The 72,089-nt window shown below is 36.4% G+C and overlaps 3 protein-coding genes across 13 annotated transcripts; 2 read left to right on the forward strand and 1 right to left on the reverse strand.

Annotated features, from left to right (window-relative positions):
• Nucleotides 1-17,505: 17,505 nt before the first annotated feature.
• Nucleotides 17,506-18,231, reverse strand: LOC149250266 (uncharacterized). Its single transcript, XM_089453592.1, has 2 exons — nt 18,124-18,231; nt 17,506-17,976 (listed from the first exon to the last, which is right to left on the reverse strand). The coding sequence occupies exons 1-2, from the start codon at nt 18,229-18,231 to the stop codon at nt 17,506-17,508; spliced, it is 579 nt and encodes a 192-aa protein (XP_089309718.1).
• Nucleotides 18,232-19,916: 1,685 nt separating this feature from the next.
• LOC149250267 (histone H3.3-like) lies at nt 19,917-21,734 on the forward strand. Of its 11 annotated transcripts, none has more exons than XM_089456416.1 (5): nt 19,917-20,047; nt 20,734-20,844; nt 20,944-21,004; nt 21,131-21,221; nt 21,437-21,732. In XM_089456416.1, exons 2-5 carry the CDS (start codon nt 20,773-20,775, stop codon nt 21,585-21,587), a joined length of 375 nt encoding a protein of 124 aa, XP_089312542.1. In that variant the 5' UTR covers nt 19,917-20,047; nt 20,734-20,772; the 3' UTR covers nt 21,588-21,732. The 11 variants fall into 11 exon arrangements, with proteins under 11 accessions (XP_089312542.1, XP_089312540.1, XP_089312544.1 ...); XM_089456414.1 differs by having other exon boundaries at nt 19,918-19,991; nt 21,437-21,730; XM_089456418.1 differs by having other exon boundaries at nt 19,953-20,000; nt 21,437-21,733.
• An 842-nt stretch (nt 21,735-22,576) lies between these two features.
• Nucleotides 22,577-24,964, forward strand: LOC149250268 (cysteine proteinase mucunain-like; the record flags this gene model as incomplete). The annotated part of the gene is made up of 5 exons (XM_089453593.1): nt 22,577-22,925; nt 23,120-23,355; nt 23,454-23,594; nt 23,892-24,344; nt 24,452-24,964. Coding segments are annotated over 5 exons (1,257 nt in total), but the record flags the coding sequence as incomplete, so codon positions are not given.
• Nucleotides 24,965-72,089: the final 47,125 nt, after the last annotated feature.

Genomic DNA, 72,089 nt, shown 5'->3' on the forward strand with positions numbered 1-72,089 from the left:
ACTATCATCTATGGGAAAAAGCTGTGATTATATTTCATCCAAGGATGGTGACACAATATTTGAAAGACAACCTTGGTTTCTATGACTCAAAGGGAATGCAATATACACATACACCAATTTTATCATAGTGATTATTATTTCAAGCTCTATATATAATTGTAGTTTTTTTTAGGAAAGACCCAATTCTATAAAAAATTACAACCTTCTTGGTCACATAGTTAGGTTCTTTCTAATTACAACAATAATTCTCCTATTTAAAATTAATGGGAGGTAACCTTGATAAAATTTACATCTTTATATATTTACTTTTACTTAATTATATGTAAAAAACTTTATAAATTGTGGTAGACAATAACTCTTGATAAATATATTTATTTATTTTAATTATTTCTAAATTTTGTTTCAAATTGGTTTATTTTTCCAACAAACAAATCTATTCAACACATAATAAGATTTTTTAATATATATATATATATATATTTTTTTCCTTTGATAATTACCATTTTTGACTCGAAAAATTTCATTTTTTTAATACTTATATAAATGATCTAAAATTCACAATTAAAATTAGTTTTATTCCACAATTTTAACATTACTCAATCTATGGATTCCACTTTCATTTCCGTTTGTGATGGTCCACATATAACCCGTAACATATGAATATATATATATATATATATATATATCATGTTATATCTATTGGTATGTTCAACATACAAAAATATATGTATATAGTGAATAATAAATATATATAAAATCTGTATAATAAATAAAAGTAACCCAAATAACCGTCACATATTATATCTGGATTCTTAATTTTATACCATTGCATTCAATATGCCAGGGGAAGAGATTAATCGTAGGATCAGACCGTGCTTACTACAATATTTATGTCTTGAATTACATAGATAGCCAAAGTTACCCACAAATTACTCCAGACACAAAATGTTGTCTCCACAGGCGTATTAGATTATTTACCATTGTACTGCGAATGCCAAATTCTTTTGTAGATTCATCGTACATGGAATATGTATTCCCATGGCAACACTGGTAGCGTTATACCTGTATTAAATGTGTCTATCGAATAAAATTGTGTTTAATAATTAACAAGTTTATTGATTATTAATCATTGTTTAAAAAGTGTTGATTTTTTATTATGGTGAGAGTTTATTTAATTTTAATCAAAGTTTCGTGAAAACGCTCAATATTCTTATTTTTTTTGTGAATCAAAAAATTATTTTCTAATTTCATTAAACTTTATTTCTAATTTTCTAATGGATGGGACATAAATCCTTTGGGGGAGGGTGATATATTTTCACTATTTGATAAATCATTTTAAAATAAAAAAAGACTAATTTGTGAGTGGTCATTGCATTGGTGAGTGCTCTGACTCTGACACTGACACTGCTATTGCTTTGTCCAAAGATGCAAAAACTATCAGGGCTGCAGGTCTCTTATGTAAGCGGGAGGGGACGAGCAAAGAGGGGGAGGGGAGGTGTGAGGGCGAGCTAATTGCTATTATTTTGTTGTGCGTGAGCAAGGATTATATCGAGTCAAGCTTGCTTCCTCCACATTCCGCATAAAGGCTAATTTAACACTATAGGAGAAATTTACATAGTAAGAGAAAGTGCTCCAAGAATATCACATTTTAAATTAAGATCATAATATGACTTATATTATTGTGCCGAGGTGTGAAACAAGTAAGTTGATACATTGTGCAGAGTGTTTAAGCAGAGTTGCAGGGCCCTTAAGTAAGTGAGGGAGGAGAGAGGGGTTAACTTATATTATTTCGTTGTACGAAGAAACAATGTGTGGCAAGTGCAGGAGAAAGGGTGTGCAGGAAGTGCAAGAGTAGGGACTCGAAGCAAATTCAATGTCATTTTTGAATGTCAGAGTTGTAGGGATTAATGTTTCATTGTGTGGAGCTTACAACACACAATGAAAGCTTTGCACAAGGAAAGCTCTGTTTAAAAAACTGTATTTCTAAAAATCATAAATATTAATTTTATGACCAAATCAAATTTATTTAATAATGATTTTTATCCTCCACACAATGAAGCTTTCATTAAAAAACTATAAACTTAAAAATCATAAATATAAATTAAATTAATTTAACTTAGTGTAAAAAAAACTTGTTATCATTTGCTAAAAATGATTTATATTATTATGAAAGCACTTCAGTGTCATTTATGAATACATGTAGGAAAGCCAAAGTTGCAAGGATCAATGTTTAATTGTGTGGAGCTTTCATTGTGCAAAGTTTCGTTGTGTAGAGTTTTCATTGTGCGGAGATTACAATGAAAGCTTTTAATGTAAAAGCTCCACACTAATTTAACAATGTAAGAGAAATTTACTTTGCAAGAGAAAGTGCTGAGAGAATTTATGTTTTAAATAAGATCATATTATGACTTATATTAATGTGCTTATATCATGTGGAGGTGTAGAACAAACAACATTGATACATTGGGAGGACTTCTTAAAGATTATATGGCAAAACTAATAGGGAGAAAGGGTGTATGTAAAGTGTAGGAGAAAGGACTATATCAAGTCAAGTTTTTTTCCTCTGCATTCCATATGAGTCTAATTTAACACTGTAGGAGAAATTTACTTGGCAAGAGGAAGTTTTCGGAGAATATCACATTTTAAATTAAAGATTATATTATGACTTATATTACTTTGCTTATATTATTGTGCATGTTGGAAATCATGAGGTTTTCATCTTATTATCATATTTCCATTACATAATAATTACTTGTGAGACTATTATTATGTTTTCTTCCTTCATCAAGTGATTATCATAAAACATAAAGATCACAAAAGATAATAAAACACAAGATATAGGCTCCAAGCCAGGGAAAATCCCTTCCAAGGGGAAAACCTAAAAAATCTCTTTTTATAAAATTAGATTAAATGAGATATCCAAGACCCATAACCAAAAAAATTCCCTCCTCTAAATGCCAAGACAAACCTTCTTTCCTTTCAGTAGGTATATCAGCAAGAGATCAACAATAAGTTTTCAACTAAGCAGAATTTCCATAAGACAGATACCAAGAGAGAATATTCCTCATACCAAATTTTTGCTTTCCTCTTCTTCACTGCCCCTTCCTGTGATATTTTAGAAGAAAATGATGTGAAGTGTGTGTCCAAATGAGCTCCAACTTCCTTCTATTTATACTTGTCCAAGGGGGTGTGAATAGTAATGTCTTTTGAGGGTAGGGTTGAGTTGTCATGTAGGCCAACTTGGCATCTAGAGGGGTTTCTATCCCAAGATTTATATTTAAAATTTCTTTTTCTTTTTATTTTACAATAGGTCCAAAATAACACTTTGACTCTTTGACTAAAAAACCTAGAAGCATGAAGAACATGCTTATCTAGGAAGATAATAATAAATTTCTTTTTCTTTTATTTTGCTTTTTACATAAAATACTGAATGCTAAAAATTATGAAGACCGAAACTAGTTACATTCTCCAATAGTGCGGAGGTGTGAAAAAAGTAACGTTGACACATTGTGAAAAGTGCTTAAAGAGTCCAAATATGACATAATCGGCAGGGTAACTACTATTATTTCGTTGTACAAAAAAAGGGTGTGCAGGAAGTGTAGGAGCAGGGATGATATCAAGTTAATCTTTCTTCCTCTGCATCTCTTATAAAACTAATTTAACATTGTGCAGAGGTGCGAAACATTGTGTAGAGTGCTTACAGATTAGGTGGATCCTTAATACAATTGTCTATTTTGTTTGATATATGCAAAGAAATTGGATATAACAGATTCGAAGGAGACGGGGCAAGTTTTGGAGTGAAAAGACTAGTTTTTTGGAAACATAATTAATTAATTAATTAATTAATATGCGTAAGCATAATTAATTAATACTAATAGAAAATTTGAAGAAGATGAGGCAAGGTTTGGAGTGGAAAGACTTTCAAACGAGGAAGTAGTCGTGGAGAACTATTCAGGAGACGTTGACACAAGGCTATTGAAAAAATTACATTTGCTATTGCTTATCAGGAGTGGAGTAATGATGCTTTTATTCACAATTTTATGCAATATTAAGTAAAGTTTTTTTGTTGAGTGGAAGAATTGTTATGCGAGGAAGGGAATAGAAACATTGTTCCTTAATGTTTCATATGTTTGTATACATTTCCATATGCATTTCTATATACAACATTACATATTACAGAGTACATAAAGGATATAGAAAAAAATCATAGAGCTATATAATGTAATAATAATAATCATATGAGAATAAGTTGAACAAAAATGCATTTTTTAGCAAAGTTATCATTTTCTTTAACTGTATCTGTTATACCTATGTTCAGTTTCCTATATTTTGTATTAAATTAATATTTCAAAACTACTTCTGCATGTTTGTTTCCAATTTTTCCACACAACCTTTCTGGCGTAGTTCTCCCACAACCTTTCATTTTCCTTTGCATATCACGAAACTAGTCTAATTAAACAAAATCACAATGTAGCATTGGTAACTTTGATTTTGATATGTAGCTTTGATTTTGCTTGTTTTCTAGATATGTTAAAAAAGTATTAAGGCTCCATATAATCTTTAAACACTCTCCACAATCTATCGACATTATTTTCTCTACACCTGTTTAGCTATAACCATTAGCTTCTCAATTAGTTTTAGCATTTACTTTGAACTAATGATATTACAACTTTTCCCAATAAACAACAGAACCATAATTGTAGCAACTTGTTTCATTGTCCAACACTTTCCTTGTGTGGAGCTTTCATTGTGCAGAGCTTACAATCAAAGCTTCATTGTCCGGAGGATGCTTCCTCTGCTTAATGAAATCTCTACACAAGGAAATCTCCACACAATGAAACATTGAATACGACCAAATCAAATTTAACTTTAAATTTACGAGTAAATCAAATTTATTTAATGATAAATTGTTATTAGTAGCAGTTGCTTCGTGGTGAAAGTGTGTTGACTATTCATTATTTTGCAGAGGTTTCAATTATTATTAGTGCATGCATTGCTAGGGACTAAAGCACTCACCTTATGGTCAAAGCCCATTGGCTATTGATTATTTTTTACTATAAGTTTTATATCTACAGGTTGAAGTCTGTTGATTATCAATTATTTATGTTCATGTATTAAACATAGTTTCGGGAAAACACTAAATATATATTTTTTTGTAAATTCAAAAATCATTTTCTAATTTTCTGAAAATCTTATCTCCAATTTTCCATTCGCTGAATGAGGCTTGCCATTACTTAGTATCTAATACATATGTTGAATATTTATAAGGTAATGTGGCTATTGTGACCACTAATTTTAGTTACACTATTTGTAGGAGCATTTGCGAGGTGTTTATCATGTAGTTTTTTTAGCATACATGTTAAAATGCATGTTCAATTATTTTTTGGGGAGAAAGTTACAAATATATTTCTTGTTTAGGCTGTACGGTGTTGTTTTGGTAGTTTCATGGCATGAGGGATTTTCTCTACAAGTTCATTTTGAATGAAGGTGCAAAATGTGTAGCATTCTTGTTATGTAAACAATGCATTCTTTCTTCTATATGCGAGTACTTAGAGTGTTTATACAATATATGTTACAACCCTATAGAAATGAGGTGCAGAGTTCAAAAAGTGGATAATGTGAGAGTGCTAAACACGTTTATACAAGATACATTACTATCGTGTAGCTGTTATGTTTGAATTACTTCCGTGCTATGAAATTAGAACCTATTATTTTTCTTATTTCTATATATTTGATCTAATTCATATCATTGGAGCAACGAAGATGAACAAAAGAAAAAAAATACCATTGAAGACAATGATAACTTAGCTAAGAGGTGCATTTATGTTCTATTTATTGTCATTTGATTATTTTTACATTATACAATTCTATGTTTTTTCTTGCTATATTTTTTATGTACTATAACTAAAAACAAGGTTTTTCCAATTTTCAGGAAACATATAACACTTAAAGATTTGGATCCAAGAAAAAATTACATGGACAAAAGTAATTTGAATATTTTTATAAAACATTTGTATCTGTTGAAACTAAATTCTATATAGAATTATACTTATATGCATAGAAATCATATTATATATGGTAACTATGAACCTAATATTGAAATATACATTTTCAATGACTTTGTGTTATTTGGTTCAATTTTCATTAGTTTGTTCTTACTTAGAATCAATTATAATGTTCTTTTAAACAATGATTTCAATGTATTATTTGTGAACATGAAAAAAATATCAGATTTGAATGAGGTGATGGTAGACATGGATGAGGGAGTAGAGATAACAATGAGAACTATTATAGAAACATATATTGCAAGAGACAAAATGAACAGAACAAAATACAGGGAAGAGACAAAAGCAAATAGGTAGTTTTTCCTAGCTTTATTTAATTGTATATTAGATTTTTTTTTTGAATTAATTTCAATACAATTCTCATGACTAGGAAAAAAGAGATTGAGTCTACACAATTATTGATTGAATATAACAAAAACAATATAACAAGGAGGATTTTTCATGGCTTTGTCTTGGTTACATATCAAACTTTTTTGGACAAAGAAAATAAGACAAAAATAATACTCCATGTAGAATTAACATATAAGAAACCTGAAATGACAATAACATTGCTTGTGCCAACATAGTTTATCGAAAAACATGAGGCAAAACTTATTGCAAATGTTGGTGTTTCTATTAGAGATTTCAAAATAATTCCAAAGCATAAATATGACAATGGTGATTGTGAAAAAACTATTTGTCTAAATAGATTTAGCATTGTAGAAAACATTTGTCCATTTGCATAAAGTATTGATTCTTTCCAAATATGACAATTGAAAATCTGTCCTGTAGTCAAGATCCATTTCCAGTTGGCACAATCAGTGCTATTGCAATTTCAGTAACACAAACAACAATGCAATTTGTACTGGAAATCAAAGATGACAATACAAAATAGGATAGGGCAACAATAAGCTTTGATTTATTTGAATGTTTCATTGTTACAAAGTTATTGTCCATCTATTATACAGTTTCCATGTATTGTTTTACAAATGTTGTATATGTAACAGGTTGAAGTACATAACAAAATTTTTCAAAATATCTTTTAATTTAAAGAAAATTTCAAGAAAACATTTTTCTATTGATCTTGCTAAAAAATATAGTTAGAAAAAAGAAAAAGTTTTCTGAATTTCACAATTGATGTTCATATGTTCACTGAAAACAAGAAATAAAGTAAAAAATTTAAGAAAACTCTTTCTTTATTGAGTGGAATAGGCATGATAAACTTTATTTAACTGTAGCTATATATATATATATATATATATATATATAGAAAAAATGATAAAAATAAATTTTATTTGAAGTTGTTAAGTCTCGATTTTGTATATCAATTTTAAAACGCTTTCAAGGATACCTGAGAATGACTAGTGCATATATGAATCCATTTGAGATTGTATGCGCGAGATTTAGTAGTACAATTACAACTTCTAAAACTATGAATGAAACTATGCTTTATTGTACCATTTGCAACGAGGATTGTCACTTCATTTATTTCCATTAGTTAAATTGTATCATACATGGAAATGATAAAACTAAATACAGTGTGTCTTAAGAGGCGTGGAACTAGAAAAAATATTACTTGAGCTACGAAAAGTTTTCTATGAGAAATACTGTGCAGACAAATCTACTGTTATTGATTTTTTGTCTAGTTTCAAGACACATGGCACATTTACCATAAACCATGAAAACATGATTATACCTATACAATGACGATTCTCTTTGTTTACATTATCGAGGAATCTAGTGACGACACATTTCTTGTTGCTTGCATTGTCAAGCAATCTTAACATTACCTTATACTTTTTGCTTAAAGAGTTTGACTATTGTCAGACAACTCTTTCGATTTGTTGGATGATTGGAATCTAATTTCATGTTATGATTAGCTGATCTATTATTCTCTTTTCTTGCATTGTAAAGAAATCTACTATTGACTATTGGCAAGGGGTAGGGCGCCATGGGAATTTCGTGCTTCCACATATCCGTACTTCCAATCTTAACATCGTCTTTTACTTTCTGGTTAAATAATTTGAGCATTAATGAAGAATTTTTTTAACATGGAAGTGAGATTTGATTACATTGTACAAAAATATATTTCAACGAATCCCTTTGTTCAAGTTCTATGTTTTGTACTATGCTATTTACTAAGATTATTGACTATGTTTTAATTGTTATGTGTAGTTGGTTCATTGTGCTATGTCGTGTCTTCTTTCTTACAATCTGATTTCTTATATTGTTTTATTGATTTATCAAATTTGCAAATTCTATAATTAGTCAAACAATATTACAAACTATATGAAGAGTTTCTATATTTCAAGATTTAAAGATTATATGGATCTTTAATACTTATTTGACGTCTCTATAAAGCAAAAGTTGTGTTTAATAATATTTGACAATGATTGTTGTGTTTTTCAGTTTAACTCAAAGTGTCAGAAATTTACACTGCAAAATTAGAGCTATCAATGTTACATTGTTATTTCATTTTTAGTTTCCAAAAATTTAAAAACAAAAATGTGTAAATAAAATATAAAATATTTTTCACTTAACCGTGTTAGAGACATTTGCATAGTTTGTGGAACTGTTACCCTTGATACATTGTGTGGAGGTGCAAAGAATGACTTGTTCCCCCGCCCACTAGACTATTTTTTCTTTCTCAGTGTCTCAATATGCCTATACCACCCGTCTCTTTGTTGTTGCGGGGTCTGGATTTGTATTCAACTAATATGGGATACAAAACCCTAACTTCATGGTCAAATGGTTTTGTTTCTACCTTGTATACTGATTTTTCTATAACCTTGATACCTTGTGTGGAGGGGAGGAGGAGGATTTGTTTCCTCACCCACCCAATCATTTTTTCTTTCGCACTTCGCATAATGCCCCCTCTCCTTCCCGCTTTGCCCCTTGAGTATTAATCTTTATAATATGCTATTTAAAACATTATTTACTATGTTTTGATTGTAATATGTAACTAGTTCATTGTTCTATGTCATGTTTTCTTCTTTGTTTACTATGTTTTAATTGTAATGTGTAACTAGTTCATTGTCTTATGTCATGTCTGCTTCTTTGCGATGTGATTTATGTTGCACTTATCTTTGTTTGAAACTCAGGCTTTATATTTCGAAGGACTTCATTATGTTTTGATTTTAATGTGTAACTAGTTCATTGTCCTATGTGATGTTTGTTTTTTTGTGATGCAATTTTTTGCATTATTTTATTGATTTATAAAATTTGCGAATGCTATAATTAGTGAAACAATAATAGAAAATGTATTTCCGTTGGTTGTAATGCATTGACATATTTCTAATAACTTGTTATTATAACTAATTTCTATAAAAAATTGTCTATCATGCAAAATTTAAACAAATTTCTAAAAGGAAAATTATCATACAAAACTCAATTAAATTTGTAAATCAAATGCTTATTTGGAGAAATGACGTATGGAAGAATACGACATAACTTACATAATACTTTTCATGTATACATACATGTATAATTGACAATATTCCACTATATATATATATATATATATATATATATATATATATATATATATATATATATATATATATATATATAGTTCATGGAATTGTTAACATTGATACATTGTGCGAGAAAGATTTGTTCTCCTGCCCACCCGGCCACTTTTTCATCTAAACTAGGCATAATTCTCTCCTACCCCCATCATTATCAACTATTGATATTTGTACTATGTTATTTACTAACATTATTTACTTTGTTTTTCATTGTCCTACGTCGTGTGTGCTTCTTTTAGATGTGATTTCTTACACCTTTTTATTGATTTATCAAAAGTTCAAATCTTTCTATCAAAAAGGTTATGTCATGAAAAATTTAAACAAATATCTAAATAAATCATAATCATACAAAGCTGAAAAAAAAATTGTAAATCAAATAAGCAAGATTATGACATAAGTTAGAATATATTTTGCATCTATATATACATGCATATTCCATAATATTTCGACATGTTTTTTTAAAGTGTCAAGAATATTACAATATGTAGCCTTTAGCATATACTGGATTTAAAAATTGGTTGAGAAAGTGGAAAAATTTCTTCATGATTTCTTTATTAATCAACCATTGTTCCTACAGGTTAACGCTTCTACTGATTATGTTGCGAAAATGGGGGTTTGATTTCTTTGTTCATGTTTTGCAAGAGCTCTTCTAACAACGTTCTTACGACATCCAGTTCATATTCAAGTTTCCTAAGTGCTTATTGAAGTTCCAATATCCTATCCATTAGAATTAAGATATCTTGGCTCTATGCATATACCTCGTGCTATGCACTTTTGCCATTATTTCTTTGGGACATTTGTTTCATTGTTAGTATCAATTTGAAAAAACAATAGACAAATGATAAAGCAAATCTTGAAAACACTTATCAGTTTCAGAAGAAACGAAGCAAGTTGGTTGCCTAGAAATTTTAGTGGCAAATTCAATACTAATGGGTCTATAACAAGATGAACATTGGAAAATTGCTTTCCCAAAGCTATTAGAAACTATTTTAGAGCCAACAAGCCTACATATAATGCGTCAAAGGTGATAAGTCATATAAATCACGAATTGACATCAAAGTTCTGAAAGGACATTTAACTATTATTTATTTTAATGGTATTCAATAACCAATGGTCGTCATCACCATGGATAATATTGATTTACATATTCTTTAATCAGAAAATATTGTTGCAAAATCGATTACTTTAAATCATATATGTTTTACTTAAATTCCAACCCGAGATAGTCCAATTGATACGATTATGTTTCATGCTTGCTCCATTTAGCACGCTTAGAAACCGATATCAAGATATTATTTTGATAATTCCTAAATCTCATTCTTTTTTGATTAACTAAAGCTCTCCTATGAATAAATACAAGTATTTTTGGCATTTATTCAGTACACCAACACGTATTCAAGACATTTACTCTGTTAACTTGTTTTGGTATCGACTATGATGCATTAGTTATTTCACATTTTTCAATTTAACTTGTATTATCCAATATTATAAAATCTATTTTCAATCAGAGTGAGGAAGAAGTGTTGTGCGGGAAAATAGATATACCGAACATAGTATGCATAAGTAAATTAAGTAATGATTTGTGACTTGATATGGTTTTTACTATTTTATGTTAAGCTAAAAACTAGCATTCCAAAACTATTGTAAGATTCCTCTATACAATGAAATATTTCATTGTAAGCTTCGCACAAGGAAGATCTACTATGAAAAACATAAATTTGAAAATCAAATTATGAAAGTTTACTATTCTAAATGGATCAAACATTAACATATTTGAAACTGAACATTACAACTATAATTTATATTGTAATTTGTGTTTGTTTATTGAAGTATGCAAAGATAGCGTTGTGTAGTTGTTTGTGTTTCTTGCTTCACACATGCACTCTCCACGTACACTTTTTGGTGCACTCTTGCACATGATTGCTTCGACAATCTTCGAGTAACTTTTTTCATTATACTGAAACAAATGTGTGGGAAAATAACTATGCGGAGGAAGGAACAAATACTTTACCTCACAATGTCCCATATATTTGTATACATTTCTGCATGCGACATATTTGGTGCAAATATTGAAACTTCAGTCTTGATACAAAGTAAGTGTGGAGATGCAAAAATTCGCACTATGAGAGTGTAGGTTTTAACCATGTACAGAAATTACCTGCAAACAAATTATTAAAAAAACAAAAAATATACAATGGCGAGAAATACAAAGCAAATACACAAAGATTTTCCCCTCGATCCCAAAACCAGATAACAGATTGATTTTTCATTATATTACTTTCAATGTTACAATACATATATATACATGCCGAAGTAATAAACCCCAATCCATTAACCCTAGATTATAACATAACCGTAGTTCCCTTGACCGGATGTACAAGATACCATGGGTAGAAAGCCATCATGCCCAAAACCATGTGCAAAACCCATGCAAAAAACCATAGGTAGGTCCACCCGCCTAATATAGGGTCCAATTTTTTTTGCTCGAGGCACTGCCTTGGAATCTGTGCAGGGGGGTTACCGCCACCCTTGTGAACCCCTCGTTGTGCTCGACACAACGAAGGGGGGACTGTCTCCCCCACTCTAACCCCCCTGCTTCGCATTGGGGCTAGTCATGGAAAGAATATAACACACACCCAACGCAGAGTAACTTTGTATAAAATATATAGGGAACTCAAATCCACACAATAGATAAAACATCCCAAAAAATAGAATAAAATCTTTAAAATCAAATTCCTCTGTATATTTCTTTTTACAAACTACAAATTGTTAACTTTTACGTTATTTGATACACATATTTTCTTGTTCAAAAATCATATTTTTATTGGTAAAACAAAGCTAACGATTACTTTATCTTAGCAATTTGCTTTTGTAATTGTACTTATATTGTTTTAATAATGAAACGGTTATACTTGACATTATAATTTTCGCAATGCAGATGTGCAAGAATTTAAGAGATATTTTGCGTTTTTTCAAATTTTTATAATACAATTCATCAAATTTTGTTTTTCTTTAATTAAATATATTGATCTACGATAGTCAAATAAACATGTTTTCAAAACTATTTATCTCTTTCGTGCATGTCAACATTTCTTTCAATTGACCAAAAGACAATGTTTTTTCTCTCAAATAAAGTTGCTCTGCACAAGGAAAACTCTGTACAATGAAACATTGACTATTACCAAATCAAATTTATTTAATGATATATTTTATCAATTTATAAAAACAATAGACTTATGATACAATAAATTATTTTGTTGAAGTTCAAAGTAGGATCTTATAATACATTAAAATATGGGTTTTATTTTTCGAAGTGTTACGAAAAGCTCCATATTTCATTTTGCAATAGTCAACACTAAATTTCTCTTTGTAATTAATTTGTGGAGAAAGGAGACAAACTGTGGGATAATTGCAGCAAAAAGGGTGAGTACAGAAATTGGATGCGAGGGATTTTGTTAAGGATCGAGGAATATATTGAATCATGCTTTCTTCCTTCGCAATGCTCATAAAACTAGGCTAATTTTGTGAAAGGTTATTTCATTACTGGTGCTTTGACAATGTTATAACTAATATTGCTATTGATCCCTAAGAAGCTTTCATTTTAAACATTTTTTTTTCCATTTTAAATATTTGATCACGATGTTGTGAAATATGCTAATAAGAAATATTTTTAATGCATCAAAGAAATTTCTAAAGATCAATAAAGCGTGAAACATAAGATATCAAAGACTAAAAATGAATTCAATCACATTGAGATAAACGATCATCTCATTGAATCTTAAATAAAGTTATATTTAAATAAGGAAAAAAAGAATATGTGAATATTAGAGCAGGAAAAGGAAAAGCTCGAATTATCAACAATGTTGGAAGCATTTGTAAATGAAACTAAATATCAGTTTATGCCAAAAAAAAGGATTACAATATCGATAACAACTTAACAAAAAGTTGCTTCACTACCAAATAAATAAAATAAACATAGATCCATTTTTTTTTAGGATCATTACATACCTAAAATATATTAACTATGAGGGGTAGTTATGGAACACGATTCTCTACTGCTGAACTCGTTGATGACGAAAGTTGGAACTCATAGTGTACATGTTTCTCCATATGAGCTAATCCGCCTTCAAAGCGATTTCATTTTTCCTGTAAATGCTCTTCATCTCTCTATAAATTTGCTAATCTATTATGCATATGCTTATGGTTGCATCAAAGATCATTCATGAATGAGATAATTTTTTTTTTACAAGAACGGTTATGGGATTTCATTAATTGATTGGATAACAATTTCAAATTCGGTTACAGGAGAAGGAGCAAAATTCTGCAAGGATTTCCAACAAGAGGAATAAAGCTCCTACTCTTTTCAGCTTCCTTTTTTTACATTTGGTATAGTGAGCTTTTGCTGCTAATTTCCCGAGTTGAAAGATACAGACAAACTGCTGTAAAATAAAGCAATAAAACATGACTCTTTAAGGGATTGGTTCCCAAAGGGTTTCCTTGTCTCTAAGATTAATGCCAGCATCTAAGTGAACTGCCTTGTTTTCCTCGATGTCAGCTTCTTTGTTATTGTTTCTTAAAACATGAAAATAATTCAGATTTAGGGACTTTGTCATGCCTTTGATCCTTGTAATTATCCTTGCTAGTTGCAGACCCGCTGGGTTGGAATTGTTCACCACTGCATTTATGATAACCTGGGAGTCTCCAAAGACATTTGCCTCCTCAAATCCCAGCTCTTTGAGGAGTTTGATACCTTGGAAGAGGGCCATCGCCTCAGCTTGTATGCTTGAGGAATGGCCTAAAACCCAAGCAAATCTGTGTGAAGAAGAACCATCTGAATTAATGATAAGCCCTCCTACGCCAGCAATTCCTGGATTCCCTTTTGCTGCCCCATCAAAGAAGAGAGAAGGAAGTGGTTGATTGGATAGCCAGTACTGGAAGTCTTCTTCGTTTTTCCTGATTTTCCATTCTTTGAGGGATGGAGGGGAGCTGCTCGATTTTTGGAATTTGAAATTGAGAACAGATCCCAAATCTCTGTCCTGCTGACTTAGATTTAAATCATCTCCTTTGTCTTCCAGCCACTCGACTAGCTGACTTTTCACTGAGTTGGCAACTATTCTGTAGTCCTGTTCCTTGCTTCGGAATATCCTTCTGTTTCTTTTCAACCAGACTTGCCAACTGATAAACTTAGGCAGAGTACTCCACGCTGATCTGATTGTTATATTTTTTGGAAGTGGGCTTGGATATCTGATCATCCAGCCTGCGAATAGTTTCGAAATTGAGGTGGGGAAAGTGAACTTCTATTTCCAGGCACTAGAAGCTCCTGCCAAATAGAGACTGCGAACTTGAACTCGATCATGAGATGAAAGGTGGTTGTTGAGTTTTCTTTGCACAACATGCAGCGAGAGGGCCCATAGATGCCCCTTTTCTGGAGCCTGTCTTCTGTGAGAATTTTTTGATGGCAGAGAATCCAATAGAAGTGGTCTATTTTTGGGATTGAAGGGATTTTCCATATGCCAACCTAGGGGGCAGGATTGGGGGGCACATGGGGATGCTCAAGACTCTTAGCGTATCCTTGAGCTACCATGTAGCCTGCTCGAGTTGAGCCCCAACCTCTCACGTCCTGCCTGCGCGCATGAGTGGGAGCCAGCCCGTGTAAATTCGTGTAGAGTGTAGCCAGCTCTAAGTGTAGTGCAGGAGGAACATGGAGCTTCTTCCAACCCGCCCAGGCATCCTCCTTCCAAGTCAATACGTCCCACAGAGTATTGATGTTCACCTTGGACGTCTAACGCTTCAACTCTGCCGTGCCTCTCAGCTCAGCGAACGGAGGTCTACCTAGGATACTATCATTCCACAAATGAATTCGTTTACCATTCCCTAGGATCCAGAAAGCATAATTGCTTATCAACGAGCCGATTCTGTTGATGAACATACTAAGAGGAGTTCTGAGTTGGTTTTTGGGTTGTTCCAGACATCTGAGTCTAGTTCCTCTGAAGTATTTCCTCCACAGTGCAACCTGTACCCAACCTGGATTAGGCGCTATGATTTTCCAAATCAATTTGGCTCCCATGGCTAGATTTTGAACTTTGAGATCTTTGAATTTCAATCCTTCCTCGTAAATTGGCTTGGTGACTATTTCCCAGTTGACTAGGGAAATTCTCTTCTCGTTTTGTTTGCCTCCTTTCCAAAAGAACTGTCTGATTAGATCCTCCATCTTTTTAATGATTCCAACAGGTGCCAGAAGGACTGAGAATTTGAATAACGAAAGACTGCTGAGCACTGCCTTAATGAGCACTGGTTTTCTGGCGATATTGAGCCAAGAAGATCCCCAGGCTTGCATTTTGGTTTTTAATTTGTCTAGCTACAGGTACCAATCTTTGCTTAAGGCCATCCTATGGAAAATTGGTAGCCCAAGATATTTAAATTAGGACCAGGCAACAGAGGCAACGAATCCTAGGCATCTGGCTATTGAGTTTTCAGTTGAAACAGGGATATTCCAACAATATATATTGCATTTGTCCTTGTTTAATATGCTGCCTGAAACCTTACTGTAGACGTCTAGAACTTCTTTGAATTTAATAGCTTAGTGAAGAGAAGTATCCCCCAACAGTTATGTGTCATTTGCAAAATGAGCATGGTTGATCTTTTTTACCCCTCTTGCAATGCACAGGCCTGTGATTTCATGATCTTGTTGCTTTTTATATAGGTAGAAGCTAAGGACAGAGCCCTGAAGGACGAATAGGAGGGGTGAAAGGGGACACCCCTGCCTCAGCCCTCTTGAGGCTTTGAAAAAATCAGCCACTCTACCATTCACCAGTGGGGCAATCCAAGGTTCTGAAATACATGCTCTGATCCACTTGATGAAGTTTTGACCGAACCCCAGTTTGTGTAACACATCTAACAAAAAATTATGTCTAACACGATCAAATGCATTTGCTAGATCTAATTTAATAGCCATACCTTTTTCTTTTCGATGAAGGATGGAGTGGACCGCCTCTTGAACCAACACGAAATTGTCAACCAGCTGTCTGCCTTGAATTAATCCACCTTGGTTATCTGGGATGATTTTGGGGAGAATTCTTTTCAACCTGTTTGCTATCACTTTGGTTATGGCTTTGTACCCAATATTGCATAAAGAAATTGGGCAAAATCTGCTGAAAGAATTTGCTCCTTTCTCTTTGGGAATGAGAGCAAGAAAGGCTGAATTTGTGTAGCCTCCAATCTTCTGGAAGTTTTGGGACTTCTGAATCATTTTGAGGAACTCCTTCTCAATGATCTGCCAACAGGTTTGGAGAAATCTGGGCATGAAACCATCTGGTCCTAGAGGTTTGTTGGGATCCATTGTGAAAAGGGCCTCCTTGACTTCCTAATGCGTGATTTTTCTTTCTAGTGCCTGGTTCATCTTGGAGGTGATAAGGCTAGGGACAACATCCAACAGGCTGTCGTTATGATCAACTAATAGATCCTCCCTGTACAGCTTCCAAAAGTGTTCCGAGGCTACCTTTTTTATGCATTTAAAGTCCTTCAAGACGTTGTTTTCTTCTTTTATTTCCATGATGGAATTACGCCCTTTCCTGGCTTGGGCTTGTTTATGAAAAAGGAGGAGTTTCTATCGCCAGATTTAAGCCAAATAATTCTAGACTTGAGCCTCCAATAGTCCTCTTCTACCAGGTAGGCCTTATGGAAACTTTGCTAGAGCCTGGCCTCCTTTTCCAACTCTTCTTTAGTAATTTCGGCTGTTTCAAGATGGAGTTGCTGACTTTCTAGCTCGGTTTGGGTTTTTTTCCATTGCACAGCAGGATTAGGCAGGGTCTTAGCCCAATTTTTAACATGGCTTTAATTGTTTTGAGTTTTTCCTCCCAAACAAGGAAAGCGGATCCCTTGACAGGGTCTTTCCAACAGTCTCTGACCTTTTCCATGAAGTCTGCCTCTTTGATCTAGAGAGAGCTGAATCTGAAAGGGATAGGCCCCAAGTCCTTGGGGGTCAGAAACTCTAGGCTAATGGGCTTGTGATCTGATACGCTGCTGTGGGGAATGTGCATTCTAGCTTCTAGTCCAAGAAGCAGGAAGGAGCTTTGCACCAAAAATCTATCAAGTCTTGCCGCTATGTGACCCGAGCCAACTCTCTTGTTTGACCACGTGAACTTGCTAGTAGTCGGTTTAATGTCAATCAGATCCCAATCTTGCATGATATCTTCCACTAATTCTCTTTCCGGATCCCTGACTATACTGCCTCCTCTTTTTTCTGATGAGAGGAGGGTGAGATTGAGATCTCCAGTTATGATTATATTCTCTACGTTTTCTAGATCTGCAAGGTCTTTGATGGTGTCCCAACATGATTTTTTCTCCCCTGCATTGTTAGGAGCATATACATTGACCAAACAAATAATTTCCTTAGATTCTAAGTGCTGTAATTTTAACAAAATCCAATGCGTGTTTAGGGACTCAGAGATTAAAGAGAACTTATTTGGATTCTAGAGCGACCCAAGTCCTCCCGATGCTCCACGGGCAGAGGTTGCTTGCGCTTTGTCTTTTTGCCAAATTTTTTTGCTTACCTGGAGGAAGGCTGAATCCTCCAATTTAGTCTCCTGGATGAGAAGAATATCCGGGGCTTCCAGTCTTATTAAGCTCTTCATAGCTTCTTCCTTGGCTTTGGTGCCCATTCCCCTACAATTCCAGGAGACTATCTTCATCATTTACTTTTGTTGTGATGAGCTCCTTTAGAGCTCTCGGTTTGGATCCTCTTCATCTTCGGGGTTTTTGCTAGAAGTTTCTTTAGCATTGGCTGGCTACCCTGAAGCTTGTCTTTGTATGTTTCTTGATCTCTTTTTTCCTTTGTTAACATTCGCTCTCTTTTGGATCTTCTAGGGGTAGACTGTGATTCCCCTATTTCCCATTCTTCCTCCAAATCCTCAGACTCTTGGGTTTCCTCTTCTTCTTCTGACATCTTCCCTTTGGATCTCTCCAGTACACTTGTGGATTTAGGAGGAGAGGTCTCCTTCGGAATTTCTGGCTCTTGCGTATTCATGATTTCAGATCCCAGGATCTCAAATTTGTTCCCTTGGCTTTCCTTGGCTGGATTCTGAGCAGGCCCCGCTTGTGGAGCTCTAGCATTTGAATTTGCATTTTTCTGGAGTGAAGTTTTGGGTCGCTTTGCCTGATTCCAACCTTCTTCCTTCCCTTTTTCTTCTACCCCTTTGGACGGGCAGTCTCTGGCGAAATGTCCATATACGTGGCACTTCCGGCATTTGAACGATAGCTATTCATAGTCCAATTTCTGCACATGCATCCACGGACCTACCCTTATTTTGATGGCTTCTGGTAGTCCGACCTCCAGATCTACCTCCACACAAATTCTGGCGCAGTCGTACTGATCTTTGCTGTTGGCCTTGTCTATGAATTTCCCAAGAGTGTTTCCTATATGTTTCAAAGAGTCCCAATTCCAGCAGTGAACAGGGAGATTGGGGAGCCTTACCCACACCGGGACAGCTGAAGGCACATCCACCGCTGGATCGAAGTTTGGCGTCCATTTATTTAGATACAGCCCTTGAGGGCCCATGAAGTAGGGGCCATTCTTGAAAATGAGATCCTTGTCCTCTTTTTCTAAAAATTCAAATAAGAAGTATCCTCTTCCGAGGAAGTAAGAGGTTACCTTGTTCTTTATTAGCGGAGCCCAGTTCCTAGCAACCCAATTCTCTGTTGATTTTAGGGAAGGCCAGAGACCTATAAACTGACCGACCAGAGCACGATCCGCCAAAGATAATGCTACCTGAATCGGACCTTTAGGAGGAAGGGCGATCTCGGGGATATCTTCTAGCTTTTTCACGAACTTGGCAGCTTCCACAAATTTCTTCTTGGGCAAAGAGGCCAACAAGGATCTGAAGGCCTCAACTGTGGGAGTCGGAGGGGGGGAGGAAGACCCCTGGGGAGGAGTCAGCTCCTCCATGGAGGGCTAGCAGATCAAACCCTGGTTGACCGCAGCTAGAAGTGAGAGCCCTCGGCGGACCGGCCCATAGGGATCGGTATTCACAGGTAGCAGGCATGCGCGTAGTCTGTAGATCCCGTAGAGTGCGGATCTCATAGGATGTAGAGCCGACTCGCAGGATGTAGAGCCGAGTTAAAAAAAAAACAACAATTACCGATAATATTAAGATATTATTGATAAGGTATTATTAATATGAATGAGATAATATTATTGCAGTCATCATGTTTATTTTTAGGCCGATAGGCCTTCCTTTGGAACAGACTTTCGTCGTTCCTTTGGCTCTCGTGCTGACACGTGGCATCGGATTCTGAATGGCTCTTTTGTTCCTTATACTGACACGTGGCATCGGATTCTGAATGGCGGAGTTTTTCAGTCTCGTGCAGCTAGCGTCAGAATAGAGCGGGACAGTTCTGGAGGGAGTGGTTCTGCGAGGGAATGGCGGGTCGTGTTAACTTCCTGCAGTTATCTTCCACCTTATTCGATGCATTCGAGCAGTGAGTAGTGAGCTAGAGTTCCCCTTGACCCGTGGGGTGTTCCATTCATTTGATAATGTTTTGGATTAGTGAAATATTTTGGTGCCCTAGGGTTTGTTGTTCCAGTTTTAGTAACTAGAATTCTCCTTGAGGTCGTAGTAACTGGTTCATTCTTCAATTATTTTTGTGCCCTAGCGTTTGTGATCTTTATTATAACAGCTAGAGTTCCCGTGAACCCGTGGGGTGTTCCATTTATTTGATAATGTTTTGACTTAGTAAAATATTTTGGTGCCCTAGAGTTTGTTGTCGCAGTTTTAGCAACTTGAATTCTCCTTGAAATCCTGAGCCGTTCCCATTTTAGAATGTGTTCCATGTTTCCTGTACCCTGTTTATTCTCCTTTAATATCTAGGGTTTACTGTGGATGCTTTCTGTTGTCCTTTTTGTGATTCACATATGACTTGGAATGTGAGGGTTCACGTTCTCCCTGTTTCTTAGGTTCTGTTTTTTCTCTTTTATTATTTAGGGTTTACGGATGTGAGGGTTCTGCTTTACAGTAGAATGATTGTTTGAGGAGATTCGTAATATTTCTGTATTTATAGCTGGTTTTTGGTATTTTGGGGTTTCGGCTGAGATGGCGTTTGGGGTTTCAGCTGAGACGGCGTTTATGGCTTGGCTGATATCTTCGTTCTTGTTGTCACTGAAACAGATAACTCTCTACCTTGCTGGTCGTTAATTGCACCTAACAATGGCTCGTACGAAGCAGACAGCTCGTAAATCGACTGGAGGAAAGGCTCCAAGGAAGCAGCTGGCAACAAAGGTAATTTTTATTTATTTATTTCTTTTTCCTTTCTTGTCGGCTATGTGGCTTTCGATGTGTATTACCTCGTATGTATGCTGAAATACTGTTCTGGTCTAGGCCGCACGTAAATCTGCTCCTACCACAGGTGGTGTTAAGAAGCCTCATAGATACCGCCCTGGTACAGTTGCTCTTCGGTATGTTCTCTTGATTTGAAATTGTTATGAATGCCTTATGATAATTTTTCTGGTTTTATTGCCCTATTCTGTCTACTAGATATCTAATTGCAACTTATCAAATCATATAGAGAAATTCGAAAGTATCAGAAGAGTACCGAGCTGCTTATTCGCAAGCTGCCCTTTCAGAGGCTTGTTAGGGAAATTGCCCAGGACTTCAAGGTAACACTTTCCTTTTCACAGTAGTAGTCAAAAAAGCTCTGCAAGGGCATCCACAGCTCAATTTTGAATCAACTGGCAGAGTGCACCTAGTACACCAAAGGCTGACCTTTCTAAAATTTGTTATTTATTCTTTTGTAGTGCACGTAGTACACCAAAGGCTGACCTTTCTAAAAATTGTTATTTATTCTTTTGTACACGGATCTGTGTTTCCAAAGTCATGCAGTGCTATCTCTCCAGGAGGCTGCAGAGGCCTATCTTGTGGGACTGTTTGAGGATACCAACTTGTGTGCCATCCATGCCAAGAGGGTGACGATCATGCCTAAGGATATTCAACTTGCAAGGCGTATCCGTGGGGAAAGGGCTTAGGATTGATTTTGATGCTTAGGATCAGATAGAGCTTCGTTTGAATGTTTCTAATTTGTATATATATTTGATATTGGACACCCTACGCAGAAACGCGATGTTGACTGCTGGATTTTTGTCGTATTAACGGAATTAATTGGAGTTTAATGGATATTATGTACCTGAAGTTAATTGGCATTTTTTTTAATGCCTAACTTATGAGGTAATTGTGATTGTTTGGTTAATTCTTATGACTACAATTTACTTTTTGCTTGAAGATGTTTATGGTGATATCCAGAAAAGGTATCTGTATTAAGATTGAAGCTTTAGAACATGCAGTGCGTACTCTGTATATTCATTGATAGTAGTATGTTTTATATGGAGCTTCTTTACAATTTCTGTATATCTTTTGGATGTGCGACGGTTTTATGTTAAAACTCATCCAAAATTAATCTGCTCTCGCATTTGTATAGTCACCAGGAGATGATTGATCTTGCTAATTTGGGTAGTAATAAGTTTGTGGGTGGTGATACACACACATATATAAGTGGGCGTGTTGGGGACTTGTCTGTGTTAAAACTCAATTCAAAGTTTATTTGCGCTTGCATTAGTATAATCACCAGGAGATGATTGATCTCCCTGATTTGTTTATTAATAACCTTGTGTGGGCGTTCTCTCCCACTCCCTCTCTCATATTTATGTATATATACGCACGAGTGAGTGTGTTGGTGTGGTGAGGGACCTTATCTGTGGATTGCTCATGTTTGATTGTACTGAGCACTAACCTATAATGACTATGAATTTGTAGAGCCATTTCAGGAAAGTTCATCCGAGGGAGGGACATGAATTTGAATAGGAATGAGCTATGTGCTAAACTAATGGAAAATAGAGGTTAGTGTAAAATGTGAATCCCTTTAATTTGAAGGAACGAGCTATGTGCTAAACTAATGGAAAATTGAGGTTAGTGTAAAATGTGAATCCCTTCACCCCTCTCGTAACAGGTGAGGCGATAAATCGTGACAGGGTGGTTGTGGCCGAAGACATTCCACGTGCATGTAGCATTTTGGTGCCAACAGAAAAAGATTGCTTTCAATACTTATACTGTATTGAAAGACAATTTTCTGTATATTCACGAGCACAACCAGGGGAATCGGTCCTACAAACTGGGTCTGAACCAGTTTGCAGATCTGAGCCACGAGGAATTCAAGGCCACATATCTGGGTGCCAAGCTGGACACCAAGAAACGCTTGCTGAGGTCTCCCAGCCCTCGATACCAGTATTCCGACGGCGAGGATTTGCCAAAGTCCATTGACTGGAGAGAAAAGGGAGCCGTGGCTCCCGTGAAGGACCAGGGTCAATGTGGTAAGTTCTATCTTATGAATTTTCATACCCTAATTTTCAGTTTTATGAGAATTTATATCTGATGAATTTTCATACCCTAGGCCATAACAGTGCCCTGTACAGTACTTTTTATTTGAGAAGTTTTATCTCCTGAATTTTATACCCTAGACCATAAAAATGCCCTGTATTGTACTTTTTCTGTTCGATTTTTTCAGGAAGTTGTTGGGCGTTCTCAACTGTGGCGGCCGTTGAAGGAATCAATCAAATCGTGACCGGCGATTTGATTTCGCTGTCCGAGCAAGAACTGGTGGACTGTGATACTTCTTACAACCAAGGATGCAACGGTGGTCTCATGGATTACGCTTTCGAGTTTATCATAAACAATGGTGGACTTGACAGCGAGGAGGATTACCCCTACACGGCCTACGATGGATCATGTGACGCTTACAGGGTAATTCTCATGGTCTTTTGTTTAAGCGGGATTCGATCCCGCTACCTGCTGATTTTTCTAATTTATCATGACTGATAAATTTGCATGCATGTGTGTAGAAAAATGCCCATGTGGTGACAATCGATGACTACGAAGATGTGCCTGAAAACGATGAGAAATCGTTGAAGAAGGCTGCGGCTAATCAGCCAATTAGCGTTGCCATCGAAGCCAGCGGGAGGGAGTTCCAGTTTTACGAATCTGTGAGCACTTGATTTTGTGAAGAATGATCATTTAACCGTTTCAAATCTTAATCATCAATTTAGGATAAGTCGTCTTCATTAATCTACATGGGATAACCCCTAAAATTTTCTTTGCCAGTCAGTTTCTCTTGATGCCATTTATTTTTTTTCCATGTGACTTTAACAATTAATTATTTCCCATGGAATTTACCACCTGAAATGCTGTAAATTACGTTGGCTAAGCTTATCTTTCCACGATTAATGATTTTGCCATGCGATTTTACCAATTGATTAATTTTCCATGGAATCTACCTCCAGGGTGTGTTCACTAGCGCCTGCGGAACCCAGCTAGACCACGGCGTGACTCTGGTGGGCTATGGGTCAGAGTCGGGCACAGACTACTGGATTGTTAAGAATTCTTGGGGAAAGAGCTGGGGAGAGGAGGGATTCATCAGACTGCAGAGGAACCTTGAAGAAGCTTCAACAGGTATTTGTGGTATAGCAATGGAGGCATCTTACCCTGTAAAGAAGGGTGCCAACCCTCCAAACCCTGGGCCTTCTCCCCCAAGCCCAATAAAGCCTCCCACTGTGTGTGACAACTATTATTCCTGCCCTCAGAGCAACACCTGCTGCTGCATGTATGACTTCGGAGGCTACTGCTATGCCTGGGGCTGCTGCCCTCTTGATTCGGCCACCTGCTGTGATGATCACTACAGCTGCTGCCCTAACGAGTACCCAGTCTGCGATCTTGATGGTGGGACCTGCCTCAAGGTAGTACCAATATTCCTAACCAGTCATTTCAAGTTTGCAACTTCGCTAGATTCGATCTCAAATTTCTGATATTGTGTATTTTTGGGGATAAATTGTTGTTGTCACAGAGTAGCAAGGATTCATTTGGAGTGAAGATGCTGAAGCGTACCCCAGCCAAACCCTACTGGGTTGCTGCTGCTGCCTGAATAGTCGCTGATGTTCTTTTGCAAACCTGATCGTCTAAGGAGAAACTGATACATAAAAAAAGGGTTTGTGTACAAAATACTTCTGCTATGTTGCCGTGTCTGGCTTGGCTTCTCCAGTTGGATCAGAAACTGCTCCTGTCCTGTCATCAATTCTATCCCTTTTCATTTATACATGTACAACGCTTGGCTATGTTAGCCATTGTTATTGTTTGTTCTGAGGCTTATAGTCTATGAACAAAACAGCTTTATGATTACGGAAGCTATTATAGATCTTAACTCCAGGAGTTAAAGGTAATGTTCCATATTTTTCAATTGTTATTGTTATTTCAGGTCAGTAAGATTATTCCCAACCTGGGTGCAAAAGGTTCAGGTGTAATCCCCCATTGTTCTGTGTACTATTTGGAAATTAATATCTATTACTCTTCATGTACAGAATTTGTTCATTTATATTTGCTCTGTCTTCTTGTTAATCTATGAACAAAACTTGCTTGCATATATTAGTTTGAGATTGTTGTTGGCAACAGGTCACACACCTGTGCCCAAACCAGTTACCAATATAACTACGTCGGGCTGATAAATAAGTTAGACAAATATCTCACGCGAAATCTCTTATACGATTTACAGGCCTGCTAAAATTTTCGGCCATGGAACAAAGATTGGGATGTTAAAATTATAGTTGCCAAATTAATGGAATTTGTGTGGAGACAAAAAGTGAGTGTCATATTTAAAATTCCAAAACGAAGCACAAACCTAGGATGGGGAAGGTTCTCTATAGCAGAGCATGAGCAGTCGAAGCTAATGAATTTAAAAGTGATTGAATTTAGATTCAAATGGATTAAGATGATGAAAGGCAAATAGAAACCAACGAAACTGAAGATTAAAAATGGTGAGGATTGTCAAGAAAGCAATGAGAGATTGGAAAGTCAATTCGAAACCAATGATCAAATCTCAAGCGAGTGCAAGAGGAAGTCTAAATGATTTTAACACTGGTAACACAGCAGTGTTCTCAGGCATGTGAGAGCCAGTGAGACTAAACCTTTGAAGGCAAGGTAACTCGGAGTAAAATCTGAAGACCTCTACTTCAACATTTAGCAATATGAAAGAGTTAAATGATATCTCCTAAATGAAACTTGGCCTTTATTTCATTTACCACATTTTTATGAGCTGAATACATATCTATAAATGCATTTTTTTATCATTTTTCCAATTTTCATACTATTTATGCAATTGAGAATTTGTGATTATTTAATATTCTTAGTTTGAATATTTGTGATTATTTCACCCTTCAATTACTAGCCAAACTCATCCTGGCCTTCATTTTTGTTATGGGGGTCCTTCATTTTTATGAGCTGAATACATATCTATAAATGCATTTTTTTATCATTTTTCCAATTTTCATACTATTTTCCTAATTTAAAAAATCTATCGGCCTCTTTTTGCACTTTTTAGGGCAATTGCTAGTTTAGGAGTTGTTCAAGAATAATTTAGACATATGCAAGCTCATTTCCAATGTTGCATTGATCAAATGCAGAATTTTTAAAATCATATATGTTGACAAGGATAGGATCTATAGCCATCCTTGACTAATTCTATCTAGGTGACGTCGACTTGACTCTGCTCGTTCACCAACTCCACGCCTCACTCTGCCTCATTCGCGTGGCATCTTGTATTTTACCAAAAAACATAAAATACCTAAATACAATAATGTTATGAATGAGCTAAACTAACAAAATATTTTACATTAAACATAATAGTGTGTCAAGTAATAATAGCAACAACCCACTTGCACTTGCATTGCAATGACCCAGGACCTAGGTGCAAAAGAAACTGTTTAAATGAATATTCACAAAATGTAAAAGAAAAGTTATAGAATAAAAACTAATAATAACACAAAATACTGAAATTGAAGTATAAAAGCGCTTCACCTTAGTTTGTCATTTAATCCAAAATTATCATAATATATCATATAATTAGATTTTTCGAATAAGCAACGTTTAATTTCCATACGTGACATTTATATATATGCCTCTATTTAATTTGTTGGATATACACTACGCCATTGTAGATCATCGGTGATTTAGTTGTTGCTTTGCTTTGGGTGTAAAATATTATTTTTCCAATCTTTCGCAAACCAAAAAATATTTCCTAATTTTAAAATATTTCCATAACTTAATTTGCATATTTGTCTATTTCCCTTTCTGGTTAATGTAAGCATTTATTATGTAAATCGACATTGTATAACATTTTTTTTAACGAATCAATTGATATTATAAAATAGTATTTTCAACATTTATTCAATGAATGCATTCATAAATAGTGCTCTGTAACTGGTTTCTGTTCTAGCAAAGTGGAAGGATGCACATAAAGAAATATGTGCGACAAAAACTTCATTCATTATTTTTTACACTTTCATATACGTTACCCATCTGCACATACCAATTTTCTGGAATGTAGAGATACAAGATTAATTGATTAAAACATTGTAGCTTTCGTTTTCTGTCATTAATAGCAAAATTAGTAAGCGATAACTAGAATTCATGCAATGAGAAAAAGTCCATAATTCATGAATTTTGGAAAAATAACAATTGATGGTTTATTATATTCAATGTGATTTTGTCTAGGCATGGTTGCATTGTTTCACAAAGCACGTTTGATATCTAAATAACATGACTAGAGGTATTCATTGCAATTTCTTCTTACTCTAAACAACATAAAAACATGACGATTCTGTAGCATGAATAAATAAGAATCAAGAAACAAAAAATATTAGAAAAATTCAAAATACTTGAATTCGCTTAAGCTCTAAACATATAATGATTTTACTATTACTCTGCTACAAATGCTTATGATCTCAATAGTACCTGCTATTAATATTTGAAAATATATATGTTAATCCTATAATTAAATGTTAACTAGGTTTTTATAATGTCTTGATTACATATTGATTATTATTTTATATTCGATAATCGCCAAAATGTTGACGGTAAACAAGGAAATGTGTGCAAGAAGTGTAAGAAGTAAGCATGTCTGCTGATTATGTGTTGATTCACAAAATAAATGGAAAAATACTATTTTATAATATCAATAAATACGTTCTTCTTGATATGTTTACAACCAATAATCATTATGCTGTGTGGAGTGTGAAGATGCGGAGGAAGCTTTCATTGTCCAAAATAAGTATGCAAATAGAAGTGCATGAAGGAGATTTGTACATCGTTTCAATTTAAATGAGGCATACTGGCTGTAGAAACTTGTGCGTATTCTTAAATTCACCGAGTAAATACCGAAAATAGTATTTTATAATATCGATATATACAATTTTATTGATATGTTTGTAGCAAATAATCCTTACACAATGCATTAGAATAAACATTATTAAGCACTTAAGAGATAACATGATTGCATATTGATCTGTTGAATATATATTGATAGTAATACTAAGCATTAATCAATTCTTCAATGCTAAGTGCGAACTTGTTTGCAGTGTAATCAATATCCATCACTTCAAGTTTCTACACCTTTGCAAACATTTCTGTCTCGACATAGTTTTTCCATATATGGCTTCACTACACACTTTTCCTTTAAGTCACATGCTCTAGTACTAAATGATTTCAATACTTTGTATGTTACATGTTATCATTAGAATGATTACGTATTATAATATGTTATAAACACCAATGTCTACTCTTAATTCTTGCTTCTACACTAATTCTTCGATTAATAAAGAGGCACAACCTTAATAACACACTATATGGAAGTACAATATCTAGCGTTCAGTGCATTTAATATTGTGAAGAGCCTTATAAAAATGCAGAGTAATAATATAGGATTTCTTTTTCTCAAAAATCTTCACTTTGAGAGATGCGCTAATGTGTTTTGAACTAAGATGCAGTTTCAATGGATTCAATTGTTTAAAAACTAGTATTGTCCAGAAGGATGGTGTCTGGGAGAATCGTGCAGATGGAGAATGCATGTAGAAGTACGAAAAATTGCAATAGAAAAATTTAAATACAAAGATAAGGATCAAGCTTTCATTGTGGAGGAAGATGGATTTCATTGTGTGGGATTGATGTGTTATGTAAGAGCTAGAGTACCACATCTATAAGGAAACCTCTACACTTCGCATAATGAAAGCTTCTTTCACTAAGGTATGTGGGAGAACTGTGTGGAGAGAGAATGCATGCAAAAGTGAGGAACATTATGACACACTCATGTTTGTTATTACGCACACTTGTTCTGCTGCATAAATAAAAAATTTAAAAACAAATTGCATCTAATGTCGTAGAATTTAGTGAATTTGATAATGTGAAGCGTCTTATACAAATGCGGAGTGAGTATAATGGATTTCTTTGTCTCAAAAATCTTCGCTTTGAGATATGTACTAATGTGTTTTGAATTGAGATGCGGTTTCACTGGACTCAATCGTTCAAAATATAGTATTGTGTAGGAAGGTGTGTGGGAGAAGTATGTAGAGGGAGAATGCATACAGAAGTACGAAATATTGCAGTAGAAAAATTTAGAATACGAAGATATAGATCAAGCTTTTTTTATGGAGGAAGATGGCTTTCATTGTGCAAGATTGATGTGCTATGTAAGAGCTAAAGTACCATGTATAACTAAGGTATGGAAGAGAATTGTGCGAAGAGAGAATGTGTGTGCAAGTGAGGAACATCGCAACACTTGTATTTGTTTTTGCAAACACATTTTTTTCCACATAAATCACAAATTAAAAAATAAATTTCATCTAATGTTGTAGCGTTTAGTACATTTGATAATGTGGAAATCCTTATACAAATGCAAAGTGATAATATTGGATTTCTTTATCTCAACAATATTTTCTTTGAGAGATGCGCTAATGTGTTTTGAATTGAGATGTAGTTTCAATAGCTTCAATCATTTAAAAACTAGTATTGTGAAAAAGGAAGGTGTGCGAGAGAACTAGGTAGAGGGATAATGCATTCAAAAGTATAGAACATTGCGACAAAACAATTCAGAATACAAATATACGAAGATATGGATCAAAATTTCATTGTGGAGGAAGATGGATTTTATTATGTGGGATTAATGTGCTATGTAAGAGCTTAGTGCCATGTCTATAAGGATATGCTTAATAAATGTATACGTTGTGCTAATTTTATCTGTTTCAGCAATCATTGAAGCAACAACAATAACAAGGGCACAATTCACACATGGTGATTACATTTTTATACTTATTGGATATTTCAATATTGAAATCAATTCAAATAATAAACAAAGTAAACAATTATTAGAGCACATGCGGCGTGAACAATTACAAGAAGTAACGACAAAATTTATTTATGGGAATAAGACAATTATTGATCACATTTGGACAAATTTTCCAGTTCAACAATGTCATGTTCATATTTCACATTCATACTTGAGTGGTCATGATGGAGGTTATGCTTGTCCACACTTTGTGTCATTTTAAAGCCTCCTTTATTAAGGTATGCGAGATAACTATATCGAGAGAGAATGCATGCGAAAGTGTAGAACATCGTGACACACTTGTTTGGCCACACAAATCACATATTAAAAAATAAATTTCATCTAACGTTGGAAAATAAATTTTCAATTCAAAATGCTAAAATAAATCTAAGTTTTATGAAGATTTCATGGATAAAAATGAAAATTAGAGTGGAGAACTTAACAAAATTTTAACAAGTAATGTGTCTGAGCTTTCCATTGTGTAAATAGTTTCGTGAGAGCTTTGTGTGAAGAGATTTCACTATGCAAAGAGCTTTGATTGTGTGGAGAAATTTCATTGTGCAGAGAGCTTTCATTGTGTGGAGTTTTCTCCACACTCTGCACAACCTTTAATCAATTAATTAGTGGTAGAGGTGGGGACTATGCCGCATTGCAACTATTACCCTTGTTGTAACATGAAACTCTATGAATGGATTAGTACAATATTAATAGTTTCTATATCAAGGTAATCAATGATTAAATATTTAAGTTGCAAGTTATAAACCATCGTTGTGTTTCCGATCTTATTGGATATAAAATAAACCACTTACTATAATAATAGTTCATAATTCAATGGTTTTTTTTTATTAATCACTTTGAGGATTGCAACCAAGATAAAAAAAATTATATGCAACTCTATGTATGGATTAGTACAATATTAATAGTTTCTATATCAAGGTAATGGAAGATTGTAGAAATTCTCACTATAGATTAATCTGATTATGCAATGTACTAAAGAAAAATACTTAATCTACTTCTACAATCAAACTTGCGGAAGCTTAATCGATTTTGAGCAAGATTAAACATAACACATATAACAGAGAAGAAAAATCAATCACACATGAAACACAGAATAATACTCTGGGGAAAGCCTCAGCTAAAAACCCCACTATCTGTATTATGATACAAGTGGAAATATCTCAGGATTACACAAGCTTTAGCTCTCACAGCTATCCAGCTCTCAGTACAATCCCTCACTACTGCTCATAGAGAGAATAGACAACTCATATGCCTTCTCCTCTATCCTCCAAGCCTCCTATTTCCTTGTGCAGTTTTCCCTGGGTGCTCTAGCGGTAACCTTGTGTGACACTGATCTCACACACTGCTTCAACACATTGTAAAACTGCGCAAATCTCAAGGAATGAATTCCTTTTGCATGCAAGAGATTTTTTTATAGGAAAATTCTAGCAACTGATAGTACACTGTCCCTGCCTTTAATCTCAACTGGGCCTTTGTTAGAACTAACATGCATGAGTTATTTATGAGAGAATATTTAGTTATCTGGAGTACACTAGTTTCATGCATGCATGCATTAAATGATTGAACTCACAATTAGTTCCTCCAACTGTTTGGAACTAATTTAACTGGACTTAACTCAGTTAACTGAGCTAACTAATTACAACTCAAATAGAACTCATCATTATCTCCTTAATTAAGGGATAACTTCCTCAATCAAAGGGATAACTATTTCTCCAACTAATTAACTCAAGATGAATTAATTAATTATTTTTCAAACAGTTGGTGAGACTAAATTAAAATTTTAATTCAAGGAAAAATTAAAATTGGAATATTCTTTTTGCCACATTTCAACACTCCCTCCCAACAAGAAAGGGATTATCTGCCACCCCGATCTTGTCTCTATGGAACTCGAATTTACACTTTGAAAATGCCTTAGCCAAAATGTTAGCATCTTGCTCCTCGGTCGAAATATAATGTAACAACGTGATCCTCCTCGCCACACTGTCTCTGAGATGATGATACCAAACGTCGATGTGCTTGGACTTGTCATGAAATACTGGATTCTAATAGAGTTTTATACAACTCTGATTATCATAATAGATCACAGTTGGATCCATCCTCTGATCAAATAAACCAACCAAAATTTTCCGCATCCAAATGGCCTCACATGCTGCCTAACTTGCAGCCATGTATTCAGCCTCCGCTGAGCTGAGTGCAATTGACCTCTGTTTCCTGCTGTACCAAGAAACTGCAGCTGACCCAAGGTTGAAAATTCCTCCTGATGTGCTCTTTTGATCTGATGGACTCCCTGCCCAATCTGCATCTGTGAAGCCCTGTAGCTTCACTCCCTCTATTCGTCTGTACCATAATCCATACTGAGATGTGCCTTTGAGGTATCTCAAAACATGCTTAGCTGCCTTCCAAAACAACTTGGTAGGCTGAACCATAGCTTGACTCAGCTGGTTCACCGCATAACACAAATCTGGTCATGTGTTCACTAAGTACATCAGTGAACCCACAAGCTGCCGATACACAATAGCTTCTACTACTTCTCCTAAAGTAGCATCCTCCTTCCTCCAGTTAGCTACCAGAGGAGTCTACATGGGCTTGCACTTCTCCATGTGGAATCTCCTGAGTATCTCATTGGCATACTTGCCTTGAGACACAAACAACTCCCCATCCTTCTGCCACACTTCCATGCCAAGGAAGTAGTGCATGAGACCCATGTCTTTCATCTCAAATTCTCTTGCAAGGTCCTCCTTGCAAGACATGATCAACTGATCATCACCTGTCAATATCAGATCATTGACATAAAGAACAATGATCAACTGCTTACCTTCTACCATGATCTGGTACAGGTTCGCATCCGCTTCACTTTTTGTGAAGCCCAACCCGGTGAAGTAGTTATCAATCCTGGTGTACCAAGCACGAGGTGCTTGCTTCAGCTTGTACAAATATCTCTTCAGTCGACACACATGCGACTTACTTTCGAAGGTCTCAAAACCTTCCGGCTGCTCTATGTACACCTCTTTCTCAATCTTGCCATTGAGGAATGCAGTCTTCACATCCATCTGATGGATCTTCCAACCCATCTGTGTTGATAGTGCCAACATCGATCTGATAGATGAGTACCTTTCTACAGGAGAAAAATTCTCATCATAGTCGATCCCCTCGACCTGTGAGAAACCACGGGCAATATCCACACTACCATCAACAGCTTGCTTTACCTTGTAAAGCCAACAGGAACTCACAACTGACTTGTTCTTCGGTCTTGGAACCACATCCCAAACACTGTTCCGAACTATGGAGTCATACTCCTCCACCATAGAATCAACCCAAATCAGCTGCTGCACTGCTTCCTCAAAGGAAGATGGTTTAGTCTCAACACATTCCCCAACAAGGGCTATGTATCGAGTGTACCTATCAGGTGACCTCCTCTATCTGCACTGAGAAGTTAGTTCTCCCACATTCTCTCTCACATCCGACAACAATTTGTCAGCTTCTCTCGTGCGCTTCCACCCATCTCTGTAAGACTATACTTGAGTGGATGTCTCCACTCCTGGAACCTCTACATGCAACTGCTTCACATCAGTCTGAGGCTCCTCCTCCTTAGGAACCAAAAGTTCCTCCATAACCTGTAGTTGGATCTCCCTCTCAAGGGAAACTCACATGGCCTTTTTCTCATCAAACTTGAGATCTCTGCGAACCACTGTCCTCTGACTGGTAGGAAAGTAAACCTGAGAGTTGTGAGGTGTATCAGTGTACCCCACACGTCTTCCCAACTCAGCTGTTGGCTTAAGTTTCTTTTGGGCATCCTTGGTCACATGGCAATAAACCGATGAGCCAAAAATCCTGAAGTGACCCACATCCGGTCTCTTCCCGGAGAAAGCTTCCTCTAGTGTCTTCATCCCAAGTATGCGATGCGAGCTTCTATTCTGCAAATAGACCGCTGTGTTGCATGCCTTAGCCCAAAAGTGAAGTGGTAGGCCTTGGTCATGTAGCATCACCCAAGATTCCCCCACAATCATTCTGTTCTTCCTCTCGGCCACCCAATTCTGCTGTGGGTTATGAGTTGCCGTCAACTTCCGTTTAATTCCTTTTACAACACAGAAATCCTTAAAATCTTGAGAGACATACTCTCCACCATTGTTGCTTCTCAAGGCCTTGATCTTCTTCCCTGATTCTTTCTCAACCAAAGCTTTGAACTCACAAAACTTTGAGAAGGTTTGATCCTTCTTCTGCATGAAATAGATCCAACATTTACGAGAAAAATAATCAATGAAAATCACATAATACCTTTGTTTCATGGTGGATGCAGTCGAGAATGGTCCACACACATCTGTATGAACTCACTCCAAGAATGCTTCAGCTCGACTGTCTCGATCATGAAAGGAAGACTTGGTGTACTTTCCCAAGGTACAACCTTTGCAAGTGTCTACTTGCTCAAGTTGACCTTTGGGAAGTTTGGTAGAAATCTGTTGCATTATCGTTAAGGCCCCATGATGCAAGTGGCTCAACCACCTATGCCATAACTCGCCAATGTCTTGGATTTGCACCAATTTTTCTTTCGAACTTAATGCAACAAAGTCATCTACCTACAGCTTGTAGAGATTCTTCACTCGAAGTCCAATTCTCTTGGTTTGACCTATGGCTATGTGTCTCAGGAACGCCTTTGCTTTACTGAAGATTACATCATAGCCTTTGTCTTCCAAAATCGTGACCGATACCAAGTTCTTCTTCAGTCTAGGCACATACTTTACATCAGTCAGGGTGAGAGGAGCTCCATGCTCCCTCTGAAAAACAACCGTACCTTCACTTGAAACACGATACTTTCCATCATCGCCCATCTCTATGCGCATCTTGAGGTCTTTCTCCTTCAAGGTATTGAATAAAATCTTATCACCGGTCATGTGGAATGAGGCTCCACTGTCCAGATACCAAACACAACCCACCATCGATGAAACCATGCATGCGATGAGGGTAAAATCCAATTCGAACTGAGAGGCTAGTGCCTCACCTTTTAATCCTTTCGAGGATCCCTTCTTGGATTTCTTCAATGGACAATTAGTTTCATAATGGCCCACCTCATGACAATTAAAGCATCTCACTTTAGATTTGTCAATTTTCTTCCCTCCATGGGAAGAACCCGATTTGGAATGGGAAGCCTTCCCTTTCCCTTTTCTTGCCTTACTTGCTAAGGCTAGATTTTCTTCATCATCATGCTTAGATGAAGAACCATCTCTGGTGCTCCTCTTGACCTTCTCTTAAATCAGATTCGACCACAGTCGTTCCCAATCCGACAGTTTATCTCTTCCATTCACTGAGTCCTGGTATCTATTCCAAATCTTTGGAAGACCAAGGAGAGCAAGGATCACCATATCATCATCGGTTGTTGTTATTCCTACACTACCAAGCTCATCTCTGCAGGTGGTGAGCTTGTTCAGATATGTAGAAATACTGTCACCCTTTTCACACTTGATTTTCTGAAGCTTGTCCTTGAGCACCAATTTCCTCTGGTTGCTATTATTCTGATATAGGTCCTTCAATGTCTTATGTCTAGTCAATTTAACGTCTTAAATTGATCTACATAAATTATCAATCCGGGTATCGTAAACTGATGAAGTGTGGTGCACCATATGTGCTTAGTTAACCTTTTTCTTACTTCGTTGTTTTATAGTTTATGTTGTTTTTGGGGTTTTTTTCTTGTTGGCTTCCTAAAGTGTTTAATGCAAGTGGAAATCCTATTCTAAGGTCTTTAGAATACTTTTAAAGGTCAAGTATGGATGTAGATTTCAAGACAAGGTTTATGTCCCTTATGGTAATTTCCAAAACTTAGCACTTCAAAAGATCTCAAAACATGCTATTGATAAAATTAATACTTGAACAGGAATGTAAATATGCAGCTACTTAAATCAAACAAAAGATGAAATACTGATCATGAAATCACTGTCTCTGCTGCCCATCTAATTACAGAAATAAAATCTAAACTATTGCACTCAAACAAACCAAAAATTGCAGACTAACGAAAGCAAGATCAATTTACTTCACTTATAATCCGATAGCTTGCCAAGTAGCTTTTCGGGGTTAAGCCATGGCTCTGGAGATAACGTCAAATAACATGAAGAATTGATATCTAAATTACCTACTTGTAGATTAATGAAAGCAAAATCAAATTACTTCACTTATAATCCGATAGCTCGCCAAGTAGCTTTTCGGGGTTAAGCCATGGCTTCGGAGATAACATCAAATAACATGAAGAACTTGATATCTAAACTACCTACTTGCAGAATGAAAGTAAAATCAAATCACTTCACTTATAATCCAATAGCTCGCCAAGTAGCTTTTCAGGGTTAAGCCATGGCTCCGGAGATAACGTCAAATAACATGAAGAATTTGATATCTAAACTAGCTAACAACAACAAATAAATAAGACTGAAATCAAAGCATAATTGAAATTGAAAAGCTTAAGAAAAAGTTCAGCAGAGAGGAAAATCTCATGTCACTATTTGATGCAAAAACATGTAAAGAAAAACTAATCTACAATCAACCGGTTGAACACACTTGCATGAATTAAAATTGCATGAATGAAAAATCTAAACTATCAAACTTGAAAGCAATAAAATGACATACATGAATGAAATCAAAGCAAAATTACAAAATAAAATCTACTCTACCTTACATTCTAATATGCTCCATGACATCTACTTCACATCTCCTTCCATGTTGAGAACATCAAAGCTTTATTCAAATTCTTCAAAATTACAAAGTACAACAAAGCTCTCCAAAGATTTCCAAAGCCATCAAGGAAGAACTACAAACTCCAAGCTAAAGAACTAAAAAGTCAAGCTAAGCTAAGACTAACAAATGAAGGAGAGAAATCTCCTAATTATACAAAAAGATGAGAAGCCATCTCATTTATCAGAGTCCATGAATCTCTCCCTTTACCTCTAGAGTCCTAATCAAAATATGAACTGATAAGACACGTCTTCTTAGAGTTTTAATACAATTATGAGATGTGACACATATCCTCATGATCCCATGATTCTTTCCACTCAAATTCGAATTTGGCCTTGGAGTGCCACATAAAGGTCTTCTAGAAGCCTCCTTTTGACCTACACATGTCAACAATCTCAACCCACTTGTTAGGTATAAGCATATGCACATTATTTTCTAATTTTTAACCACAAATTCACTTAAAAAGGCTAAGAATTAATAAAGTTTGGAAAAACATAAATGTGGCCCAATGATAATGAAAGTGGGATAAATGTAGTGACATAGTAGTGAAATGGGGGTGATATAATGGACATAATAGTGAAAGTGTAATGGAAATGAATAAGATTTTCAAGACCCAACATACCCCCCAACTGAAGCTATTGCATGTCCTCATGCAATATATATTACATTAATTTTTTTGATCCTTAAGCTTTGGCTTAACTTTGCATGATATCATTTGATAACTTCATATTTCTGCAAAGTGTTTTACTTGAATTGCAACATGGTTGGTTCTTGTGTTACAACCATTTTTTTGTTGTTGCATTTTATTTTGATCTTTGAACTTTGCATAATAATATTTTGATTATTGTTGCAAAGTATATCTTTATTGGATTGCATGATGGTTGGTTCTTGTGTGACAACCATGAATTTTGTTTGTATCCAATTTATCTTTTACGCATTTTTTTTGAAAAGCCATTGTATGCTCATAATAACAATGTAATAGTTAATATATGTTGGAAGTATGTGGGCTCTTGAATATGATATGGACATGACATTATATAAAGATGAATGTATTCCCCCCCCCCCCCCCCCCCTGATGGTATTGGAAATTTTATGAAATGAGGAAGAGAAATGTTTTTCCAACAATTATCATTATAGCTTTTTATGGAATTCTATGGTCAAAAGTTACAAAATGACGTACCTTAACTTACCCTTTGGAATGGATGAGTTGTATGAGTGGTGGCTGCAAAATTCTGATCATATTCTTCTTCAAGTGGCTGAACAAGAAGAGTCATGGATAAAAAGTTAAGATAAATTTTCATTGCTTCTACTAAAACCTGTTGAATCTGCTCCAAAATGCTAAAAATAATAGTCTTCATGTCTTCAAAACTCGTTGGCACAATTCCTACTATGTGAAAAGGTGTCCTGATGTCGAACATAGCAGGAAATTGTTGACTTAGTGGCCATTAATGGATGCCACTAGTCAACACGATAACTCTCACTATTGATGACAATAAGAGTCAAGATGCCCAAACACATCTTACTAGGTACGAATAGTTTTGCCGATGTCGAGTCACCTAGAAGATCTGATTAATAAGGGACATTGATGTATTCCCATTGTTTGTTAGCATGAGAACTTGCTATTAAGGCATGCAAGCCTCAAGGTGTCTTTACAAGGAACTTAGACTCAAAGGACTATGGACTCAATAATTTGCATTGAAGCAGGGCTTATTTGCGGAATGAAAATGACAGGAAAGGGAAGATGGAAATGGAAGATGGCAATGGAGAGTAGAAATGGCAATGGGAAATAAGCATGTGAATGAGCCTCTTGCTTTTATTTGTGGGTTATAAATGGACAAAAAGAGATGGAAAGTGGATGTGAATGTAAATGGAAAATATGAAGTGAAATGAGGTGAATGGTTTATTATGAGGTATGGATGTGATAGAGACAATAGTATCTGAAATTTTTTCAAGTGTTTGGATCTAATTTTGCATCAGCATATTTCCTCTTTGTTGCTGATCATCCTTTTATGAAACAAATTGGTCTCTTAGAGAGACACCATTCTCTTGTAGTCATTTGTCCTTCCTCCTGGAACCTGCAAAAAAAAATAATACTTCTTCTGCAATGGAATGTAAGATTATCAAAGGAGAGAGATGGTCAATCTCTCTAGTTATGATATTTACACACAAAACTAAGAATTTGTATTAATGAAACAAGTTCTCAAAGGAAAAATCAAAAGAATTTATCCCTGTTTTGGAATTAGTGCCTCAAGTTGATGTTGCTTCTTTTCAGCAATTTATTTCATTATTGACCATTTCAAACTCTAATGATGGATTTCTCATTATGTAGATCTTGTTGAGATCTTTCCAGTGATACTTGAATCATCAAAATTTGATTTTGTATGAGAAAGTTAGGCTGATTTGAACAATGAGGTTTTTCAACTGCAAATTGATGTTTAGCTGCGGAATTGGACTTTAGTTGCGGAATGTGCACAGTTTCTGTATCTAAAAATCTTGAATAAAAAGTTAGCCATTCATCTTTTATCATTAGTCCAAAATTAATCAATACTTTCAGAAAAATGAGCAAATAACTTATTCATTTCATTGATTCAAAATTGTTATTATTATTTTTCTTGACATGCGGTGACTTAGTGATAACACACACCTTGACTTCCCTTTGACCGGGGTCTTTTTCATCGACTTGGATCAAATGAATAGGACACCATCCATGTACTGACATTTTCCCAGCTACCCATGTGGTTTGTTTCGTCTCTTGACACCTATAACCTATAGAAGTATGAAAATGGCTGCGGAATTGCCAGTTAGCTACGGAATCAGGCTGCATTCCATAGCTAAAAGACAACCAACCATTAGTTTTTTGATTTAAGTTATTGGAAAAGAGATTTTATGCAGCCAAATACCAGGGAGAGAGAGACTAAGATCACAGCTAGTGCACAAGACCAATTATTCATGATCTGCTATAATTTTTTTTTTTAAATTTTCTTCACTGTCTGCCTGAAAAATAAAAACTTTGTAAATGGTATATGAAGCAAAACAGTTTTAGTGATGAAAATATATCAGAGTAATGGAAATGTATGATCTTTTCAACAACTTTGATGACTCCTTCGGTTCTGTCCTCACAATGAGACCCATCATTTTTGTTCTCGGCTACTCTTCAAAATTCCCTTTACTATTTGAGAAATGGAGTGACTGCATGGATAGAAATCAGACGTTTATGGATATGGAAATGGAATGAAAATGTTTATGGAAGCAGATGACTGTGACTAAAGCGACTGTATGTATAGAATATGTGAAAACAGAGTAACTATATGTGAAAACAGGGTGACTGTTATACACAGGTAGTATGAAAACGGAGTGACTGTGTATGCAAAGAGGTTGCAGAGATATGAAAAGGGAAAAAACTTGGTGTAATGAACAACTAATCAGGGTTTGAGAGTCATATCTAATCAGCTTACGATTCACGAGAATCTAGTCTTCGACTTATCTGCACTGTCTGTGTGGAGAAAACTATGCAAATGGCAGTGGTATATATGAAGCAAAACAATTACAGAGACGAAAATGGAATATCGAAGTACTGTGGAAAGAAGACGATGGATATGGGAATGAAACATGGAGGGTATACGAAAAACGGAATGGCTGTATGCGTTAAAAAAAAATGCGGAGGATGTAAGGACTGGTGGTGTTGCACACGTAGACAGAGTATGAAAACAGAGTGATGCTAAATGAATAATCCAAGCAATAGGGATGTAAAAGAGTCGTATTCAACTTGGTCAAGTTATACAATTAGCCGTTAAACAGGTGGAGTAGAGAAGTTCGGTTGAAAATGACAGATCAGTTTGGAAGAGTCGTGTGATTTTTGGATACGTAATGTAATTAGCCGTAACTAATGTACAGGTCACGGGGACAAACCATTAGTCATTAAAGTCAATATTGAATGCCAGTAGACAAGATTAAGGCGTGGCTAAAACAAAAATGAAATGTCAGCACACAAGATTGAGGTGTGGTGTCATCAATTTAATTTCTGTTTTTCTCCCCCGCAGCATGCAAAAATGAGCTCCAAAGAACCGAGGAGATCTCCCAAACCACTTCAAATTACTTAAAACGGTTTTTAGGTTATCTAATTGACCCTATTTCCGAAAAAACCCATGTTTTATTTTTCTCAAATTCGTCTCCGTTTGGCCAAATCGTGTAGTTGAAGTTTGAACATTTTCTCTATTTTGCGTTTTTGTGGATTACTGTGGTTGATTTTTTTTTTATTTGCAGGTTCATGAGCATCTTGGAAAATTCTTGCAGCAGTATTATGAGCAGCCACAGTGAAAACCTACCACATGGAGCTTTGTGTTGATTTTATGCGCTTGGAGACAGCAACTGTCTGTCAGACTTTTCCTAAATAACACACCGGTTTTGATCTGCCGAGTTTGCATTTTATAATCTGAAACTATGTTTTTTTTTTCTCTCTGCTCTGTTAACTATCCGCATAGAAATACCAGATTGAAAAAGAAAGGAAAAAAAAAACAGAAGTTTCACTTGCAGTGCAGCTTCACACTCTCTCTCAATTCTAGCCTTTTCATGCTCTAAATACTGACCCTTCCAACTCTCCGAAGAAGGAAAGCATGTAGATAAATCTGGAAGAAAAATAACAGTGATTTCTTTATGGCTTGGCAGGCCGTCTTGCACCTTAGCAACAATCTTCCTATTAGTTTTGTTTAGCAATTTCTGTAATCCATTGAAAGCTCTCCATATGAGTAAGATACATGATTCAGATGAATGCAAATGGGTTGCTTACAAAGGGCTGAAGATTTTCACTAACATTGGCTTGCTGTTGTTGATTACAAGAGTCAAGCAAACAACTAGAGAAGGCTTTTGCAGAATTTTTTTTTTTTTTTTTTTTTTAAATGTTTTTGCAGGTTCGTTTTAAGGCCAAAGCTTGAACAGGGATGCAGATTTTCTATTGAGGCCATAGTGAAAGCTAGGATTGAAGATAGCCATAGATTTTCTTTCTTTTTTTTTTCTCTGAAATTGTGAAATTTTATAAGAAGGATTAATGATTTTCAATTTCAGGTAGCAAAGATTTCAAGTAAAATATGCTAAAAACATAACTTTGACTGAAGTCTTAAGCTGATTTTTTATCAATCTAGGCTGGGTGACTAGGATAGGATCCATGTCAGGATAATTCTGGAGATGCCCATGTGGTTGGTTTCTTCATTGGACGCCTATAACCTGCTAAACCTTGAAATTAGCTGCGGAATTCACAGTTAACTGCGGAATTAGGCGGCATTCCGCAGCTAATTTGCAGAATCTTATTAAAACAGGACACAGTGTTTTGAGGACCACTACAAACCATAACCAGTCAATCTTGGACAGTTGAACCTATCAAAGCAGTTGGGTTTTTATTTTTTATTTTTATTTTTCATTTTTTTTTAACATAACAATTCTTTTTCTGATCCTCCAGATCACACAAAGTGTAGGAGGAGAGCATACTCAAGAAATTATTAATTTTTTTAGATGTAAGAAATAAGGTCTCCTAATTACACTTCCCCGGCAACGGTGCCAAAATGTCTAGTCAATTTAACGTCTTAAATTGTTCTACATAAATTATCAATCCGGGTATCGTAAACTGATGAAGTGTGGTGCACCATATGTGCTTAGTTAACCTTTTTCTTACTTCGTTGTTTTATAGTTTATGTTGTTTTTGGGGTTTTGTTCTTGTTAGCTTCCTAAAGTGTTTAATGCAAATGGAAATCCTATTCTAAGGTCTTCAGAATACTTTTAAAGGTCAAGTATGGATGTAGATTTCAAGACAAGGTTTATGTCCCTTATGGTAACTTCCAAAACTTAGCACTTCAAAAGATCTCAAAACATGCTATTGATAAAATTAATACTTGGACAGGAATGTAAATATGCAGCTACTTAAATCAAATAAAAGATGAAATACTGATCATGAAATCAATATCTCTGTTGCCCATCTAATTACAGAAATAAAATCTAAACTATCACACTTAAACAAACCAAAAATTGCAGACTAACGAAAGTAAGATCAATTTACTTCACTTATAATCCGATAGCTCGCCAAGTAGCTTTTCGGGGTTAAGCCATGGCTTCGGAGATAACGTCAAATAACATGAAGAATTGATATCTATATTATCTACTTGCAGATTAATGAAAGAAAAATCAAATTAATTCACTTATAATCCGATAGCTCGCCAAGTAGCTTTTCGGGGTTAAGCCATGGCTCTAGAGATAACATCAAATAACATGAAGAACTTGATATCTAAACTACCTACTTGCAGAATCAAAGTAAAATAAAATCACTTCACTTATAATATGATGGCTCACCAAGTAGCTTTTTAGGGTTAAGCCATGGCTTCGGAGATAACGTCAAATAACATGAAGAATTTGGTATCTAAACTAGCTAACAACAACAAATAAATAAGACTGAAATCAAAGCATAGTTGAAATTGAAAAGCTTAAGAAAAAGTTCAGCAGAGAGGAAAATCTCATGTCACTATTTGATGCAAAAACATGTAAAGAAAAACTAATCTACAATCAACTGGTTGAACACACTTGCATGAATGGAAAATCTAAACTATCAAACTTGAAAGCAATAAAATGACATACATGAATGAAATAAAAGCAAAATTATAAAATAAAATCTATTCTACCTTACATTCTAATATGCTCCATGACATCTACTTCACATCTCCTTCCATGTTGAGAACATCAAATCTTTATTCAAATTCTTCAAAATTACAAAGTACAACAAAGTTCTCCAAAGATTTCCAAAGCCATCAAGGAAGAACTACAAACTCCAAGCTAAAGAACTAAAAAGTCAAGCTAAGCTAAGACTAACAAATGAAGGAGAGAGATCTGTTATTTATACAAAAAGATGAGATGCCATCTCATTAATGAGAGTCCATGAATCTCTCCCTCTACCTCTAGAGTCCTAATCAAAACAGGAACTGATAACACACATGTCTTCTTAGAGTTTTAATACAATTAGGAGATGTGACACATATCCTCATGATCCCATGATTCTTTCCACTCAAATTCGAATTTGGCCTTGGAGTGCCACATAAAGGTCTTCTAGAAGCCTCCTTTTGACCTACACATGTCAACAATCTCAACCCACTTGTTAGGTATAAGCATATGCACATTATTTTCTAATTTTTAACCGCAAATTCACTTAAAAAGACTAAGAATTAATAAAGTTTGGAAAAACATAAATGTGGCTTGATGATAATGAAAGTGGGATTAATGTATTGACCTAGTAGTGAAATGGAGGTGATATAATGGACATAATAGTGAAAGTGTAATGGAAATGAATGACATTTTCAAGACCCAACATCTTCCACATTGAAAACAGAGTCTCCTTTCCATGGAGACTCAAGACAATATGGTCTCGAAATCCCTCCAGAAGAATAATTCTTGCTTTCGCCACACACTTCTTCCATTCAGCCAATTCTTTGGCATTAACTACAACTAGCTTGGGGATTTCTTTATCAATGAAATCCTTCAAACCATTGTCTTCTAATACCGCTTCCATGCGATCCTTCCATGCTATGTAATTCGAGCTGCCATCCAAGGCATACTCGAGTCTCAAGCCATTGAACGCTATTGATGAACTTTGAAGTGTGATAAGAAATCGATTTTATACCTACAATCAAGAACTTCAAACTTCAAACTTTTCCCTTCTCAGTATGTTGTTCACAACTCTGATCACTTTTGCTCCGATACCATGTAGAAATTCTCACTGTAGATTAATCTGATTATGCAATGTACTAAAGCAAGATACTTAATCTAATTCTACAATAAAACTTGTGGAAGCTTAATCGATTTTGAGCAAGATCAAACAGAACACATATAACAGAGAAGAAGAATCAATCACACATGAAACACAGAAGAATACTCTGGGGAAAGCCTTAGCTGAAAACCTCGCTATCTGTATTATCATACAAGTGGAAAAATCTCAGGATTACACAAGCTTTAGCTCTCACAGCTATCCAGATCTTAGTATATTCCCTCACTGCTATTCATAGACATAATAGACAACTCATACGCCTTCTCCTGTCCTCCAAGCCTCCTATTTCCTTGCACAGTTTTCCCTGGGTGCTCCAGCGTTAACCTTGTGTGACACTGATCTCACACATTGCTCCAACACACTGTAAAACTGCGTAAATATCAAGGAATGAATTCCTTTTGCATGCAAGAGATTTTCTTATAGGAAAATTCTAGCAACTAATAGTATACTATCCCTGCCTTTAATCTCAACTGGGCCTTTGTCTGAACTGACATGCATGAGTTATTTATGAGAGAATATTCAGTTATCTGGAGTACACTAGTTTCATTCATGCATGCATTAACTGATTGAACTCACAATTAGTTCCTCCAACTATTTGGAACTAATTTAACTGGACTTAAATCAGTTAGCTGAGCTAACTAATTAAAACTCAAATACAACTCATCCTTATCTCCTTAATTAAGGGATAACTTCCTCAATTAAAGGGATAACTGTTGCATGACTTCACAAAGACTTCATGTTTGAATTTCTCCAACTAATTAACTCAAGATGAATTAATTAATTACTTTTCAAACAACCGTTGAGACTAAATTCGAATTTTAATTCAAAGACAAATTAAAATTGGAATATTCTTGTTGCCAATTTCCAACAATGATTAAATATTTAAGTTACAAATTATAACCCTTCCTTGTGTTTCCAATCTTATTTGATATAAAAGAAATCACTTACTATAATAGTAGTTCATAATTCAATGGTTTTTTTAGTTAGGCGCTTTGAGGAGTACAACCAAAATACAAAATTCATCTGCCTTAAAAAAACTAGCTGAGTAACATAAATTCAAAATCATAAGGTTGCTAATATCTAATCTATCTAAAACTATTGTAAATAAAAACTTATAAAAAACAGGCTGGCTTTGCTAGGCCTTGACATACATCGATATGAGAAGAAAAAAAAGAATGCTAGTACTCTAATGAAAAAATAGTGCATCATAACAATTGCTGGGAATAATCTCAAGGCCTTCCCACTAGGTGGTCACTATCCTCATCCAAGGAGAACAAGATGTTGGCTAATCTCATGGTTAGAATGGTAGGAATGTAGTCTATATTGTCAATTTTTTCCTCCAACTCTTCCAATATGATAAAAATTTCCTAATGAGTTCTCATGTACCTTCCGATGCGGCTTGCAATATTGAAATGAAATTTAACCTTGTGCCGACTTTGTGCCATGATTGATGAAGTGATGAGAGTGCATGAAAATGCACCAAGTATAGAGGGAGCCACAACCTTCTTTTGTGTGCACTGGGATCATGTCAAGGCAAAGGGAACACATGCAATGCACCAAGTATAGTGGGAGTTGTAACCTCCTTTTCTGTGTGTTGGAATCATATCAAAATGGAGGGACACCCACTCCTTGACACCCTCCTTGGGGTAGTTCAAGAGTTTAGTTATAGATATTTAAGTTTTAATTTTCAGAATTCCTCCCCTCAAGTTTATGATCCAAGTCTATGCGGGTACTTAGTATATAATCAAAAATTGATTATTCAAACTTTAAAATTCCACAACCATAAATAGCTTATAGTTATCTTAACATATGTAGGCACTGCATAATACCAATCCAACACCATGGATAACTTATGGTTTAATATAGATATAAAGGAAGGAATGATGTGGCACCAATTGAATTAGCATTAATCATTATTTTTTTGTTTGTTTGTTTGTTTGTTTTTCTTTTAAGTTCAACAATGGTGAGGCTACATCTTGGTTATGTCCAAGAATAACACCCGAATAGGGCGGGGAATTGAACTTGTGACTTTACATCTAGGAGTGCCTTAACAATGCACTCAATCACTGTCTATCTAAGACTGCATGGAATAATCTATAGATGTTATCAATAAAGTACATTCAATAATATAATTTTGTAGGAACTTAAAATTTCAATCATCAGAATCTTAGTTCCATTCCTTTTTTAAAAGTAGATTTCCTTCTTCTTATTAAATTCAAAGAATAAGTACATAATACAACATATTTCAAGATAACCATATATAGTCATGTGAATGAGACTTGAACCTCGGTGGAGAGGTTATTATTAAACCCTTCTAACCACTTGGGATAGACTCAATTGAAAATACATTTTTCCTTTTATCCACATTAGTAACATTATAACCTTTAATTTCAACCAATATGAAATATTGCATTAAGTTCAAATGTAAATCTGAATTCCAACTACAGTAAGCTCAAGTGATCTACAAGACTTGGAAAACACATCTTTGTGACCATAATTTTGCTTTTAAGACACCCAAAGGAAATGGGGCTTCATGATATGAACCATATCAAATTTTTAATGTGTGGTAGCAAGTCATTCCCATGATTCCCTTAGTTCAACGATGATAAATAACCATCCATTCACATAATAAGTGGCATTTTCATAATTTCACTTATGTAAAATTTGGCCATATCTAATTATTATAAGTTGGTAAAATAATTTTTAATAATTTTTATTGTTTAAAATGTATTTTTGAGTACATATATAGATTCCAATAGACTACAACATAACTAACTTTCGTATCATCACTACCACATGGCAACACAAATCTCACTATTAATTAATAACAAAAATACCATAAGTTAGCATAACATGTTTCATCGAGTTATTTTATCTAGCATCAAGTGCCAACTATATCATTTATAGTTTTCCAGGATGTAGATTTCATTTTCTTACTTGTTGTTCATACTACCTTCATTTGGTAACGGTTTGGAAATAGTAATAATTCTTCGACATGATCTTGAGAGTTTTCATTACATGATGTCAATAATGGGTGGATTGCACTCTATTGTTGACAACTTCATGAACACAATAAGTTCTAATGAATCTCTTTTGATTAGCATTCTGACAATATTTGTATGTTGATTGAATCAAAGATTGAGACAATTGGGAAATGTGACCCAAGAATGGAAAGATTCAATAACAATTACATATCAGATGTATTATAAGGAATCCTTGGAAAGTTATACGATGTGATATTCTTCATTGTTTTTAGTATACTAAAGAGAGCAAATGATACTTATAGAGTTAATTCATATAAGAACAAAGCAATAATTTATTAGTCGATTTAACTTTGCTATGTAGTAGAGATTTGTTGTCGTTGCAGAAACACCCTCCAAAATTTGGTCTACACTTGAATTTTGGAACGTATTTTGGATCATGTGATCGTTCATTCCATAGTCACTTTATGGTTGATCGATGCTTTGTTAAATATTCTAGTCTTCTTCTTAGTTTGTAAGTGTCAAAGGCACCTGCTCACACATGCTCAGTCCACAAAAAATTCATGAGTGCACTCTTTTAGGAAAGCTTGACGATGCATATCACAAGTCAATCAAGATAGTGCCTATGTAATTTTCAACCTATGTCGACAGTCCGTGCATAGTTTTATTAACAGTCTCTCTCTTTTGGTTGTGATTGTACTTCCATTTCGGTAAGTTTTCCAAGTTGTCAATTTTGTGCACCTTTTATTTTGTGAGTGTCACTTTCATGTTATGGTTATTGCTTTTGTTTTTTTTTTTCCATTTAATATGTGTTGTTTTCATGTTCTATTTCTCTAGCACGTGTTGTTTTCAATGTCATTTGCATTTTCATTTGCACTTTCCTCTTACTGTTGCAAGTGTCATCTTTTGGGGCATGGGAAGTGTCACATTTTGTATAAGTAGAGCTATGTTCTATTTCAAGGGGAAAATTTTGTGCTAATGAGTTTTATTTATCATATATACATGTATTAGACTCATTCCCAATTTTTTATGCATTATCACGCAAGTTTCGTCACAGTCGTCGCAAAGTGTACCTTAAGTGTCGCATTTGGAGGAAGTTGTTGTATTTCCGTTGCATTGAGGGGATCATGTTGTTATTATCTTCTGATTGGATGTCATTGACTCTTCTAAGTGTGTGATCATGTTCAATTTTTTTACTCATTCACTTTGAGTTCACCAATCCCACAATTAGCCGAATTTGGAAGATTTCCTTCCCAAGCAACTCGACCTCACTTAACCTTCCTAGAATACGCACACCATAGTATTAGCTATCAAGCTTAGACCTTTCCTCTTGGAAATTCACAATGCATAGTTCCTGCCTCTTAGAACTACACATAGCGCAGTCTCATTACTCAACCATGGTCCCTTGAGATCTAGATTTGCACAGCTTGGCCTCCCAGTCAACTTATTCTACGCACTCTGTAGTCTCAAGTCTCAATCTTCCAACCTGAATCCTTGATCTACACAACTGTGCAAGCCATAGGCATCTTTCCCTCAAGAACTGCATAATAGGAACCTCAAACCTCAAGCCTCAAGCTTGCCTCCTTGAGCCCTTCAACTACACAATCACTCTATCCTCACCTTCCTGAACTAAAAATTTCACAATCTCTAGCCTCATTCCTGGCCCCTGACCTCTTGAGCTTCAAAATTGTGTAATCCTTGAGATAGTCTCTCAGCCCAACACTCAAGTGGTTGTCATGAAGCATGTTAGACTAGGGTTTTATCAGACTGATGTCGTATTGTTGATCAAAATGGATCCTAAGACTCTATAAGTCTTCATATGGTTAAAAACTATCACAAAGGGAAAACCTTTAAAAAAGGCAGATAATACTATTGGGCATGAAAAACATGGAGAAAACAGTGAAAACAGGCTTACCGGAGGCTTAAAATAACTTTGTATCAGAGTCGTTGGATCTGGCCGATCAACGGTCCAGATCCGATTGACAAATCGCAATCAGCGGTGGCAAGCGGAGGCTATCGACGGAGACCACATGGCATATGCGACAACGATCAGCGGGGTCAACGAGCACTGTCGATCAAGCACGCAGATCGACGACCCAAGTTGAATCATGATATCACAATCGACAAATACAAGGAGCAGGGCTATTACATATATGTGATGCAATGGCCGGACCCAATAACATTATAAACGATGTTTGATATAATTTGAGATCCAGAAAATAGGGTTTTCCTTTGTATTTGTGTTTTTTGTTAAATAAACGAAATACAAAGGATAAAGCGCCGATGCAATGAACCGGACCCGAAAGGGTTCGTTAATGCAAATATATATTGTTTCAAGTCCGATATGAGTGGGATTTCATATTTTAATGTATTTTAAATATAAAAGGGAAATCACGATACAAGCGGATTTTGGGCGGGCCAAAGGTAGTAAGTGGTTTGGGCCGGGCTCCGCCCGATCCCATACACAGGTTGCCACATGTCCATGCTAAGGAGAGAGAAAACCACCCTTATCGAGTGATTAACCCCTGTACGTAAGAGCTGCCTGAAATGAACCACAACCATTGGATCCAGATCTCCCAAATCAACGGTGGAGATGCGATAAGCGGCCTAAAGGCGGACCCGATAGAAAAATAGTGCGGAATTATGAATATTTGAAGTTAGATGAACAATGTTTTGGAAAAATTTTCTGTGTTTTGCAGTATTTCTCTGTGTAAACTGAAAATGACCATTTTTGGGATTTAAAAGGCTTGATGACCCATTCCATTACAAAACAGGTGCCAACCATCCCTGAAAGAGTTTAGCAATGATTGCTAACGCTCAGAAGGGGATCTGAGCAGACAGAGGCCGAGAAGTCAGAGAGACGAGAAGGAGAAACGAATACACATCACCAATTGGATTTAAAGCCACATAAGACAAAAGGCAGAGACAAGCAGTGTTGAGACACAGAGCAAACAGAGACAAAGAGTCAGTGAGGAGAGTCTATGAACTTAGAAAGACTTGGGGAATCCAAGTGAAGCCTTGTTGTTTTGTATCTGTTGAGTGAGACTCAAATTGAGATCACTTTTGTAAAAAATCTATTTCTAAACACATAATAGAGAGGTCACCACTGAAGGCTGGACCAAGATACGTAGCCCACGAGCGTTGGGTGAACTCCTTAGTAAACTTGCTGTGTTTATGTGTGTTGTCTATTATGTTCTTTAACTGCTTCATTGTCTATGTATTTCACAATCTTATTGATCCATTGCACAAAGTAACATAGAAAAATCCGTGCACGTGAGTCTGTAATACCTTAATAATTGTCTAATATTTCATTATCAGATCAAGTGGTATCAGAGCTTTAGGTTTGCTAAGGTTAGACAAGCTTGTGCTGGATTGTTGAATGCTAACTAGGTCAAAGCTCAAATTAGGAGAAGGATAACTGGTTGAAACTAACCTAGAAATAGGAAGAGTCTATCCTAGGAGGAAAATGGTAGAGGAAATTCCCTTGGAATCAGACTCTCAGTTCATGGACAGTTTCATGTCCATGAGAGCCATGGTAGAAGAGATGTATCGAGAATTTAAGAAAGGTCAAGGTGAAGATACTTCAACCTCCAAACAAGACAAAGGAATAGAGGAACCTCTTCTAGATGGCCATTCAGAAGGCAAAGGGAAAGGGAAAGAGCCTCCTCTATCAACACCTCCTTCTAGCCCTTTAATTAAATTAGATGTAAAATTTGATTTTCCAATATATGATGGAGAATTAAATGCAGAAAATCTAGATAACTGGATTAGACAGATTGATGTGTATTGCAGTGTGTAGAAAATTGATTCAGAAAGGAGAAAGATTCAGCTGGCCAGCCTTCGCCTTGGAGGAACTGCCCTAGTGTGGTGGGAAGGCAGGACACAAGATGATTTGAAGAAGCATGGTAAAATTACCTGGAGTGAATTTGTTTCCGCCATTAAAAAACAGTTCTATCCACTAGCTTATATGCAATAAGCGATGATGAGTTGGCAAACTCTTCGCCAATTAAAGGGCCAAAGTGTACAAAGCTATACCCAGTAATTTAGAAAAAGAGCTTTAATTCTAGGCATTTCTATAGACTCACCTGAAACTTTGCTGAAGTATATAGGTGGTTTGCATAGCTATTTGAGGCACACCATTCTCATGTTTAACCCTACTAGCATAGATGAGGTATCAGTTCAGGCTACACATCTGGAGGCTAGAGGCAAGAATGTGAACCCAGAGATTGTGGGATCATCAAAACCCACTGGAAGCAAGAACAAGGAAAAGAGGAAGAAAAAATGGAAAGAGAGGAAGGCAAACGCTGTACAGAAAGACAAACCTTCATGCACTCACTGCAAGAAGGTTGGACATGATGATGAACACTACTGGTCTTTGCATCCGGAGCTGAAACCCAAGAAGTTCGATGGAAAGAAGAAGACTGCTGCTGCTATTCAAAAATATTTGGGGTCAGACTCAGGTGATGAAACAACAGTCACAACTATAGGTATAAAAGGTAAAAATTCTTAAGAATCTACTAGTAATTATGCACAATCTATTTATAATGAAGAAAATGAGAGGAAAAGACATGAGCTTTTTCATATTAGAGTTATTTTTAAGCATTAGAAGATTGATACTTTATTTGATAGTGTATCACAAGTAAACTTGATTTCTGAAGCAATTGTAAAGAAGTTGGGACTACTAACCACACCTCACAAGAAGCCATATCCATTAGGTTGGGTATGTGATAAAGCAAAGTTACAAGTGACTAGACAATGTAAACTTAGGTTTTCTTTTGGGTCAACGTTTGTAAATGAAGTTGAGTTAGACATAGTTCCCTTCGATATATGTGGTATTGTTTTAGGAAGTCCTTACTTGTATGATAGAAAATAAATTTTCTATAGAGATGAAAATAAGTATCAACTCACAAAAGATGGAATAGAATATATTGTAAGAGCTCATCAACTCAAAAACAACTATACTCTCATAAACTTAGGGCAGATGAAAAGAATTGTAAATCCATGCAAGCAATTTTTACTAATGGTTGTAAAGGAAAAGAACCCTGATAAAACCAATGTATTTGAAGGCTGTGATGCTAAACAGAAAGCTGATTTAGAAAAATTTGTTTCAGACTATGATATCCTATTTCAAGAACCTAAAGGTCTACCACCCAAAAGGTAAATAGTACATGATATTCATTTGCAGCAAGATGCTCCATTGCCTAACATAAGAATGTACAGGTTATCCGCTTTAGAGAATGCAGAGATCAAGAAGCAAGTACAAGAGCTTCTCGAAAAAGGGTTCATAAGACCAAGCACATCACCATGTGGATCTCCAATCGTGTTGGTGAGGAAGAAATATGGTCCGTGGAGGATGTGCATTGATTACAGAGCACTAAATAAAATAATGATCAAGAATCGTTATCCTCTTCCTTGCATAGATGATCTATTAGATCAGTTGAAAGAAGTTGTTTACTTTTCCAAGTTGGACTTGCATAGTGGCTAACATCAGGTTAGAGTTGTAGAACAAGATGCATGGAAGACTGCTTTCAAAACAAAGCAAGGGCTGTATGAATGGCTAGTTATGCCTTTTGGCTTAACTAATGCTCCTGCCACTTTCATGAGAGTTATGAATGATGTACTTCGAACTTTTATTGATGATTTTTTAATTGTATATTTAGATGACATTTTTGTTTTCAGTAAAACATGGGAAGAAAATTTGAAGCATGTAAAGCAGACTCTAGATGTTTTGAAAAAAGAAAATCTCTATGTTAAGTTATCAAAATGTGAATTTCGCAAAACATCTTTAAATTATTTGGGTCATATTGTAGGGGATGGTTGTTGGGTTGTGTTATATTCTTTCCACAACTAGCCCACGTAGTTAATAGGGGGGTTAGAGGGGGGGCGGAGCACCCCCTTCGTTGCGTCGATTGTGTAGCGGGGGGGGGGGGGGGGGGTGTCACAGGGGGTTTGAGGTATACCCATAACCCCACTTTATGGGGTCCGGGGCAGCGCCCCGAAAAATTTTGGTTTTGGAACCTATGTTAGGTTGGGCGGACCCACATATGGTTTTGTGCATGATTTTCACACATGTTTTTTGGACGCAATGGTTTTCGGTCCATGGTATTGGACGCGATGGTTTTCGGTCCATGGGATTGGATGCTTCGGCATGTATAAATATGTATTGTAACATTGAAAGGAACATAATGAAAAATCAAGTTGGTCGTCTCGGTTTTGGGATCCAGGGGAAAATCTCTGTGCATATGTGTTTTATGTGCTATGCTCTCGCATTGTTTATTTTTTATGTTTTAGAATTCGTATGCAGGTAATTTCTGTATAGGGTTAAAACCTACATTTGGTATCGGAGTAGTTTTGGCTTTAAGGCGACGCCTTTGTTGTTGAGGGGTTGTGCTCGAGCCTGTGGTAAACCGTGTTCAGTGGTAGATCTGCGAGATCGATTCTGGTGGTGAAAGAAGATGGCGAGTAGTGGAAAGATAGAGATCGAGAAATTTAATGGTCAGATTTTTGAGTTGTGGAAACTCATGATGGAGGATCTGTTGGTGGATAAAGATCAGTGGATCGCAGTAGATCTGGGTACTAAACCAATAGGAGTGTCCGATGAAGAATGGAAGAAGTTGGATCGGAAGGCAAAGAGCACAATACGATTGTGTGTCTCAAATTCAGTATTTCTGAATGTTCTACAACAAAGGCTTTGTGGGACAAGTTAGGGACTTTGTACCAATCTAAGTCTTTGGTGAATAAACTGTTCCTGCGGAAAAAGCTATATAACCTGAGGATGAAAGATGGAGACTTGGTGACAGAGCATCTAAACGCATTTAATACTGTGGTAAGTCAGTTAGCATCCGTTGATATTAAAATTTTAGATGAAGATAAGTGCATCAGTTTGTTGTGTTCTCTACCAGATTCGTGGGATTGTCTGGTTATTGCAATAGGTAGCAATGCAACTGCGTTGCAGTTTGATGAAATAGTCTTAGATTTGCTGACGGAGGAGATGAGAAAATATGGAGAGCCAGAATGGTGATGCCTTGTATGTACGAGGACGGTCCCAGAACAGAAACAAAAATAAGTCATCGAGTGGGAGATCTAAATCTAGAGGGATATCTAAATCTCCAGGAAAACCTGTAAAGGTGGTGTGCTGGAAATGCGGAAAGGAAGGCCACTTCAAAAGGGACTGTAAATCTAAAGCTCTTGACAAAGGAAAGGGATCTGATGAGGCTCCTTTTGTAGAGGCGAAAACCACCTCAGATGAAGGTGGGGATGTTTACTTGGCTTCTTCAAGTACACATGTAGATCGTGAGGCATGGTTGATTGACTTAGGTGCATCCTTTCACTTCACTCCCCATAGAGAGTGGTTCTGTGAGTATGAGAAATATGATGGTGGTGATGTCTTCTTGGGGGATGACAGGAAGGCTAAAATCATTAGCGGCGGAAAAGTTAAGTTGAAGTTGCAAGGTGGAAGGGTCAGAACACTTAAGGGTGTTCTGCATATTCTTGCATTAGCAAGAAATCTGATTTCTGTAAGCAAGCTGGATGTTGCTGGTGTAAAAATAGTGTTCGAGAAGGATACATACAAAATGGTTCGGGGAGTACTGGTATTGATGTGGGGAGTTCGAATTGGAACTATGTACAAGTTGAAAGGTAGCACTGTTATTGATGGGTGCAACAGTTTTGTGGTTCCTGAAAGTGGAGCAGAAAATCTAGTGGTCTCTAGAAAGAAGCCCATGTTGTGGCATAAAAGGCTTGGACATATTGGAGAGAAGGGCCTTCGAATACTTCATGGTAAAGGTATGGTAGAAGGTATGAGTAATAGCTCCCTGGATTTTGATTTCTGTGAAAATTGTGTATATGGGAAGTAGAATCGGGTGAGTTTCCCCTCTAGTGGTAAGAGGGCGAAACACATATTAGAGCTTGTGCATAGTGATGTGTTTGGACCTGTGAAGGTTCCATCACTGGGTAAGTCTGTGTACTATGTATCATTTATAGATGACTTCTCAAGGAATACATGGATATATTTCCTTAAGAAGAAATCTGAAGTCTTTGACAGGTTTAAAGAATTTAAGGCTCTAGTGGAAAACCAGACAGAGAAGAAGATAAAGGTGCCGAGGACAGATAATGGTGGAGAGTTTTGTAGGAAGGAATTTGAAGAATTCTGCAAGAAGTGTGGTATAGCATGGCAGAAGACTACTCCATATACAGCTCAACAAAATGGAGTTGTAGAAAGAATGAATAAGATGTTGATGGAAAGGGCAAGAAGCATGCTCAGTGGTGCCGGGTTAGGACAAGAATTCTGGGCAGAGGCAGTGGATATTGCATTTTACCTGGTCAATAGGTCACCTTCATCATCGTTGGAGGATAAGACTCCACAAGAGGTATGGATTGGTAAGAAACCCTCTCTTTCACATCTAAGGGTATTTGGATGTGATGCATATGTACATGTTCCAAAGGAGAAATGAACCAAGTTGGATAGTAAATCTGAAAAATGCATCTTTATTGGGTATAAGGATGGCTTAAAGGGTTATAAGCTTTGGAACCTAGTAACAATGAAGGTTGTGTACAACCGAGATGTGGTGTTCAGAGAGGGGAAAGATGTTATTAAAAATGAAGTTCAACTAAAGGAACCTGAGAAGATAGAGTTTGAGCTGAAGGAGGAAGAATCAGACTCTACAATGGAGGAGGAATCAGAAGATGAAGAGCCACAAAATCTGGCTGTGAGAAGACCAGTTTGAGAAAGAAGGCAGCCAGAAAGGTATAGTCCATCTGCTTTCTATTCAAATTTTGCTTTGTATATTACTGATGATCCCAAAATTGTGAAGGAAGTAGTGGATTCAGAGGATGGAAAACTCTGGAAAGAGGCCATGGTTGATGAAATGGCATCTTTGCACAAAAATGAGGCTTGGGATCTGGTGGAGTTGCCGGCTGGAAGGAAACCCATTGGCAGCAAATGGGTGTTCAAAAAGAAGACAAATGCAGAAGGAAAAGTGGAGAAATACAAAGCTCGGTTGGTAGCAAAAGGTTATTCCCAGGTGTCGGGAATTGATTTTGGTGATATTTTTTCTCCTGTTGCCAAGGTAACTTCTATTAGATTACTTTTATCTGTTGCTGCTGCTTTTGATTTTGAGGTAGAACAGATGGATGTGAAGACAAAATTTCTTCACGACGATCTGGAAGAGGAAATATACATGAAGCAACCTAAAGGCTTTGCGGTGAAGGGTAAGAAAGAATTGCTATGCAAGTTAAAGAAGTCTTTTTATGGGTTAAAACAGTCACCAAGGATGTGGTATCAAAAATTTGATACATTTATATGGGGACTTGGCTTCACTAGAAGCAAAGCAGATCATTGTGTGTATTTTAAATTAATTGGTGACCATGTTATTTATCTGGTCTTGTATGTGGATGATATGTCGCTGGTTGGAAATGACAAAGAAATTATCAAGGATTTGAAGACCTGATTGTCCTCCAAATTCGATATTAAAGATCTTGGTGCCGCAAACTATATTTTGGGCATGGAAATTAAAAGAGATCAGGCAAAGAGGAAGCTCTGGTTAAACCAGAGGAAGTATGTCGAGACAATACTGCAGAGATTTAATATGTAGGATAGTAAATCGGTGAAGGTTCCTATTCCTGTAGGTGTGAGGTTATCTGCTGAACAGTGTCCCATGACATAAGAAGAGGAAGAGGGCATGTCCTGTGTTCCATATGCAAGTGCAGTCGGTAGCCTGATGTATGCAATGGTCTATACTAGACTAGACATTGCACATGCAGTGGGAGTATTGAGCACGTTTATGTCAAAACCAGGGAAGGAGCACTGGACAACAGTGAAGCGGGTTTTTAGGTATTTGCATGGCGCTAGTGATTATGGTTTGTGCTACCAAGGAAGGTCAGGATTGGACAGAATGTTGGATATTCGTGGCTTTGTTGATGCAGACTGGGCTGGAGATCTAGATCAGAGAAGATCTACAAGTGGGTATGTGTTTAACCTATTTGGAGGAGCAGTCAGTTGGATGAGTAAGAAACAATTTGTAGTGCACTATCAACTACAGAAACATAATACATGGCAGCCACTCATGCAAGCAAGGAAGCAATTTGGTTGCAGAGATTGTGTTCAAGTATGGGGTTAGTACAGGGAGCTATAAGGATAGACTGTGACAGCCAAAGTGAAATTTTCTTGGCAAAGAACCCTGCATATCATTCAAAGACAAAGCACATTGATGTTCAGTATCACTTTGTGAGGGATATGATAAAAGAAAAAAAGGTGTTGTTGGTAAAGGTGGACATTTTGAAGAATACTGCAGATGCACTAACAAAATATGTGAGTTCTGAGAAGTTCTCTTGGTGTAGAGAGACAATGGGCGTTTCAGGGCTGGAAAAATGACTAAGCTCTCTTGTGGCCCCCTGTGGATGAAATCAACAAGTGGGAGAATGTTGGGTTGTGTTATATTCTTTCCACAACTAGTCCATGTAGTTAATAGGGGAGGTGGAGCACCCCCTTCGTTGCACCAATTGTGTAGCGGGGGGGGGGGGGGGGTGGGTCATAGGGGTTTTGAGGTGTACCCATAACCCCACTTTATGGGGTTTGGGGCAGCGCCCCAAAAAATTTTGGTTTTGGACCATATGTTAGGTTGGGCAGACCCACCTATGGTTTTGTGCATGATTTTCGCACATGTTTTTTGGACGCGATGGTTTTCAATCCATGGTATTGGACGCAATGGTTTTCAGTCCATGGTATTGGACACAATGGTTTTCAGTCCATGGGATTGGATGCTTTGGCATGTATAAATATGTATTGTAACATTGAAAGGAACATAATGAAAAATCAAGCTGGTAGTCTCGGTTTTGGGATCCAGGGGAAAATATCTGTGTATATGTGTTTTATGTGTTATGCTCTCGCATTGTTTATTTTCTGTGTTTTAGAATTCGTATGCAGGTAATTTCTGTATGGGGTTAAAACCTACAGTGGTGAATTGAAGATAGATCCCTCTAAGGTCAAAGTCATTGTGAATTGGCCTAAACCCAAATCTGCTACAGAAGCTAGAAGCTTCCTAGGAGCAACACAATATTGGAGAAAGTTTATTGCTAACTTTTCCTTGATTGCAGCTCCCTTACATGCTTTGACAGGATTGAAGAAGGTGTTTCAGTGGGGAGGCAAATAGCAAAAATCCTTCCACACCTTGAAAGAAAAAATTAGTACAACACCAATACTAACATTTCCAGATCTTCAAAGACCATTTGAGATTGAAACATATGTTAGTGACTATGCCATGGGAGCAGTGTTAATGCAACACGGTAAACCCATATGTTATCATTATGAGACATTTAATTATGCAGTAGTTAATTATCCCACATATGATAAAGAATTGTATGCATTAGTGCAGAGTGTGAAAAAGTGGAAACATTACCTATTGGGCAAAGAAACAGTTATACATACTGATCATCAACCACTTCAATATTTGCACTCACAAACTAAATTGCAGCAATCAAGACACCATAGGTGGATGGGTTTTCTACAACAATTTCATCTTTTCATCAGATATAAGAAAGGCATACATAATAAAGTTACAGATATGTTATCAAGAACAATCATAAATGCATCTACTATACTTAAGCATAACTCAGTATTGGATGAAAGCTACATTGAACAATATGCTCAAGATGTAGATTTTACAGATGCATATGCAACTTTAAGTCATGGAAAACAAGTAGAAGAATTGGATTATCATGTTAAGGACCAACCTTGTATCATTTGGGAAATTTATGCATTCCTCAAACTGAAAGAGTTAACATAATCTGAGAAGCACATACTTCTCTAATATCAGGTCATTTTGGGGTAAGTAAAATAGTTGCACAATTGCAATGGTTCTGTTATTGGCCAAGAATGCATGAAACAATTTCTAGATATATTAAAGGGTGTACCATGTGTGCTAAAATCAAGCCCAACAATAGAAAACTAGGCTTGTACACTCCACTTCCAATTCCTTCTCATCCTTGGGAAAGTGTTTCCGTGGACTTTGTTGGGGGATTGCCAAAACCTAGAAAAGGTCATGAGTATTTATTTGTTATTGTGGACAGGTTCAGAAAAATGTGTATTTTAATACCTTGTAACAAGCAGATTACAGCTAAACAAACAACAAAGTTGTTCTTTCAGCATGTATGGGTTCATTTTGGGTTACCCACTTCTATTGTCTCCGATCGAGATTCCCGATTTGTTGGGAAGTTTTGGCCAAGTCTATGGGAGTTAATGGACACCAGATTGAAGAAGAGCACAATGTTTCATCCACAAATAGATGGCCAAACAGAGGTGGTCAACATGACAGTGATCCAGTTGCTCAGAGGTTATTGCAGCAAGCATCCCAAGGTTTGTGATGAACATTTGTGTTATGTGCAACATGCTTACAACCGTGCTAAGAACTCTTCTACACAGAGATCTCCTTTTGAGACTTGTTTTGGTTTTACACGAAGGACTCCCTTGGATTTTTTCTTTGGAAAAGACATAGTAGTTGATGGGCACAGTGATGTGGACAAAGCAACCAAGTTCATTGAACAGATCCAAGAAATTCACTAGGCAGTGCAGGAACAACTAGAAAAGAGCCAAGCCAAGTACAAGGCAAGGCATGATAAGCATCGAACTAAGCATAGATTCCAAGTTGGTGATCAAGTCTAGCTGTACATCAACAAAGACAAAATGCAAGGTGAAGGTAAGAAGTTGAAGCCTATAAGGCATGGGCTTTTCAAGATACTTGAGAAAATTTGTGAGAATGCTTTTCGCCTTGATTTTCCAGCTTATATGCATATCTATTCAGTCATTAATGTAGAGAACTTGAGACTATATGAACCTTCATTGATTGAAGATCCCGAAGAGCAAAGTCAGTTGCCTTCTATTGATGATCTGTTGCCTAAATATCTCAATGAGTTGCAGGAAGATATAGTTCTAGATAGGAAGGTGAGAACTACGCGCAGAGGGGATGTTGAGTACCTAATAATTGGACTCAAAGGTTCAAAACCAAGCAGCACAAGATGGATAGAGATTGGACAAGTGAGGAAGCTGTATCCTCACTTGATTGAAGCTTAAAAACCAACTTTTGGTGGTCCAAAAGCTTTTTTAGTGGGAAGGCGTGATCCAAATGGATCCTAAGACCCTCTAAGTCTTCATATGGTGAAAAACTATCGCAAAGGGAAAACCTTTAAAGAAGGCGGATAATACTATCGGGCATGAAAAACATGGAGAAAACAGTGAAAACAGGCTTATTAGAGGCTTAAAACAACTTTGTATCAGAGCCATCGGATCTGGCCGATCAACAATCTAGATCCGATCGGAAAATCGCAATCGGCAGTGGCAAGCGGAGGCTATCGACAGAGACCACATGGTATATGAGACAACGATCAGCGGGGTCAACGAGGACCGTCGATCAAGCGCATAGATCGACGACCTAAGTTGAATCGCAATATCGCAATTGACAAATACAAAGAGCAGGGCCGTTACATATATGCGATGTGATGGCTGGACCCGATAACATTATAAACGATGTTTGATATAATTTGAGATTTAGAAAATAGGGTTTTCCTTTGTATTTGTGTTTTTTGTTAAATAAACGAAATACAAAGGATAAAGGGCCAATGCAATGAGCCGGACCCAAAAGGGTTTGTTAATGCAAATATATATTGTTTCAAGTCTGATATGAGCGGGATTTCATATTTTAATGTATTTTAAATATATAAGGGAAATCACGATACAAGCGGATTTCGGGCGGGCCAAAGGTGTTAAGTGGTTTGGGCTAGGCTCCGCTTGATCCCATACACTGGATGCCATGTGTCCAGGCTAAGGAGAGAGAAAACCACCATTATCGGGTGATTAACCCCCGTACGGAAGAGCCGCCTGAAATGAACCACAACCATTGGATCCAGATCTCCCAGATCAATGGTGGAGATGCGACAAGTGGCCTAAAGGCGGACCCGATAGAAAAATAGTGCGGATTTATGAATATTTGAAGTCTAATGAATAGTGTTTTGGCAGATTTTTCCTTGTTTTGCATGTTTCTCTATGTAAACTGAAAATGACCATTTTTGGGATTTCAAAGGCCCGATGACCCATTCCGTTATAGAAAAGGTGCCCACCATCCCTAAAAGTGTTTAACAATGATTGCTAACGCTCAGAAGGGGATCTGAGTGGATAGAGGCCAGGAAGCCAGAGAGCCAAGAAGGAGAAATGAATAGACATCACCAATTGGCTTTAAAGCCACAAAAGGTAGAAGGCAAAGACAAGTAGTGTTGAGACAGAGAGCAAACAGAGACATAGAGTTAGTGAGGAGAGTCTGTGAACTCAGAAAGACTTGGGGAATCCAAGTGAAGCCTTGTTGTTTTGTATCTATTGAGTGTGACTCAAATTGAGCTCACTTTTGTAAAAACTCTGCTTCTGAATACATAATAGAGAGGTCATCACTGAAGGCTGGACCAGGTGAACTCCTTAGTAAACTTGCTGTGTTTATGTGTGTTGTTTATTATGTTCTTTAACTGCTTCATTGTCTATTTATTTCGCAATCTTATCGATCCATTGCACAAAGTAACATAGGCAAATCCATGCACATGAGTTTGTAATACCTTAATAATTGTCTAAGATCTCATTATCAGATCAATTGTCATGAGTGGATATCAGTTGTAGGTATTATATCATGTTATGACAGGATGATGATGAAGGAGATGAAGAAGGAGACCTTACTAGAAGACACCTTTGTAGTTGCAAAGACAAGCTTATCAATGAAGAAAAGAAAAAGGGACACAAAATTATGACAATAGCTAGAGATCAAGATCATATTTGAGACTCCCTATCTTCAAGCCATATGGAGGAGGAAGAAGAAGAACATGTACCATTTTTCAAGAAGACACAAAGATAGCAACAAAAAGAACGAATTGACATTTCCATGTCATCACAATATCCATGTCATCAATGTGATGTCATGTCTTGTCAAGGTGTCATGTCATCATTTTCCACATCATTTGTGGATTATGTAATTTCAATGTATGAGAATTGTAATGTAAAGTGGAAATCCAAGATTCGTCAATAAAATGTGAAAAGTCATAAAGGAGTCAAAAGGTCGCAGAGAAGTCAAAAATCATTAGGGTAGTTCAAGAGTCACCCCATTTGTTATATATACCCCCTCATATCTCATGCAAAGCACTTTTCACCTTGGATCCTCCTACCAGGCATTAGAGAGGAAGATAGTTCTTTTGGAGGAGCAAGTGGTTTCTCTAATGCTCCACTATTGGAGCTAGTGGTGTTCATTGTATTGATATATCTTGAAACTTTTTCTTAATACTCGAAGCTTGTTTAGCCAACATAATTTCATCTGTATGATGTAAATATTGGAAGAGTATTCTTCGAATGTTTGCGGTGTATGTTGTTTTCACCTATACCAAGGAAATTGAACTATCTTGGTGGCTTTAGTACTTATCTTGTTGAAGGTGTGTTGTATGCGTTTTAACAATTGTTGCTTATATGTGAAATACTTCTTTAGTTGATCAATGATTCATCCATATGTATATGCTTGTGTGTATTTACTAGATTAGTACTATTAATCCTATTTTAAAGTCACTTTTATCTCTCCTTTGGTATAAGAACCTTGATACATTCTGCAACTGAACATTCCACAAGGTATACTCTCTCGTTAATCCAAAAGTACATGTACATTACTCTCTTTTGCTGACCATCGTAACTGACGAAAATCTATAAGAACATATGGTAGCCAGATGTTATTTCCAAAAGGGCTTCCACACCAAATGATGTGAAGTTTTATTGGGACTTTTGATCAGGGAGACCCCCTTGGTTGAAATATTTCTAGCACCGTTAACAAATGGCACTATAAGGAGGGATACATGACAAGTTGTTCCCATTGAGTATATTTTGAATCTCTTATCTTAAATCGACCTTCCCCAAATGATACTCCTGGAGTTATTCAATAATAAGTCCGATGGTAAACTTTCAATACCCGATGAGTCTCTTTATAACTTGTCTGAATTGAAATTTGATGGTGAGGGTGAAATATCCATAGCCAATCACATCTCTAATTTTCTCTATTTTTGTGAATTTTATTAAATCGAATGTGAAGATGATGCTCTTATACTTTTCTTCCTCACCCTTGAAGGTTGAGTTAACTGATGGTGTCATACCTTGCCATCTTCTTCCATCCATTCATTTGATCATCTCATAAAGGAGCTTCATTTAGCATTTGATAGGTATGATTATTGGGATGTCCTTAAAAGAATTAATCAACTAAAAATGAAGCCTAATGAATCAATTGAGGTTTTTTATAATTGATTCCTTCACCTTTGTTATGAATTTCCCGAAGAAGATACAAATTAGGATTTTTTGAAACAAAAGTTTGAGCATCTGGTTCATATCTATTTACATGGTGGGTATCAGCTCTCTGATGATTCAACTCTCCCAACTTTTCAAATACATGAGACATTGTTAATTTTATAAGATGAACCTACTATTCCTTTCATTTCTTGTCCTCCTTTTTTTGTGCCTTGTGTTGAACCTATTCAAATCAGAAAATATGAAAATTAGATTGTTGATGCATCTCTTCAACCTTCATCCACCTCTGATGATTCAAATCTAATGGAGGAAACCTTGGAATGGTTCATGGAGCCTAGGGTGAAGTCTAATCCTTCCATTAACCAAGATGATATTAACATTCTCAACCTCAATTTTGAGTCTGGTTCCACTAAAAGTATTACTTCTTTAAGGGATATTTGTCATCCTTTATCATCTACATGCCATGAATCTTTGTACCTTGATATGCTTGATCAATCTGCTCCACCAACTAGTTCTTCACACTCTCTTGATTTTCAAGTTGCTGGTGAAAATTGCAATCAAGTACAAGATGGTCATATTACATAGGTAGAGGAGCAGGAAGGTGAAGAGACTTTTGATCTCTCTTCCCTTTTTCAAAACCCTCTATGTCAAGATGTTGTCCCTTCATTCTTGGAAGATTTTCAATCTATTAATGTTGGTAATCAATCGAATGAAGTTAATTTTCTTAATAAATATGTAGTCTTGGGAAACAATCATTATGATGATGATGGATTTTTTGATCTATGCGATGATGAATGCCCAAGTGTACCAACTAATATTTTGGTTTCTTGAGAAGATTTTGATTTGAAGGATTTCGATGTAGAAACTGATTCAATAAAAAAATATGTTCTTATGGAAAATTCCTCTTCATCTCACTATCCCTTGCATTCTATCGTTTGTAATGCATCAACCTGTGATGAAAATATTCCATGCTCTTCAAGTTCTTTATCTAATGAGTTAACTTCTAAATTGAAACAAGGTAGTGGGTTATCCATGATGAAAAGGGAAACAATCAAATTACTTAGTATCTTTTCCATCCCTTACCGTATCCTATTTTGGATGAGGACAACTATTCAAATTAGTTTTCTCATGAAATTTCTCGATTCATACATCTCTATATTTGCGATCGGAAGAATCTTTCAACTTGAGTAATTTGGTTGTTGAAGTTGTAAAATATGATCAAATTAGTGAAAAAGATGGCTGCCATTTGGTTAGTAGTGGTCTTATTTAAATCAGTGATATCATCTATCCGTACACCATGCATGATGTGGTTCAATCTTCAAAATGTAATTTTACGATCCTTGAAGGTTCTGGGACTTGTTAGGAAGTTGAGGAACTTCAACTTTCGTTGATGGTTATGACATGATCTCACAACTCTAGTAAGATCACCAAACTAAGTTAGATCTAGTCTTTCTCACAAAACTCTTTTATTTGCATGGTTTCACTAGATGTAAATTCTCTCCTGAAAGATGTTTGGTATTTTGGATACAGTCTTTCGAACTTTCAAGATTCAGGTTATGATTAGATTCAATATTCTATTTCAATTGATTCATCTCCATGCAATACTATTGTACTTAACTTAGGTTTAGAGTGTGTATATCCCATAGAAGCATGGAACTGTGAATTTGATCATTTCAAAGATTATATTTGGCTGAAGGAATCATGTCTATCAGATGCATTTTAGAATAGTCAGCTCCTGGTTTTTCTTGTGAATGTTATACTACTAATATTTTTCTTCATCGCACTTGAAATCCTCTTGAGTGCTAATGAATGCATGAGTTATTTGGTGAATCAAATTCTTCTTCACTCATTGTATCCTAACTAGTTTCATGTTTTTTTTATACTAACATTCCTTTTCACTTATTTCGACGATTACGATGCTAGTGCAATGTGTATCTAAACAAAGAAATGGTTTGTTACTTTCATCACACGAGAATCTATGATTCTATTATTAATAACATTTACAAAATTGCTCAGACTGACCTATTCTTATTGTCTTATAATCAATAATCTTATGCTTTAATCAATCCTTCTGATCAAAATTTTGGTCTTGATGATTGTCATTCAAGTTATCATTTTCTCACCAGAATATTCGATAAAATTGTCCTACATCCTTTGATCTTTATGGTTTATCATTTCCCTATTCAGATACTTGTCAAGCAGTTGAGAAAATTCAACCCTTGCTGATGGTTATGACAAACACTTACTATCTTGGCAAGCCCTCTGAACACGATTAGATTCGTTTTCCCTCACAAAATTCTCATCTCGATCCTATTCCTTTAATAAAAAATTCCTCTTTTCAATGATTTAGAGATTTCAAGAAGATTGTTTTGAATTTCATGATCCAATCTATATGATCAATTGCAAGTATCATACTTATCAAGCACTTTTTCTAATAAAAATCTTCAATTTTTTCTCATGTTGGCTAAGGAAGAAAGTATAGATGAAGATTCATTCATAGGAGGCTTTTGAGGTTTGTTTGATTATGGTTTTCATCTAAAAGGTTGGGAGTAGTTATGGTGGCTACATTGGAAATTTAATTATACTTGACCCTGACCTTCTAGCTTTTTAGGTTAGGAGTAGGTCTAGCTGCATACTAGTCTCTGCTTGTACACTCATCCTGCACTCACTCTCTGTAGTTTTTCTTATGTTTTCTTACTTCTGTATCACATCCTGTTTTTGGGTTAGCCTCCATTTTCTTTGTCCTTTTGATTTTTTTTTTCTTGTTGTGTATTGTCTCTTCTTTTATATTTGGTTTAATAAGACTTTGCATGAAGGATGTTGCCTTTGTCTCGAAAGACAAAGTGGTGAAATTTGAAAAGGGAAATTGTGACAATGAATGATGCTTGGATTATCTATTATTCTTTTCTCTATCTCAAGTTTATATCTTTTGGTCAATGAAATTTTAATGGAAAATAAGATTCTTTCATAAGGAGAGCTTTATGTGAAACCATGACACCTGTATCTATTCTAGGAACCTCGTTTCTATGATCGATGTTGTAATTTTTCTGTGTTTTTCTTGCTGATCCAATCAAATAGAGAAGGATAAGGGGAAAATATTAACAAGAAAACTCATATTAGACGTTTTATATATGATTCTTTGAAGGAACAACCTCTTCTTCTCTCAATAAGTCAGGATCCCTCTTCCACTCCATGAAATAAAAGTGTCTAAGCATAGTCCTAAAAAAAATAACTAAAGGGTAAAATAAGAGAAAGGCTTCATGCATAGGGAGGTGAAGCGAGTAACTTCACCAGGGTACTGACCAAGCTCACTGATAGCGAAGCAATGCTTGTTTTCCTATAGTGAATTCGTCGAGGTACTATTTAGGCCTGCTGGAAATGGAGAAACACTAGAGATGAAAAACCATACTTTGAATATCTTGAGATCTTGAATTACATTACCCTTCTCCTGAATCGAAACATTATGATATGGTTGGCCTTATGAATCTGTTCAACTGAGAAAGAGATGAAGGGGAATACAACTATAATTGGGTTAAATGGGGAATCAAAACTAACTTGCACAATGAATCAATACTTCCTGCAAAACTAGACCCTATGCATAAAGCAAGACCAAGGAAAATAAGTTGGAGTTCTACCACTGTGTTGCAAAGTTTTGTCGCTATAAAAACACCCTCTAAAATTTGATCTAAACTTGAATTTTGGAGCCTACTGTTATACAAATGTATTGTCACCATGATTATTTGCAGTCAGTATGGGTCTATCATCACTTGTACTGTCCTCCTAAGCAAGTCTCAGACCTCAGCTCTTCAAGTCAAGCTTTGGAAATGAGAGGAAGACATTAAAAATCAATGTAACTCTGGTTCCGCACTTTCTCTCACTGTCACCTGCGGTCCCACACCTTCTGTGTACAAAAACTGCGGACCTGCCCGCTCTGTCCCTAACGGTAGGGTGCGGACCCCTATGAAAGTCAAAAGGCACAAGTTTTATCTTAAAAAACTCACTTTGGGTTAATTCTAGAGGATTCTAGAAGGAATTTTGACGTGGATTGTTCGCTCTGAGGTGGTTCATGCATCCCAAAAGAGAAGGAGCTAATCCCTTGATGAGAGGAGCTATCTCTTTGAAGGAGGGCTTTATCCCTTTGAAGGAGGACCTAGTAACCTCCATTTATTGCACTATAAATACAGGCATTGGGCTGGTTGCTAGAGAGGTTAGAAGCTGAACATTTTTGAGGGTAAATGCTGGTGAAATCAAGACTTCCTAGTTGAGCTTAAGAGGAGAGATCACATACCTTTTTGGCTTCATTGGGGAGTGAGTGAAACTTGTCAAAGTAGAGGAGACTTCTTGCTGGAACCTGGGAGGAGCTTGTACAACGTCAAGGCAAAGGTTGTAAAGTTCTTCTTCTTTTGAATTAATACAATCAAACTCATTTTTCTCAACAAGTATCTTATGTTATTTGTTTCATGGACTACTTGACTTTCATGTTAAATATGTTTTATGATTTTGGCTTTTCAGGTGCTATTTTTTTTTTTTTCCTTGTTTGTGTTTGCAGATTTGCGACAAAGGAGCTCATTTGGACAAAGGAGTGAGGGCATCCACAAACTTGCGTTGGACCTAAGGTAGGCCCTAAAAACACTTGTTTACCATTGTTTATTAAAGCATATTTAGAGAAAGATAGTGTCTGGTTGGTTTGCTTGTCATTAGGTCTTCTTTAGATTCTAGGAAGGTCTATCTTGTCCGCAAGATCGACTTATTCCGTGTGACAAAATGGCGACTCCACTGGGGACTTGATTGTTTTCCTTGTTTTTACTTTGACCTGAGAAACTGTGTTTTTGTTTCTGTTTTTGGCTTGTTGTGTGTAAAATTGGGTAGAGTTTGTAGATCCAGGGTTATTTTTTGTTTTTCATAGCTTTGGGAGAGGACCGCACCCTAGCCGTTTGACACAGTGCGTACCTACCCACAGCTTGGCTTTTAGCACAGAGCGGGACCGCACCTGTGTCAACTGTGGGCCTGCGGACCCTGTCAAAATTTTGAAAAACCTAAGATTTCCTCTGTTAGTCAGCTTAGTTTTTGTTTAGAAATTGTTATCCACTGCCCAGACCTGCATATAACTTGTCAGAAGCTTTCCTTAGGTTGATTTCGTTAGTGTTAGGGTTTTAGGTGAAATTCCTAGGAGTTTTGCTTGTTGGGTTTGTTTTTCATTTTGGTTGTGTAGTGGCTCTGAGCTTAGAAGCTGTAGGGACTTTAGATTACCTTAGTGTCTACCAGCCTTCTTATGAGTCTGACCATTTATGAAATCTCCCCTTGTTGAGGAATCCGCTTTGAGTTTTCTCTTTACAAAACTTCGAAAAGCTTGTGTTTTAAAGCTTGGATTTTCATTTTCAAAAAGAAAACAAAATTGGTTGTTCTTGACTTATTTGTGATTCTGCATAAATTGGTCCTTAGCTTACATCTAGCTAAGTAAAACATCCTTAAAAAATACTTTTAGTAGGCTTTGACTTCAAATAGGTTTTTATAATTTATAGATCTCAAAGTTAGTCATTTTCATTAGTTTTGAGTGTTTTATAAGAAAATATAAAAATCTCTTTTGAAAAAAGTTTGTTTTGTAGTGTTTGAGTGCTTTGAAACAAAAAGGGAAATTTTTGTGAAATAACTAGTTGTCTCGTTTTGAGTGCATTGGAAAAGGCAAAAGATCTTCTTTTAATTTGTTTGATTGAGAAAGATTTGTGTTTACAAAGTATTTGCATTCTCAAACTCTTTCTTAGTTTAGAAGTTCATCGAAGAGAAAAAGATGGTTTAAATCATCTTAGGTGCATTTTTAGTGATTTTGAGTCGAGTCTTCATACCACGAGTCTCATCTCCGCACCTTTTGACTTAAACAAAAACCAATAAAAATAACGCTTAAAGTAAAATTCATCTAGTAACATTTTTATTTCTAGGGCTTTGATATACCAACTTAGCTTAGGCTAGTGTCTTGGAGTAGGAGAGTAATTAACTCTCCAAGACAGTAAAAACAAACAAGTAGCTGTATCTTGTGGTAGGGAAGAAATCCAATTGTTGCATTTATGCTCTGGGAAAGCTCCTCTTAAAGGAGAAGCACAAGATTGTGTCCGAACCAGTGTGGGAATCAATCCTTCCTCATTGGGAATGACGCCAGATATTCGCGTATTAAAAACGGTAAACCTCGGATTAACCATTGTCGAGGAGCCTGGGGTCACTTGTTGGTAAACCTTGGATTATGTCAAGGAGCCTTCAAGGGGATTGAGCTTGCTACTCTGCCCTTGTGTGCGTATCGGATCGTAGACTGTTCCCCCAGGTGTATTTGTCTCAGTTGGTAACCTTAGTGGCCATATTCTTTAGGACTCTTCTTGAGGTGACAGTGGTGGGAAGATCCCACTGTACCTGGAGCAGACGTCAGCTAGACTCACTTGGATTTTCTGGGGGGTTCTCTTCACTCGAGACGGTTAAGTGGAGGAACTTGTGCCAGTCTATTCATTAAGCAGGTTGCCGGGGTAACTGTTCCAACCGCCATTTCTGTATTGAACTCCGCGACATTGGATTTCATCACCAACTAGTGTTTTCAGTACAGAAAGTTACTGTTTGTGTGTGTTTGATCTCCTAGATTCTTTAGGCGTGTGATTCAAATTTGTTTGGTTCTTTAGAGACTTTAGGTGGTTTTCATTGAGATTTTACTTTGTTTGCGTGTGAAGTAGTTAAAAGTCTTTAAATGTGGCTGAATTACCAAGGCAGTCCCATAGACTTCGGGGCCAATCTCCTGAGTTTGCAAACGTGGCTGAGTTACTGAGGAAGTCCCGTAGACTTCGGGGCCAACCTCCTGAGGAAGTACCGAGCCAACTTGAAGGCTTGAAAGTCCTCGTAACTCCTAGAGACAGTAGAGTTGGGTCACCTGAAGAAGGAGAATCTTCTTTGATAGTACATCCTGATTTTCAACTGTTAGTGGCAGATTATAATCCACAGTCAGTGTCTGTTTCAGAAGTTATGGGTAGCTTTTCATCTACTAGTGATATAGGTGAAGAACCCGAAATATCCGAGCTTGAAAGTGAATTTGCTGCTACTCTGACATCGGGGTTTGTTTCTCCAACTTCTAGTGGTCCTGGTTCACCTAGGGTAGAAAGAGTAATCACCCAAGATCTTCCTTCTGGACTTATTGCTATTGAAGAACTTGCTCCGGAAGAAGAAGTAGGCATCCCTATCCCTGAAAATCAACTTGTTATTGAACTAAGGGAGCGTGAATCACTTTTTTACAGTCCACCTAGGAGCAGTTCTTGGTATCTTTCTTTGACTAATTTCTTAGAAAACTCAGGGTTAAGTTTTTCACCACCTCACGCTCCTTATCACCCAACACCTAGAGGTTATTATACTCCCGTAAATATGTCAGGACAGCCATCCATGTTTACTCAATCGCCTGAATCTTTTTTGTACAGCGGTCCTTCTGTTCCCTCCAGGTATCAGTCACTTTTTGGTACTTTTTCGGGAGCATCTCCTCAACCCATTGAGTAAGGGTTATTAACTGGAAGCAATGGTACTAAGCCGTTGAGTGTAGAAGACATTCTTATGATGTCAGGTTCTATTCCCAATCCTCAACCTCAAGGTGGCCAGTTACCGCCGGGGGGGCAACCTTAATTAACACCTGGGGGGCAACCTCAAGGTACACAATTTGCATCTGGGGGGCAACCTCAAGGACAGTACATACCTATGGGACAGTACGTTCCTCAAGGTCAACCCCAGACTCAATATGTACCCCAAGGTCAACCTCAGTATCAATTTATACCTCAAGGTCAACCCCAGTATCAGTACGTGCCTCAAGGGTATCAACCCCAAGGTCAGTACTCGAACCAAGGTTTCCAACCACCCTCCGGTCAAACGTATGTTCAAGGAACGGGAAATGTACCTTTCAATTATCAATCCTACCCTCAACCTGGTTATGGTCCTCAATATTCTCAACCTGTTATGGGTCAGTACCCCGAAATGAATATAGTGTGGGATCCATCGCAAATCCAACATGTGTTGCAGCCAAATGTACAGTTGTCATCTCAAACTGGAAAACCCTTAGTTTCTGGTTCACCCCAGCAGCCAGTCCAATCTAACATTCAAACTTCTGTACCTTCGGTAGTTTCTCAGCCTGGGCCTAGTACGCCTCGTACTCCACCGCAAACAGCTACTACAACTGCCGCAACATCTGTTCAATCTACCCCACCTACTTCTGGAGTATCGACAACTCCGGTTTCTGCTGTTCCTGTATCTACTCCTTAGACATCTTCACCACCGTTTGGATCTACGATTCAAACTTTGGTTTAGATGCCTGTAGGACAACCTGGTTCAAGTACGGTTGTCACAATTCAAGCATAATTTACTTATCAACCGTACTAGGGACAGTACCAATTCGGTCCTGCTGTGCAGCAACCAGTCTATCAGTATCAACCGTATCCTGGGTACACTTATCAACAACCTCAACAACCCCAGTACGGTCCGGTTAATCCTGGTTTTCCGGGAGGATAC

The sequence above is a fragment of the Pinus tabuliformis genome, chromosome 7 (assembly GCF_031772625.1).
Source record: "Pinus tabuliformis cultivar Carrire ecotype Pingquan chromosome 7, CPIR1, whole genome shotgun sequence".
Taxonomy (NCBI): domain Eukaryota; kingdom Viridiplantae; phylum Streptophyta; class Pinopsida; order Pinales; family Pinaceae; genus Pinus; species Pinus tabuliformis.

Excerpts from the sequence above, each read along its gene's own strand:
- LOC149250266 (XM_089453592.1), bottom strand. The coding sequence starts at position 18,231 with ATGGGCACCAAAGCCAAGGAAGAAGCTATGAAGAGCTTAATAAGACTG. Across the intron at positions 17,977-18,123 it reads AGGATTCAGCCTTCCTCCAG|CACTTAGAATCTAAGGAAAT; the intron begins GTAAGCAAAAAA and ends TTAAAATTACAG.
- LOC149250267 (XM_089456416.1), top strand. The coding sequence starts at position 20,773 with ATGGCTCGTACGAAGCAGACAGCTCGTAAATCGACTGGAGGAAAGGCT. Across the intron at positions 20,845-20,943 it reads GGAAGCAGCTGGCAACAAAG|GCCGCACGTAAATCTGCTCC; the intron begins GTAATTTTTATT and ends GTTCTGGTCTAG. Across the intron at positions 21,222-21,436 it reads AAATTGCCCAGGACTTCAAG|TCATGCAGTGCTATCTCTCC; the intron begins GTAACACTTTCC and ends GTGTTTCCAAAG.